Consider the following 72089-nt stretch of genomic DNA (forward strand, 5'->3'; position numbering starts at 1 on the left):
CCTCTAGGGCTCATCCAGGCTCTGCTCGTCTTCCGGAGGTACCCATCTCAAATCGGAGGGCAAGACGTCGGCGGTACGCAGAATACCAAATGCTCTTCAATCGGAACAAGAAGAAACTGGCCGCCCGCTTATTTGATGGTGAGAAGTGCAGCACCGGGGACCCTGAGGACATTCTCAAATTTTGGTCTGGGATCTTTACTGAGTGCCCGGAGGTGGCCTTGTTTGAGGAGGGCAGAGCCCCTGAGCGTACCCATGGGCTGACACCCTTTTCATCTGATGAGGTGTCTAATTGTCTCAGGCGTAATGCATCTTGCCCCGGTTACGACGGTATCACTCTCGAGACAATGAAAAAGTTCCCTTCTGATGCCTAGGCAGCATTCCTTAATTTGCTTTTGTGGCTGAGGCGCCTCCCTCCTTGCCTCCTTATGGCCCGTACGGTCTTTTTACCTAAAAAGGAGGCCAGTCACATGTCCAACGAATTCCGTCCGATTTCGATTACCTCGATTCTCGTCCGTATCTTTCACAGATTGCTGGATTGCCGCCTACGTTCTTTTCTGTCCCTACAGGAGAACCAGAGAGCCTTTAGGCCTACGGATGGCACCTTCGAGAATATTTACATCTTGAGGCATCTTCTTAAAACTGCCAGGCGCAGGTGTCGGGGGTTGTCGGCATCTACGATTGACCTCAGGAGAGCCTTCGACAGCATCCCCATCCCGGTCATCCCCAGGCTCTCCGTTCCGCTGGTGCTGATCCGGTTCTTATTGAATACATTACATTCTATTACAGTTCAAGTTCGGTCACCCTTGAAGTTGGGCCTGCTTCTTGTACGGTCATCCCTCGTCGCGGGGTTCGGCAGGGGGACGCATTATCGCCCCTACTGTTCAATTTGGTCTGAGACGCCTTCCTGGCTGGTCTTCCCCCTCAGATAGGCTGTGACTTGGGCGGTCGGCGTGTAGCAGCTCTCGCTTTTACGGACGATGTGGTATTGGTAGCGGAGTCTCCTGCCGGTTTGCAATCCCTCCTTGACCATTTCACGCTGTTTGTGGGAGCTAGGGGCCTCGAGATAAATGCCAGTAAGTCTTTTACCCTCACCCTGTTACCTTCTGGGCGACAGAAGTTAGTTAAGGTAACTGATAACGCCTACATAGTTGGCGCTGATACTCTGTCGGCCCTTACGGTAAATGATCCGCTGGTTTATCTCGGGGTCTCGATTGACAGTTTTGGGCGTGTTAACCCCCAGGTTACTGATATTTCTGGCCAACTGGAGACTCTCCGCAGGAGTCCTCTGAAACCTCACCAGAAATTAGTCATGCTCTTTTACCATCTTCTACCCAGGTTGGTGTACGATTGGACGGTCGCAGAGCCGAGTGTCATCTTGCTCCAAAGCAGCGATCGCATCATCCGGTCACTTGTGATACATTTTCTCCATCTTCCTCACGATGTCCCCAACTCCTTCTTATACGGCCCCATTTCCTCAGGGGGATTGGGGATACCTTGCTTTCAACTTTCTGTCCCCCGTATTAGAATGTCACGCCTTATAGCGTTTCAGACTAAAACGATTCCGCACTCTCCGCTGTGGTTAGCTCTGTTACTTATACAAAGGAGGTCACCCTCACCAAAGGAGAGAGATCTTTCAGGACTGAGCGCGGTCTGGCGCAGCATACAAGACTTACCCACCGCAGGTAGGTTCGAGCTGAACCTGACCAGCCTCTAGTGGGACAGGTGTCCCCTCCTACTAATACTATGGTTGATCCAAGTGCATATCACGGAACTAACTCAGTGATCTTCTTCATTTGTTCTATTTGTGGTCGACGTTGTGCCTCGTTGCAAGGCTTACGGGCCCACCACAATTGGCGCCACCCCGGAATGGATTTGGCGCTTCCCTCTTCATCAGGAAGTCTACCAGCAGCAGAGGATGCCCCTTCTTCTTCAAGTGCCAGGGCGTCGAACGACATGCGACTCCCAGGAGCCACGGAGCACCAGTGTCTTGTACCAGGATGCCTTAGGGTTTTTCGGACGGCCAACGGTCTAGGACAGCACATGCGGCGCACCCACCCCCTGGAGGCGGATCTGGCTGTCGACACCACGAGGACACGCCCGCGTTGGAGTGAAGAGGAGCTGCAACTTCTTGCCTTCAAAGAGGCCGAGCTCCCCCTGGCGGGCTCCCGCTTTATCAACATGGGCCTCGTTGACGCCTTCCCTCAGCGTACCCTTGAGAGAATCAAGGGCATCCGCAAAACAGCTAAGCACCGCTCCAGAGTTTCAGCGGCCCTGGAGATGCTGCGCGCTGCCTCTCCAGTAGCGTCCCGGCGTACCCCTGTCCTCCAGGGATCTCCGGAGATTGATGCTCAGCCACGCCGGCCTCCTTTGACTACTCCTCTCCACGCGGGCTCACCTGAGAGCCTGTCGTCTGAAGCAGCGGCCTCTCATACAGGGTCTTCTCCCGAGCCTCCTCCAGCGCCCCCCCTCGGGGCCCTCTCCATGGCCGCCCTTACTCCAGCCGTCTCCGAGTTGTCGGGCGACTACCCGCCTCCTGCACAGCACCCCTCCCCCTCACCTCTGGGGCTACTCAAAGCATTTTTGGTCAACTATCTCCCCGAGCTTGGGATCGGACCGCGACAAAAATCTCTTCGAGCCATTGTCCAGCTGGCGGCCGAGGGATGCGGGTTTCTGCACGAGCTGGACTCATTCGTACGGGACCTGCTTCCGCACAAGCCAATTAGCACTGTTGGACCTCGGCCTCGCCCGATTGCTCGCACCACCCGGAAGATCCGCCGGCGCATGGAATATGCGAGAACCCAAGACCTCTTCCGCAAGAATCGGCGCGCCTGCGCCCGGAACGTATTAGATGCCCCCCCCCCCCCCGCTGAGCCTCCGGGAGACCCCGTCTCCATCCTGGACTTTTGGTCGAGGCTCATGGCCCCGGCACCACCCGACCTGCAAGAGCCTGTGGAATCCCCTGCCAAGCCCGAGATCACAGACCACATCGAGCCCATTGTCGCTGGGGAAATAGCTGCGGCATTCCCTAAAGGCTCAACAGCACCTGGGCCTGGTGGTGTCTCCCTTACCGACCTCAGGGCCGTCCCAGGGCCCTTTTTGGCGGTTATCCTGAACTTATTTCTTGTGGCGGGTGATGTGCCCGGTTACCTCCATGAAGCAAGGACAGTTTTTATCCCCAAGGTGCCTCTGCCCAACAGCCCAGGTGAATTTCGACCCATCACCATCCCCCCTGTCCTCCTGCGGCTCTTCCACCGAGTCCTCGCCAACCGCCTGCGACTGGCCTGCCCCTTTACGGAGCAACAGAGAGCTTTCTCAGCAGTGGACGGGTGTGCGGAGAATATCTTCATCCCGCACTCCATCATCAAAGAAGCACACCGTCGCTGCCGCTCCCTGTATATGGCGACCCTGGACTTGCGCAAGGCATTCGACTCTCTCACTTTTGGAGCACTACTTGGGGCCGCTAGGAGGACGGGTCTTCCTGCTCTCCTGGTCTCGTACCTGGAGCGCCTATACCTGGGTTCTCGGACGACCCTGAAGTCCGGCACCTTCAAGAGAGCCATCTCGCCCGCATGTGGAGTACGCCAGGGTGACCCTTTAAGCCCAGCCCTTTTTAACTTTGTATTAGATGGCCTCCTCCAAAGTCTTCCTCAACATGTGGGTGTGCCCTTAGGAACTGCCAGCATCAACTGCATGGCATTTGCAGATGACTTAGTATTGTTTGCTTCATCTGAGCCGGGTCTCCAGCAGCTCCTCAACCAAGCTAAAGCCTACTTAGTACCACGTGGGCTCTCATTTAACATCCCTAAATGTAGGACCCTTTCTCTGGTGGCGTCCGGAAAGGATAAAAAGTGTGTGGTCCGGACTGTGCCCTTCCAGCTCCACAACCAAGTTCTTCCGGCATCCTCAACCTCGGCTGAATGGCAGTATTTGGGGGTGGCTTTCAATACTTCTGGTCACCGACCCTCTTCACCAGTGGAGGAGCTCCGGACACTGCTGACAAGGACCACCAGCGCCCCATTAAAACCTCAGCAACGCCTCGTTCTCCTGCGGAGTTTCATCCAGCCGCGCCTGCTCCATCGTTTGCTCTTGGGAGGCTGCACACTCCGCCTGCTCTACGAGTTGGATGTCCTCACCCGCGCAGCGTTGCGGCGATGGCTTAAGCTTCCTCGCGACACGCCAGTCCCGTTCTACCATGCTTCCAATCGGGACGGTGGCCTTGGCGTCCCAGCGCTCATCACTCAAGTAACCCGTCTCCGTCTGGCGCGTTTGGAGAGCCTCTCTTCGTCCACCTGGGATGCCGCTGCTCGGGCGTTCCATCTTGCTCCGACCCGCTCCGGGTGTGCCTGGGCTCGTCGAGCTTCAACCTGCGATGGCATCATGTTAAGGACTGCCCCTCAAGTCTGTTCGTACTGGGCGAGGATCTGTGTTGATGGCAGAGGTCTCCGAGGTGCCGCAGCCGTCCCCTTCGTCCACGGTTGGATGACTGACGGATCGTCCCTGGTGACTGGGACAGACTTCATAGACATCTTGAAAGTCCGTGGCAACGTGGTCCCCACCAGGTCCCGGTCGTCAAGGGGTCACCCTGAGGAAGACCGCCGGTGCCGTGCGGGCTGCGCAGCCATTGAGACCTTGGCCCACGCAGTCCAGCACTGTCCTATGTCCAACGGCTCCAGGCACCGTCGTCACGATGGAGTGGCCATCTACCTCGCCTCCTGCCTAAGAAGAAAAGGTTGGCATGTCCAACGTGAGCGCCAGCTGGCCACCTCTCGAGGCCTACGGAAACCTCATTTTGTATGGCCGTAATGAGGTCCACGTCGTGGATGTCCAGATTGCCGGTTGTGGACGAGCACTCAACACCCTACACCGGGAGAAGGCAGCCGTATACGACACCACCGAGATTGCTGACCTGCTGAGGGCGTCCTCTCCTTCCGAGATGCCCGTCCGCTTCACTTCTGCGGCGGCCTCCTTTCGCGGTCTCTGGGCCTCCGAGTCAGCCTCCTCCCTCCTAAGCCTGGGTGTGACCAAGGGACAGCTAAAGATCGCGACAATCAAGATCCTGCAAGGCACCGTTAGAGCTTGGAGGACTTCTCAGAGTGCGACCACAAGCCGCATCAACGATATTTGTGCGGCCTGAAGGCCTCCTGAAGACTCTCCTGAAGACGCTTGTAACGCGTTTGAGTGTACCGCGTTTCTTTTCTCTCTGTAACGCGTTGTGTACTGTTTGTAGTATCTCTTGCATGCCCTGTGGCCACAGGAACGTTGCCTGTAATTGGGGACCCCGCCCTCTCGGGGGAACGCTTTTTAATAAAAGTTCTCAATAGCTAAATGCCACAAAGGACGACCAAGTATAATACCCACCATGTGTTTGAAATACAATTCATTCGAAGTGGAGTGAGAGGCGGAAGTAAGAATAATCTGCTTTCGGTAACTAAATGCCACAAAGGACGACCAAGTATACCATCTGTTTGAAATACAATCCATTCGAAGTCGAGTGATAGGCGGAAGTAAGAATAACCTGCTTTCCTGCGGGGTCCTGGGTCCTCGGAGGAGTCCGAGGGCCCGTTATAGGGCAGAGCTCTAGGTGAGCTTCGGAAACGGACTGTCCTGGCCAACCAACCCCGCCTCCTCGTGGTAGGACCTGGGCAACGCACAGAGGCATTACGCCCTGGCCGGCTAAAGGAGCTCTGGGAGGCAAATTTAGCAGTGGGGGTAGCTGCCCCACGATGCTGCGCACCCTATGGGATGACCCATACTGGGGAAACCTCCAGGATGATGAAAGGTCGTGGTAGAGTATATACCGGAGTGGCTATTCCCCAATGGTACTCGGCGCCCGGGCAACGTCCCTTTGGCTAACTTCTGTGGCGCGTGGTCGTAACCCAGCTTCTTGGGAGCCGAGACCTAGCCTGCGTAACACAAGTACTGGGAGGTCTCGGTTCGTCCGATGTTTATGGCAGCCTCCTGTAACGGTGCCTACGGATTTATCCGCAAACCGGGGAAAGGTTGGTCGAGGTCTCTTTGGGGCCCTCGGATGAGGCCGGGAGGTATTGCTACCCTCCTATAATCCAGCACATTTCGAGGCTGAGGAGTACGGGGTATATCCTTGTGCTACCCATTTCTGGTTTGCTTTTTCCACAATGGCCTGAAGTCCCAACACGCCTGCTGTCGTCTGTTGATACATCTCCCACAGTTTCGCTTCCATCCCGCTATGCAGACACTTTTTTTCCTCTCGCCTACCACACATCACGAAGTTGCATTAACCATTCAGGCATTAAAACCTTTGAGCTCAACAGGTTACGATGAGATATCGTCGTGCTTCCTGAAGCGATTCTCTAATTATTTATCTGAACCGTTGTCAGAAATATTTAACGCTTGTTTTCTTCAGGGGGTTTTTCCACGAGAACTCAAACTTGCAAAAGTCATACCCATACATAAGAAGGGCGCTAGGTCAGATGTTGGAAACTTCAGACCTATTTCCCTCTTACCTTCATTAAGCAAGCTGCTTGAAAAGCTAATTCTGGTTAGGCTTGAACGTTTCTTTGAAGATAACAACCATTTTAGCGATTGTCAATTCGGATTCCGTAAAAAGAAGTCCACTACACTTGCACTTGTCCACGCTACCGAAAAGATTCGTACTAATATTGAAGCCAAATTACTAACTATGGGGATATTTGTGGATCTCACCAAAGCCTTCGACCTGATCAACCACAGCATTCTACTCACTAAACTGGAAAGATATTGTATCAGAGGTGTTCCATTATCACTCTTGCAAAATTACTTGGAGGGTCGTGAGCAGTTTGTTTTCAACTGTGGCTCATCATCATTCCCTCGCCCGTTGACCACTGGAGTCCCACAAGGTTCTCTTTTGGGTCCCTTCTTATTCCTAGTATACATCAACGATCTTCCAGACTTCCTCTCCTCTACCTGTTTTCTTTACGCAGATGATACAAATATTTTTGTCGAGGATACTCACTTGCCCAACCTATTTCGTAAGGCATCGTTTGTTACAAAAATTACACATGTGGCTAACATCGAATAAGTTGCTGGCCAACACACAGAAAACGACGTATGTTGTATTCCACCCCGTCCAAAGAATTCTTGATTTTTCTGGCATGCAACTTTCCCTCGGAAGTCTTATTATTGCCCGTGCAACGACGGCTAGGTTCTTGGGTGTTATACTCCACGAACACCTAAACTGGCAGGCGCACATTAGTCACGTTCAAAATAAAATCACGTCAGGTCTGTATGCTCTAGCTAAGCTCAGGTCCTTTGTCCCTATCAACACTTTGCTCATTGTTTATTACGCGCTGTTCCATTCACACCTTTCCTACGGCCTGGAGGTATACGGTCTTACGTATTGCAGCAACTTACAGCCTTTGCTGGTGGCTCAGAAAAGGGCGCTCCGTATTATACTCAATTTACGTCCTCGAGAATCCGTAAGGTTTGCTTTTCCACTTCTTGGTGTCCTTAACATTTTCGACCTTCTGAAGTACAAAGTGTCTCTGATCATGCACGATCTCTTTCACACACCTGCTAACAGGCACCAGATTCCCGTACAAAATCCTGCTCGGCCTTACCCGCTTAGGCACGACACCAATACACTGCATTTTCCCACGCCTCGAACTAATTATGGCTCACTATCATTAGCATGTTTTGGCAGCTAGACCTGGAATAATCTGCCCCGAAACTTGCGCACAATTACCAACTCCACCGCTTTTAAGCGCAGTATTAAATACTACTTCCGCTCATCTCAATAGATCGCAACATGTTATTGTCATTTTTCCTGTCTTTGTCTTCCCTCACTCTCCCCATCGACTCGGATGTGTTAATGTATTTTTTTTTGTATCCTAGTTTCCAACTGTACTCATGACAGTGCTCCTCACCCAGTGTGTTTCATTGAATTGTGTTCCTGCCTGGACTGCATCACAGGGCTTGCCCTCGCAGTCCTGTTTATTATTGTATGTTGTTTTTCGTTGTTTGTGAGCAATAAAAGAAAGAAAGAAAGAAAGAAAGTCGGATAGGGGGTGGAACCGTCTGAAGGCCGTCAGGCAACGTGCCTCGAAGCATCTCCCTGCCGGGAGATAGGAAACGTGATGGGTTCTTTTAGTGTTCATCACTGGTGTCCTTTCACGTTGCCAACGGCGGCAATCCCTTGTGGTACCCGGTGTACGGGCACAGTTCCTGTGGCTAACTTCCGTGGCGTGTGGTTGTAACCCAGCTTCATGGGGGCCGGAACCTAGCCTGCAAGACACGAATACCGGGAGGTGTGGCGGCCTCTTGTAGCAGCACCCGTAGGGGTAAAACCCTGTTTCCTTTTGCTGGGTATAAGTTCACCGGGACCGCTTTGTGGTGAGGGGAAAGTTTTTCCGTCCCCTTCCCCGTTCCACAGGGGCCCTCAGGGAGGCTAGGAGGGGTGGCGTCCTCCTGTAATCCAGCCTGGAAGTAGAGGGGTGCGGGGGGCTTTGGCAACCCCCGGCGCTATCAGTCGAGTGGTGTGGTGCGAGGGCGCTAGCCGGTGGTGGGCCGGAGCCAGGCACGTATCTCAGCCAGCTGGGGCCTCTCTCAGGGTTTATCTCTGTTGGGGGGTCTCGGCTATGTACGGCGAGCACTGCCGAGTCATCAAGTGTGCGAAAGATGGCAAGGGGTGTCTCCCGGTGGTCCTGTACTGCGATAGGGGGCGCTCCGCGCCAGACATACATAGCTAAATGCCACAAAGGACGACCAAGTATAATACCCACCATGTGTTTGAAATACAATCCATTCGAAGTCGAGTGATAGGCGGAAGTAAGAATAAAAGCTTTCACAGATCGACGGAGCTGTCTGGCGTGGTGCTAATACTGCTCCCTCACAGATCGCTGCCTGGGACCTGGATGCTGCCCTGTTCCTGCTCTCTACGATTCTTGCCCAGTCTACCAGGTGCTGCTGGGCCTACCGGGAGGTCGAGGAGTGCGACGGTTCTACGGATGCGGTGTTGCGGCGCTGGACGTGTTTGCTAGGACTACGGGTGATACTGGACTGGGGCTAGTGTCCCCTACGTTTTGCTAGATCCCCGTATGCGATGTCCCGCATCCAATATAGCGGAGTCCACAGTGCTGCAGTAGGCTAAACCTCCAGTGGCTGCACCCTTTAACTCCTTGTCCCTTTGGATGTCCCAGTCGATCAATTCTGTTGAAAAGACACCTGAGAGCTCGCCACGGATTAATTAGAGCTTCAAGGAATTGCCGCAAGAGGGCTTGAGGTGGTCCCTGTGGTGGCGCTACTGTGCCTAGAGGTCGCTGCGATCTTCTTGCTCACTGGCTGTCGGATTAACGAATCAGGAGCCGGAATAACTCTTTATAAAGACCTGTACCTGCTGCCTCCCTTCACACAGCTCGACGGGGCTGTCTGGCGTGGTACTAATACTGCTCCTTCACAGGCTGGTTACAATCTTACCTCTTCCTTATGACCACCGTCGAGCTGTGTGCTAGTAGTAGTAGCATATTTGCTAGTGTTATATGTTGTAGTGTAAGATTATGTTGTGTGTTGACAATGTGCACTGGTGTGTTTTCCCCTTTTGACTAGGGCGCATTGTTCCTTGTTTATCTTCAGACCATTGTATCCCGGAGGCATCCCTCGGGACTCGCTGGGGATTTTGGTCCACTATTTAAATACTAATGCTCCCTCAGGTACTGAGTGTCTTACTTATCATGGCAGCCTGTCAGGCGACAGGTCCTGAGGGATTGGTCGGATGTCCTAATTGCGGAAAATCTTTTAAGGAAAGGGGCCTAGGACTGCATCTTAGGAAGTGCGACCCTATCCTTTACAATCAAAGAGCCAACACCGCTCGATCCAATGTTCAGTGGACCCGTGAAGAGCTTATATTGATGGCGGAAAAAGAGGTAGACTTGGTTGAAGTTCACGCTGTCCGATTTATTAACATAGATCTAGAGAAATATGTGGCCAATCGCACGGTCGAGCAGATCAAAAACAGAAGGAAGCAACCGGACTATAAAATATTAGTGAAAGAGGCACAGGAAAGATACGTGGCCAACATTTCTCCCCCTCCCGATATTGCTTCATCTTCTGGTCAGAACCAAGCCTCTCTCCAAATGACCAGGGTGCTAAATGAGACGGAGAACGTACCAGTGGGAGAGATGGTTGGTGGTCAAGAATCCCCGAGGGTTGAGAATGATCATGGTGATCTGACTGACAACGATCTCTCGCTAATTCACCATATTGAGGAACATGTCCGACTTATGCCTTCCTCTATGACCTCTCCCTATCATGATAGTTCTGCAGTAAATCCTTTGGTAGACCAATCCCAGATCCGTCCTAACATTGAAGATCAAGGACTAAAGGAAAGGATATTCGACGCCCTGATGTCGCACTGCCAGAATCGTGGTCCCGGGCGTAATCCTGCTTTACAGAACATTATCAAGACATTTTTGCAGGGGGATTTCTCCTTTGCCAATTTAGATCGCTGGTTCCAGACAATGGCTTCAGAGCCCAATGGCCGCCAGCAGCGTCCCCAAGATCCGAAGCGTCGTCACCATACTACCCAGCAGCTTCGGGGACCTTCAAAAAGAACTCTTCGACGACGTCTCTATGCCCAATATCAACACCTTTTCCACAGAAACAAGCGGAAACTGGCTTCGAAAATATTTGATGGGAATAACCTAAGCAATGGCAAGCCTGAGGAGGTCCTGAACTTCTGGTCTCGGATATTTGCCACAGCTTCCGACGACTTCACCGGCCTGGATACTCGGAGCCCTGGCGAGATCCTACAGTTCGAAGTCATCACCACCGACGATGTCCGTAGAGCTTTGGTGGGAATGAAGTCTGCCCCTGGCCCGGATGGTACGACCTGTGATGCCCTAAAAAGTGTTCCGGCAGAAGACCTTGCCGCCATTTACAATTTGCTGTTGTGGATAGGTCGTCTTTCCCCCTTTCTAACCGGAGACAGGACCATCTTTATTCCTAAAACAAAGATAAGTACAATTCCGGAAGACTTCCGCCCGATAACAATTGCGCCAGTTGCCCTCCGCGTTTTTCATAAAATTATTGACCATCAGCTCAGGAGTTCTATTAAGTTAGACATGGTTCAGAGAGCTTTTAGGCCCACTGATGGCGCTTTTGAAAACCTAACCTTACTCCGAACAATGTTGAAGGAAGCCAGAAAAAGATGTCGTAGCCTGCCTCTTGTATCAGTAGACCTTAGACGGGCATTTGACTCGGTTCCTTTTTCCGCCATCTTTAAGGCTTTAGAACTACGTGGTGTTGACCCGCTAGTGAGGAAGTACATCCAAAACTTTTACGAGAACAGTTCTGTTACCTTGGAGTTTATGAGTTCCACTAAGACTGTTAGGCCTGCTAAAGGAGTGAGGCAGGGCGATCCCCTTTCTCCCCTATTTTTTAACCTTATACTTGACAGTTTTCTGGCTGCACTTCCGGAACACATCGGGCCCGATATCCAAGGGCAACGGTTAAACGCATTGGCTTTTGCTGATGACGTTATCCTCTTAGCCGAAACCCCGGTTGGCCTTCAGCGTCTTCTCGATCAGTTCATGCTGTTTGCCGGTGCGAATGGTTTGGAAATCAATGTTGGGAAATGTGCCTCCCTAACCCTTACCCCTTCCGGCAAACAAAAATTAGTTGCGGTAACAGCACATGAATATTTGGTGGGAGGTGACCATATTCCGGTGCTCACAATTGCAGAAAGATTTAAATATCTAGGTGTTTGGATTGATTCCTTCGGGCGACTTTCCCGTTGTCTAGATTCAGCAGGAGAAGACATTTTGGCCATGCGCAATAGTCCGCTAAAACCTCATCAGAAAATGGTAATCCTGCTATACTATTCCCTGCCTAGGTTAACCCATGATTGGTCAGTCTCCGACATCAACATCCCGATGATTCAGAAATATGACCAGCAGATCCGTAAATGTGTTAGGGAATTTATTCATCTGCCTCACGATGCCCCCAATGCATTCCTGTATACGAATATGGCTGATGGCGGCTTGGGCATTCCGTGCTTAGAATATTGTCTACTGAGGATACGGCTATCCCGTCTTCAGGCCATCCAGAATAAAACAGATGACCCCTATCTGATGGCTCTTGCAGCATCTCCCTTTATTGTAAAAGAGTGTAATAGGATTATACATCATTTACAGGTCGGCAGTCATGATCTGACATCGAAGTTAGCTCAGCAACACTACTGGAGAATCCACCTACTCGGCACTACTGATGGACGAGGCCTGGAGGAGATGTGGTCGTCCCCGTCAGCCTTTTGGATCAGGGACACTCCAGCCTTCCTGTCGGCGGCCGAGTGGGTGGATCTCATAAAACATCGTATTCACGCCCCCCCCCCCCCAACACGGGTGAGATGTGCACGAGCCCGTTTTAAAATCACTAGGTGTAGTGCTGGATGCCATTATTCAGAGACCATAGCACATGCAATACAAAGCTGTCCCAAAACGCATGGTGCACGCATGAAGCGTCATGATAATATTGTACATAAATTACAGAATTGGTTAGCTGGTATTGGTGCCACTGTGTAAAAGGAACCAAGGATACTCATCCAGGAGAACGTATATAAGCCAGATTTAGTTGTTTGCAAAGATGGCATCGCATACATAATGGGCGTACAAATAAGAGGTGAATTCAGACCCTTGAGTGTATTTTCACGTGACAAAATTTTAAAGTACTCCATTTCTGGGTTCGACGACAAGATTATTGAACTAACGGCAGCTTCGAGGGTGTTACATGTTCCCATAACTTTCTCCGAACGTGGTTCTATGGAAAGAAGGGCCAGCACAATATTAAAGGACCTGGGTCTGTCCCCTCGGTGTCTGGCCCTTCTGTGCTTATTTGTGTGCCTTGGGTCGCTGTACTGTTTTAAGTTTTTTTTTCAGGTCAACCGGCCGAGTGTAAGGGTTTTTAGCTTTTCCCGAAAAAAAAAGCAAAGAATTTATTGTATATTTCTGCAATAAAAAGTTGATAGCTAAATGCCACAAAGGACGACCAAGTATAATACCCACCATGTGTTTGAAATACAATCCATTCAAGGTCGAGTGATAGGCGAAAGTAAGAATAATCTGCTTTCGGTAGCTAAATGCCACAAAGGACGACCAAGTATAATACATACCATGTGTTTGAAATACAATCAATTCGACGACGAGTGATAGGCGGAAGTAAGAATAATCTGCTTTCGGTAGCTAAATGACACAAAGGACGACCAAGTATAATACCCACCATGTGTTTGAAATACAATCCATTCAAAGTCGAGTGATAGGCGGAAGTAAGAATAATCTGCTTTCGGTAACTAAATGCCACAAAGGACGACCAAATATCATACCCACCGTGTTTGATATACAATCCATTCAAAGTCGAGTGATAGGCGGAAGTAAGAAGAATCTCCTTTGGGTAGCTAAATGCCACAAAGGACGACCAAGTATAATACCCACCACGTGTTTGAAATCCAATCCATTCGAAGTCGAGTGATAGGCGGATGTAAGAATAATCTGCTTTCGGTAGCTAAATGCCACAAAGAACTACCAAGTATAATACCCACCATGTGTTTGAAATACAATCCATTCGAAGTCGAGTGATTAGCGGAAGTAAAAATAATCTGCTTTCGGTAGCTAAATGCCACAAAGGACGACCAAGTATAATACCCACCACGTGTTTGAAATACAATCCATTCGAGGTCGAGTGATAGGCGGATGTAAGAATAATCTGCTTTCGGTAGCTAAATGCCACAAAGGACGACCAAGTATAATACCCACCGTGTGTTTGAAATACAATCCATTCGAAGTCGAGTGATTAGCGGAAGTAAAAATAATCTGCTTTCCTCCTCCTTGTCCTCGGTCCTTGTCCTCGGTGTGTGAGGGTCCTTGGGTCCTCGGAGGAGTCTGAGGGCTCGTTATAGGGCGGAGCTCTAGTTGAGCGTCGGAAACGGTCTGTCCTGGCCAACCAACCCCGCCTCCTCGTGGTAGGACCTGGGCAACGCACAGAGGCATTACGCCCTGTCCGGCTGAAGGAGCTCTGGAAGGCGAATCTCGCAGTGGGAGGTAGCTGCCCCACGATGCTGCGCACCCTATGGGTTGACCCTCACTGGGGAAGCCTCCAAGATGACGTAAGGCCGTGGTAGTGTATATACCGGAGTGGTTATTCCCCAATGGTACTCGGCGCCCGGGCAAAGTCCCTTTGGCTAACTTCTGTGGCGCGTGGTCGTAACCCAGCTTCTTGGGAGCCGGGACCTAGCCTGCGTAACACAAGTACTGGGAGGTCTCGGTTCGTCCGATGATATGGCAGCCTCCTGTAACGGTGCCTACGGATTTATCCGCAAACCGGGGAAAGGTTGGTCGAGGTCTCTTTGGGGCCCTCGGATGAGGCCGGGAGGTATTGCTACCCTCCTGTAATCCAGCACATTTGGAGGCTGAGGGGTACGGGGTATATCCTTGTGCTACCCATTTCCGGTATGCTTTTTCCACAATGGCCTAAAGTCGGAGTGGTGGTGGAACCTTTTAAAAGGCCGTCAGGCGACGTGCCTCGCAGCATCTCCCTGCCGGGAGATAGGAAACGTGATGGCTTCTTTTGGTGTTCATCACTGGTGTCCTTTCACGTCGCCAACGGCGGCAATCTCTGGTGGTACCCGATGTTCGGGCAAAGTTCCTATGGCTAACTTCCGTGGCGTGTGGTTGTAACCCAGCTTCCAGGGGGCCGGAACCTAGCCTGCAAGACACGAATACCGGGAGGTGTGGCGGCCTCTTGTAGCAGCAGCCATAGGGGTAAAACCCTGTTTCCTTTTGCTGGGTTTATGTTCATCGGGACCGCTTTGTGGTGAGGGGAAAGTTTTTCCGCTCCCTTCCCTGTTCCACAAGGGCCCTCAGGTAGGCTAGGAGGGGTGGCGTCCTCCTGTAATCCAGCCTGGAAGCTGAGGGGTGCGGGGGGCTTTGGCAACCCCCTGCGCTATCTGTCGAGTGGTGTGGTGCGAGGGCGCTAGCCGGTGGTCGAAGCCAGGCACGTATCTCGGCCAGCTGGGGCCTCTCTCAGGGTTTATCTCTGTTGGGGGGTCTCGGCTATGTACGGCGAGCACTGCCGAGTCATCAAGTGTGCGAAAGATGGCAAGGGGTGTCCCCCGGTGGTCCTGTACTGCGAGTGGGGGCGCTCCGCGCCAGACATACATAGCTAAATGCCACAAAGGACGACCAAGTATAATACCCACCATGTGTTTGAAATACAATCCATTCGAAGTCGAGTGATAGGCGGAAGAAAGAATAATCTGCTTTCCTGACGCACCTCGGGATGGACCTTTCACCCGAAAAGTGCGTCGAGCTCCCTTTCACGCGTAAAGCTATGGCCAATTTCCCACTTTGGCTTGGTTTAAAGAAGCTAGAACCAGTACGCTTTCATCGCTTCCTTGGCGTGGTAATCGACTCGGACTTGCGCTGGACTCGGCACATTAAACACCTTGAAACTAAAGTGCAGCGATGGCTCCCCGCAATCCAACATCTTTCTGGCCCAGGATGGGGCTGTGATCAGCGTTCCCTGCTCGCGGTTCACGCGGCATTGGTGAGGGCAACTGTGCTTTACAGCCTTCCTATTCTGCACAGGATATCAACAACTTCATTAAATACGCTTCGGTCTCTGTTTGCTCGAAGCCTTCGTCGATGCCTCGGAGTTCCAAGAATGGCTGAAACACGACAAGTACTGGCTGAAGCTGGTGAGCTCCCGATTGAAGTTCTCCGTGAACGGGAAACGGCTCGGCACTACCTCCGTTTGCGTGCTCACATTCCCCGCCACCCGCTACTCAGGAAAATTCGATACCGCCCTGGAAGCGACTTCTATCGGGTAGCGCAGAGGACACGCCAGACTCTCACTGGCTTCATAACTAAGGACACTATACCGCCGGAAGCCCCCTGGTCTCTACCGGTACCGCCCACTTTTGTACGCCTCCCAAACCTTCTGCAAAGAAGAGATCAGGTCCCCCCTCAAGTCCTCCGAGCCCATTTTCATGCTCTGGTAGACGAGAAGTTTTCTACGTTTACGGCAGCATATACTGATGGCGCATCCCGAAACAACAAGTCCGCCTCAGCCTTCGTCATTCCATCCGAAGGCGTCGTGCACGGAAGACGCCTTTCACATCCAACCTCCTCCACAGCTGCGGAACTCTATGCCATCCTTTTCTTTCTACAACACATCGCTGATTTTCCACCCCGGGAATGGGCAGTCTTTACAGACTCTAAATCTGCACTTCAAGCAATTGAAACTTCCGGCATACGAGGCCCATCCGCACCCCTAGTCACAGACGTGTTAATGGCTTACCACACTATCTACGCCGCAGGCCACAGGCTAGTTCTCCAGTGGGTTCCAGCCCATTGTGGTGTCGTGGGGAACGAGCAGGCCGACAGCGCCGCAGAAGCAGCACTCTCGTCTCGGAAGCGGACCCGTATTGTTCTGCTCAGAGGAGACCGCCGTTCAATTCTGCGACGTCTAGTGACACCCCTGGCTTCCCGCCAACGGACAACCGACATTCTTCCCCCCTCGATGTTGAACAGAGTTGATCCCACGCTCGCTTTCCGCATGTCACGAAACACATCTCGTCAGGATGCTGCATTAATCCACCGCATGCGCCTCGATGTGGCCTTTACAGCTCAGTGGCGTTACCGCTTGAGACAAATGGATTCTCCCACCTGCTGCCACTGTGGTGCTCTTGAGGATCTGGAGCACATTCTTCTTCATTGCCCTCACTACGAACCTTCCCGAACCACACTCTCCGAGTCTCTTCGTCAGCTGGACTCTCGCCCTTTCTCCCTACCGAAATTGCTTGGTCCCTGGCCCAATCCAGCCCAGCAACGCTCTGCGCTCAAAGGTCTTCTGACATTTCTGGACACCATCGGACTTCGATCGTTATTGTAAAGGGGCACGTTATTTTATTCCCCCCATTCCACCAAGCACTGGGGTAGAGTATCGCCTGTTGCGATGAAACTCCCCACTCTCCAAGGCCGAAAATAAAGTTGTTGTTGTTTGCTTTCTTAATAATATTTGCGCGCGGAGTAGCTGTTATCACCGACGTGCAAGTCCGTGGGGACTGCCGATCCCTTGCTGCATTGAGCGAGGAAAAGCGACGGAAATATAATACGGTAGCCTTCAACGACAGGGTCCGGGAGTTAACAGACTGCGCAGAAATCTACCATGAGCCAATAACACTGAATGAACGTGGCTGCATGGATAGGGGTACGGTACGCTTTCTGAGATAGGGCTTCCTGGGTAGGGCTCGTTAGACAGCAGATGTCACATATCTGTCTACTGGTGTCCCTAGGTTCAATAAAGTGTTTCTTTTCTCTTATGCGGGGCACCAGTGGTCATTTGTACTTGGTCAATCTCCCATGTGAAAGAGAAAAAGATTTACTGCTTGCAATAAAAGATCCTAGCTAAATGCCACAAAGGACGACCAAGTATAATACCCACCATGTGTTCGTTCGAAATACAATCCATTCGAAGTCGAGTGATAGGCGGAAGTAAGAATAATCCCGGACGAGCCCCCAGGGGGGCAAAATCCAACCTGTGACCTCCCCGTGGTGCACCCTGGACCCTGGCGAAGTGAGCGTTCTCTGCGAGCTAACCAAGTGACCGACGCAGGCTCTGGTGTAGGTGGTGAAGATTTTTGTGACAGCACCGTATAGTGTGTGTCTATACAGGGTGTCCCGCCGAAAAAGGACCAGGGGCTAATGAAAAAACAGAGTGATCTACACAAATGGAACGAACCAACTGTACGTGCTTGGCTGTTGTGTGGTCTATCCAAAAATATATTTTTCATCGCCCCTTGTCAATTAATTAGCGATAATTAATTTTCCAACTTTTTAATTATCGGTTTTAGCTCTCAGATGTCAATGAGGAAGTTGTAGTACATGTCGAAAAAGACGCAACTGAAGTGGTTCGAGGTTGCTATGGCCTGTGGTTTAGTTTTTTCCCGGATTTAAAAATTGGTTTCTGAAGCCGCGCGCACCACAGAGCGCTTCCCATAATTCGGCGCCCGCGTGCGACGATTGCAGTGCACTCTGATAGGTGTGCCGTGAAACAGGTGAAATATCTTCCTCTTGTGTGAAGTGGCCCAAGGATGGTCTCCAAGTGCTAATATCAAAGTCAATGTACGCCGGAGGGCGCTGGAATCGTCGCGCGCGGGTGCCGTATTGCCGGACTTTTAAAGGGACCGAAAAGTGAATATAAACCTATCGAAACTCTATGTTCAGCGAAAAGCTTGAACCTTCAAAAGTTCAAATATCAAAAAGGTCCGCTGAAATCGGTGTAGTTTTTCTGAAATCGAGTTTTCCATAATTGCATGTCCAGGGACCTAGTAGGAAACCGAGCAGTCTGTCAACAGTTGCATGACCCCGCGCCATCTGTCGAGGACACATGTAATACGCGCACTTCCGTGCACTAATCCGGTGAAAACGAAAATGGCAGTGGGCATTTGGGACCACTTTCTACGTCGAGAATGTCGAGCCTCTTGAACATGAGTGCGTTGGAATTCCGCATTCGATAACTGTCGCTCACACAGAACTGTTGTTTGTGCGTTAGCGTGGTGGAAAGTGTGTTCTTCGCAGCAGAAGATTCCTTGTCCAGAGATTAATCGGAGTCACATTCGTCCTCAGGAGTAGCTCATCGTGCCGTGAACATGCACTGCTTTGTGAAATTTCCATGTATCAGGGAGAAGCACTTGTGTAAGCCGAAACAAGCGCTGTTTTTTCGTCGTGCAGGTGTTCATATGTGAAACGCAAACTGACGGATACTACGGATGGATACTACGGTTTTTGCTGCCGAGAGGTAGAGAATGCGTGTGGGAGGCAGACAGTCAATTGTATTAGAACTAACGAATATTTCGAAATACTGTGCCTTGACACCGAAGTACTGCAAGTGTCTTTTACATACATCCGAGAAACCGAAGAGCGTGGCAACATACACGGCAGCGCCATGTGGTCTTTACGCGCTACTTGAACGGCAAACTGGACGGAAAACCCTTATTTCTGCAGGAAATTCCGTTATACCACCTGTCTTCCATTCACAAGGATATGGGGTGCTCCGAGAAAATACAATAGAAAGTACTCCACTGGATCTCGATCTGCGTCATGCATGCAATTAGGGATGCTTTCCCATCAGTGCGCAGACTTGTAGAAATGTTGATGTCAGCATATTTTCATTTCGTGCTTGCGGCAAGTTTTTCTCGTTGCTTTTTCTTTGCTGTCACAGCATATTATAATTTGTAGTTTGTTCCTGGAGGGTTAAGTAACCTGTGGCCATAGATGTATTTGTAGATTATACTCATGTCTCAATTGTATATGTGAGGAGTAAGTAAGATAATTTTCATCAGTGTCATTCAGCTGAACTGTGTTCATAACCTTTTAGTATACTTCTTAGTGACCACGTTTTCAAATGTCAATTACTATTTGAACCAAGATTGGGGTTTAACACTTAATTAACTCTGTTTTGCTAAACGGAGTACTTGTAACTGATTCATTATCACGTCACCAACTAACATTTGTAAACAAGGACTTGAGGGCTGACTTCAATTATTATTAACCCTTGATCTGGGTTCAAAGTTCACCATGCACCATTGGTGTGCATAGTACTCCAAAATGGCTAAACAATTTATTGCATAAGTTCTCTGTCACTGTAATTGAGATGTACTTTTGTAAAGTACTTTTGACAGCCCTGCAAATTGAAACTGTCTTCAGTGTACACTACAAATGCATTGTAACATTTGATTGAAATATAATATAAGAGCAGAAGCAACGTTTTGTCACAACCCAAACTATATATTGCTTTTTTATTGTCCAGGGATTTAGGAAACAGAGTAGGACTTTCTGCCCTCTGATGGTTTGATGTACTTGATAGAGATGTAAAACCTGCAAGAAAATAAACAAGATACGTATAAACAGTTTTACCTTTTGCTTTTGAAGTTAACAAGCTTGTTATATTTTACCATTTGTTCACTTTTGTGTTCTCTGTTGGTGAAAAGATTACAGGAACAATAATGCTGCAGATCAAACAATGAGCTGTCATCTTGATGAAGATGAGAACATTTCTTCAGGCATGCTATGTGAGACAAAAGAAATGTACAATGAAGGTTGTACAAAAACAGCAAATTTCCGTCGACTAAAACTTTATATATGTGGATGTTACCACATGGTGTAGTTTCCTTCGAAAAGTTGTACTAGGCAAGGTTGTTTGGTAGTTGTTGGTAGGTTGTTGGCATGTTGATGTGCTATACCGTTATAGCACATAAATATAAATGAGGGGCAAACACAGTAGACTGCGTGATGGCTGCAAACTAAAGTAAAGATTTATTCAACAGAACAAGAAACCGAAAGCATGAGTAGAGAGGCAGTGCCCATGCAGTATATGGTGAACCACACTAATCTCTGAGAAGGTAGGATCGGAAGAGCAATAAAGAGAAATGACAGCTGCGTCCGAGATAGGGAACTCTGCAAATTTAGGACCAATACGATGTGGTAACCTTGCATGGCTCACTACAGCTCTTACACACATTGAACAATTCCAGTAGTGGGGCTTCAAAGACAATGAACGTTCGCTGTTTCATTGGGCATTCAAGTGTAGAGGATGCATCTCTTGAAAATTAATTAGCGTTCCTTAGTCATGAAGTCATAACTACACCTCCACAGGAAGTATTCTTGTACCCTTCAAACAAGCTATAGTAGTACTCATCGGTTTATTCTCCTATTGTTGACGTTATACTAATGTTCTGCACCTGTCCAAAGACTCCAAAAAAATGTCACAAAGTCTGCAACACGTAACAAATCTAGTGCTTTCATCTCTGGACTTTGCATACTTGCTTTCAGCTATTTCTGTCATGTCAACTTGAGTGCCTGGATGACAGACACACGAAGCAGTCTTGCGCCACTTCAACACTGGAAGGCCCCTAAAACTAAATTTGTTGATGTTGACAATGTTGAGTACGGGACAAGTAGGATAACATAAGTTAAATGGAATACGTCATCGCTATATTATAATTTATACATGTGTGACGCCTGTACGTACCTAAGACGTTGTGTTGAACTCGTCACCTCGGTGAACCAAAATCACTGGTTACTGAGCATCAGTGTGCTTCGTTACGTGTTTGCAAATCGCCTTCTACGGCATATTCGTAGTCATCGGCAGCAAAATGAGCTGAGCACACACGACCACTGATCTCGATTGTAAAAGGCTGGATCGCGGATAGGGAGCGCGAGCGTGAGGAAACCGGCCGCCATCTTACTGTACCCACAACAGCCGCCGCAGCGATCATGGCAACTTCTTGCAATTACGGTCGTACCAACCGTACTGGCAAGGATACAGGGCCTAAATTTCTACAGGTGAGTAATTCTTTGTCAAGGAATAAATAGGCGTCCATTCTGTATATTTAGTTGACCATTATGAAGTGTTTTTTTGTTCAAAACGAGCACTGGATGCAGGTTGTTTGATCGCTCTTCCGAGGTTCAATCGAGCACACTTGCATGTTACCTGGTGGCAAATACAGTTTGAGTGCATAATGTGCTTGAAAGAACATGTTATAGTACACTGGTAGTGTTGTCATCAATATATGTGCGAGCACTCGAGCGCGTTTTTGCATGCATTGCTAGCATGGTACACGGTGTTCTCTACGGAAGCGAGTGCACATTCATTTCTTTGAATTACCTTCGCGCACAAGTTCGGTATTACGTCGTAATTAGACCAAGATTGTCACCTTTTTTCATGTATTGGTATTGTTTTGTGCCTTGGTTTGATTTTTGACACAGAATGCTACGTGACGGTGGTGTGGCGCGACTTGGATAACGCCTTGTGTCTCACCTGTATCGTCAGCTTGTTACGATAATAATAATTTGTAGCGTGCCGTGCTATTTGTAGCAGTTTTTAAGGCAAAAGTGGTGTCTCGTCAATACAGGTTTCGTCATGTGGACTACCCAGTGAATAATCTGTGCAGTGTGATACGACTGGGTGTACAGATAAGTACCAAGTTCCTCATCCACTGGTTTCTACTTTACAGGAAGGAACCACCTCAGTGCACGCACTGTGGTTAGCCTCTCTCAAATTTGCACATTTTCATACATGTTGACATCAGAAACACACCTTAGGCTCCTTCACCCAGCAATATAATAATTATAATTCTTTTAGAAGAGTTCCCCATATTCGTTTTAGAATAGGTTTTAATCTTTTCAATTTTTAGAAGATACAGGGATTGTAAGCCATGTTTTAAACTGATGTTTTAACATTTGTCCAATGCATTTATTAAACAACATTCATTTTTAACTGGTAGCACACAATCCAATGTTCTGATGTATTATTGCCTTTGTTGTCGATGCACCATAAAAATTGGAATAATCATCAATACAGGTTACTTCACAGCTGCCTCAACATACTCAAGAAATGGGTGCAGAACCTGCGTAATGCCAACAAACTTTGACTACCACAGCACCTCCAGAAAGTAAAAGCATATGTGTCACATGGGATTTTTAAAGGCATTCACAGTATATAATACCTTGTGTGAACTGTTGTAGATCTAAGCAGCCTCTACAGTACACTCTCAGAAATTAAAACATGTCAGGCAACTGTGATAATCGTTTCAGTTAATAGGCATGCACATATATGCTATAAGAAGAAATTTATTTATTGAGGATGCATTTCTCTGGTACTGATGTTGTTTACATCTACCGTTGATCACATTAAATTTAAAATTCAGCATATATAAGAAAATATCAGGAGGGAAGTTGCTATTCTTTGCTCATTCCAACCTAAAATTGAGTGCTCCAAATTTAGAGAGTGTACCTGTCCATTGTCATCCCTAAAATATATATTGTCATTGTAGGAAGGTCACAAAACAATAAATGTAGTCTTTTGCGACCTCCCTGCACGTTCATTGTATCCTGAAATGCATAAGTGCAAGAAATAAATGTTGAACTTGAAAAATGTATGCTCTCTTTACTCATCATCAGTGATCTTCTTTACAAAAGCATATCGTGTTAGACTTTTTGTTTACGCTTCACAGACAGGATACACGAGGTCCAAAATGACAAAAGCACAACTGTTTCAAGCTCCAAATCGTTCTGTTGCAATTTGCAGACCATACGTGTGTAGTGCAAGAGGGCCCCTGCACATCAAAGGGTAAGATGGGAGTCATTAATGAAAGTGGTTCCTATGAGAGACTTCGATGCTGAAGAAAATTGTGCAAACTGCGGAAAGTGCCATAGAAGGTCTCCAGAAAGCGTGTCTGGTCTCACAACGGTGCCCCTTTTAGATGACGATGATACTGATTGGTGTTTCAGATGTGGAGCTGCATTTTTTTGTAACGTGCTCCACATAACAAGCATGACAAAGTCAGTGCTGGATGGACATTCAGTTTGGCACAACCGCGCCTGCAAATATGCAGAACAAATGAAGGAAGCAACAAACAAACATAGAAGGGCTGTACTTCAAAAAGAGATAAGTCCTGCGTCTAAAGCAGGTGTCACCACTTCCTAAGTAAGTTAATTCATTAAGCTTACATCACCACCTGACTAACTGTTCTAACGAGCGCGAACGAACTGCGTGAAGTAATTATTTGAGCTGCTTGGCGGTGTGTCCATATGTGCGAGGCATGGCACCCATGTCGTTCACTAAAAGACTCTTTCTGCGGCGATGCTTGATATAAATCATACTAAACGCATACACGGCTAAAACAACGGCTGAGAGTCTACAGAACGATATCTTTCTGTCATGCGAGTATATCTTTTCCCGGACCGTTCGTGACGGAAAATTTTTGTCCAGAACGCAGCACAGGATATTATATACATGGTTGTTGTTAACCTCACATCGTTTCTTATTGAAATATTGGCTGGGAAACGTGCTGTAGTACAATTTCCAGCGCTGCACTGCAGTGACAGTCTAGTTTCGGAATGCAAAACATAACGTTATTAAGAATCGAAAAGCAGGGCACCAGCGAAACACCGTTAGGATACATCAGTATACTGGCACCTTACAAAATCGTGTGACGACAAACAATGATCAACGCCTGTAGCGCAATAAATACTCACAATCTCTGTTGCCTCCCATTGTTTCCAATGGGCACACAAGCCGTTTTAGGGCCCACCAACATGGCGGACCGAATGCGTACCTCTCTCCCACGAGCCCCTCTCCCATACGCGATCCAGCCTTTATAGATAGAGATCAGTGCACACGACACGATTGCTACATCTAATAACCGAGTGTTTCGAACCACATTCGTTTTCGCGCACTCTCCTGTTGAATCTTGTGGTAGAAAACGCTCGCCGCCGATGGTGAACGAACATGATTTTTGCATCCCTCAACACCAAAACAACACCAGGCATATGTAGGTCTCTCGAATAATTGACACAACAGCCACGAACATGTCATTCACTTATACTTTCTGCTACGCGCGACCAGCGTGACCACCCACGACGTAAACAATAAACGCGATAACACAGATGGCCTTGCAGATGGCGCGGCGGATCGTAGCTCGTAGCGGCGAAGTAGCTGAATGCTTTATTAACGTAAAATCTATAAAAGTGAGCGTCATTTTTAAAATGGCGTTTAGCTGTAAATTAATGTGTGTCAACTTTGTTCTCTACAAAATTAACTCTCACGTGGTAAGGGTTGACCAATCCCTGGGAACCCTGGACCTGAAACCAAGTTGCTCTTTTTCGCCGTTCGCTGGCAGCACCGTCCGTGTTCCGGCAATCTTCAAAATATTTATACGTAAAAAATATGCCGAATTGAGAAGTAATGCTTTCTGTGACTTATCAAACAACCATGTTGTGCACGACAGTGGGCAAAAATATTGGGGTTATTTTTCACTTTTCGGTCCCTTTAAGCTCGGGAAAAAACGAAACCACAAGCCATAACGACAGCGAACCACTTCAGTTGTGTCTCTTTCGACATCTACTACAACCTCCTCATCTGAGAGCTAAAACCGATGATTAAAAAGTTGGAAAATTAATTACCGCTAATTAATTGACAAGGGGCGATGAAAAATTTTTTTTGATAGACCACACAACTGCCAAGCACGTACAGTTGGTTGCATTTGTATAAAGCACTCCGTTTTTTTTAGCACCTGGCCCTCTTTCGATGGGACACCCTGTATATTGTTGGCACGTTACTCACTCTAATTTTATTAACCCTGCTGCCGCGGCAAGTGGGTGTCCAGCAATTTGGGGCATCAATTATGCACCCTCCTATGGATTACGTGTGCTCTATATGTAATCGGGCCATTCGGACCCTCAGAGGGCTCCGCCAGCACGAGCGTCTCTCCCATCAAGACAGAGTACCTCCGTCAAGATCAACTGACACAAATGTCGAGTGTCAAGAATGTCACCGCAGATTTACTACAAGACACGGTCTGCTTACACATCAAAGATGGATGCACCCAGCCAGGCCATCTACTGAAAATCACCAGGATGAGCAACCTCACGTTGTCGAGCGAGAACACCTTGTGGAACAACCCTACGTTGTGTCTCCGCGTTCTTACTCCGCAAACGAGACGTTTCTCTGTCCAGTGGTACACTGTATGAGGGCTTTCGGAACCCGTATGGGATTGGGCCAGCATCTTCGTAGGGCCCATCCAAGTGATGCTGATGATAACATTAATACAGTCCGTAATCGGCCGCGTTGGTCGGAGGAAGAACGGGAACGTTTTGCTTACATAGAGGCAGTGCTTACCCGACAGGGTGTTCGTTTCCTAAATGAAGCCTTATTGGAATACTTTCCTCAAAGAACGCTCGAGGCGATCAAGGGTCGAAGGAGGTTCCAGGATCACAAGTTGCTGCTGCCTTGAGCGCCCTAGCGATGCACGATCAGACTTCGGGAAACTCGCCAGCATCAGACGACTCCTCGGATTCGTCAGCTACCCCCACTGTGACTAAGATGCCTATTAGGCGACGTTCAGATTCATCATCTACAGTGGATACACTCTTGGAACATCAAGGTTCCTACCCTCCGGACATGGGCTCACCTGATCCAGACGTTTTATCAACTGATACTCTGGAATTAGCAGCGATACTGGAGGAGGCTGCACCAATGGTGGAAGCAAGATATAGAGAAGAACTCATCCATTATACAGGGTGTCCCAGAAAACGTGTCATTGAATTATAATAAAAAAACTACACCAGCTATGCGGTCAATGGCATTTGTTCTTACTGGGTTTTTGCCACCTCCTCATGTGAATGTCGTGTAACCTAAGTTTAATTATGTAAATTTTTGCGAGCTTAAATCGGAAATTTGCCTAGTAAATCTGACTTTTTTACCCCACCAATGTGAAGAGCGTGTCTAATTTAGTCACATTAATGATAATTGACAAAGATATTCAGGGGCTCTCCCATCGGAAAAAATAGCCGAACATCATGCTCTACGGAGGTCGCACAGAATAGCGCACGATGAATTTTTCAGCGCAATCTTTGTCAGTCCGACGAAAGGAGGTTGGAAACCCAGCCCTCCCCGACATCGCAGAAAGAGATAAAACAGGCACGGCTTATCACGTCCGACTTTCGCTGGGATAATGCTTTCCCTCTCCCAATTTCAGGAACTGTTACTTTTTCTACTATCACTCTGTGGGCTGGCTTCGGAACCTCCTTTCGTCGCACTGAGAGCTATTGCGCTCAAAAAGTCATCGTGCGCTGTGGTCCGGTGCTCCGAAAAGCATGATATTCGGCTATTTTTCCCGATGGGATAGCTCGTGCATATCACTGTGAATTATCATGAATTTGAGTGAATCCGGCACGCTCTTCATATTGGTGGGGTAAAAAAGTGACCTTTACTTGGCACATTTCCGAGTTCAGTTCACACATATTTACATAATTAAACTTGAAGTGCATGATATTCACATTAAAAGGTGGCAAAAACCTAATCAGAACAAATGCTGTTGACCGCATGATTCTAGGTGGCGTAATTTTTTTATTATAATTCAGTGACACGTTTTCTGGGACACCCTGTATACGGGGTCAAGTTCAAAGGCTGAATTGTACTTCCCAACAAACTACACTTGCAGGCATAGCGTTGGATGCATGTGAAGGGAGGGGAATCCTCCCTCGCTTAGCAACATTCTTACAGGGACTTTGTCCAAACTCCAGACCTTGGAGACCCTCTAGGAAAGGAACACGGCAATGCCAGCCACGTAGCAACAAACGGCATCGTCATGCCGAATTCGCAAAGGTTCAGGACCTGTGTCAACGTTCCTGGGGTCGATGTGCGAGGGAAATCCTGGATGGCGCTACGCCCACAGAAGTTGGAGATCCGGTAGGCTTCCTTAAATTATGACGTCTACACCAGTGAATATGGATGAGCCTGAGGAAGACAATCAAGTTGAGAGGCCATTACCACTTGAGGTTCATTGGACCGTGGTTCAACCCGTCTCCGAGGAGGAGATCAAACTATCCTTACCAAGATCTATGTCAGCTCCTGGCCCGGATGGGGTCCGGTTACAAGATTTTAAGAATATCCCGTTAAGGCTTCTGAGTGTGATCTTCAACATATTTCTTCTCCTCTCCGATGTCCCACCCTACTTGAAATAATCACGAGTCACCTTTCTGGCCAAGACCTCAAACCCTCAGTTACCAGGAGAATTCCGTCCAATTGCACTACCATCCTTCTTCATCACAGTGTTTCATAGGATCCTAGCTAAGAGACTCTCTACAACCTTGTCGTTTGACGAGAGACAACGGGGATTCCGGCCCGTCGATGGATGTTGGAGTGCTGTCAGCTTTGCTGGCTGAAAGTGAGCGTTCCAGCTGCTCACTATACTTGGCGATTCTAGATATACGAAAAGCATTTGACATGGTCACCTTTGGTGCAATTATGGCTGCCGGTCGCAAGCTGGGTTTCTAGACGCCTCTATACGGGTTCGACTGTGATATTGCCGGCGGGAGGTTTTACGAGAGACGTAACGGTGACACAAGGTGTCAGACAAGGGGACCCCCTACTTTTCAACTGTGTAGTGGACGGACTCCTTCGCACTTTACCGGATTACGTAGGGGCCAGAGTGGGTGATGTCACCGTGAATGCCATCTCGTTTGCAGATGATCTTGTTTTGATGGCCTCCACCAAAGATGGACTGCAGGAGCTTCTTGATGTGGCAGCATCTTACCTTGAACCACGGGGTATGTCGTTTAATCCTGAAAACTGTGCCACGCTCTCTATCGTGGCTTCTGGGCGGGACAATAAAACGAAGGTGATGCCCCTTGAATTCACCATTGACACCAACCCAATACAAGCATTAACAACAGCAGCGGTATGGAATTACCTAGGCATCCCCTTCACGCCAGAAGGAAGGGGCCGGACTCTTGTCTTAAGTGAACTTCGTGTCCATGTTGACAAACTGTCAAGAGCCCCTCTGCGGCCACAACAGCGACAACTTATCTTAAAATCTGTGGTCCTCGCACGATTTCAACACCGCCTCGTATTGGCAAGGCTAACCTGAGGATTCTAGAGGGAGCACATGCTGTTGTGCGGGGCGCCTTGCGGCGCTGGTTGCATCTTCCTCTCGACTGCCCCATGGCGTTCTTCTATGCATCTACACGAGATAGTGGACTTGGTATATATGCACTCAGAGTGGCAATACCACGATTGCGCTGGCTACGTCTCTCCAGGATGGCCTCATCCTCGCTTCCCGCTTGTGTAGCGGGTACAAGAACCCCAGGATTTGTGGCTGACCTAGAATGGGCCAAAAAGACGGCAACCCTTAATGGAGGACTATTGGAGTTATTGGGCTCGAGCCCTATATGCCACACTCGATGGTGATGGTCTGCGTGAATGTGGGAGAGTGCCTTTCGTTCACACGTGGGTAGGAAATGGAACGCGGCTATTCACGGGTCGTGACCTTGTCGATGCTGTTAAGCCAAGGATAAATGCACTGCCAACCGTTGCAAGAAGATCTAGGGGTGGTCCGCTTGCCGAGAAGAAATGTGCGATTGGTTGTCGCGCAGTGGAGACAATCACCCACATTGTCCAACATTGTGGGGCGACCAGTGGCATGCGGACGCGGCGTCACGACAAAGTGGCGATGCATATCGCATCTCGTTTGAGGCACTATGGATGGTTTGTCCAAAGGGAGAGAATTCTAAGGACCTCCAAGGTATTAGTGATGCCAGATATCATAGCCATAAAGTACTACAGATTGGTCGCCATTAGTGCAGGTAGTGGGGTGCGCTCGACCCCTAAATGGAGAACACCAGCGCAAGGCCCAAAAGTACAATACGACCGAGATGCGCGAGGTTCTTCAAGCAGGATCTCTATCAACATCAGCTCCCACACAGCAGCTTACATTCACCCTCAGCTAGATTGAATTACCGTGGTATTTGACTCCATGAAGGATCTTCGTCGTCTGGGACTATCGAAGAGAGATATCACCACAGCGTCCATCAAGACAGTGCAAGGAACCCTGGCTACATGGAAGTGGTCAAGACGAGCCACAACCTGGGGGCCCCTGGGAGAAATCTGAAGAACAAGATCTGTCAATTCCAGAGAAATCCGAATAGCAACATCTCAGAAGATATATGGCTCTATAAGTAGATATATTTGCTACGTATCCGCAGATTCGAGTGTCATAGCTAGGGTTATATAATTAGCCTAGCATGTAAACTAGCTATTATTGTATACGGAGGTCCCATTTGTTACGTGACTCCTACGAGAGTGGAAAAATGTTGTTTTTTGTGTGTTGCCCAATAAACAATCTTCATAGCTAAATGCCACAAAGGACGACCAAGTATAATACCCACCATGTGTTTGAAATACAATCCATTCGAAGTCGAGTGATAGCCGGATGTAAGAATAATCTGGCGGGCCCCTGGGGCTAGGCGAGCTGTCAGTTTGTTCTGTCCGCATACCTACCCCTTGTGTATCCGCAACCCCACCTCCACGTGGTAGGGGCTGGGCTCACCCTTTGGGTGAGGCTAACGGGGCCCTGCGGTACACCCCCCCCCCCCCCCCGGCTCGCTCTTGAGTGGCCGAGGGAAAATTGTGTTGAGCTTGGCTATTTTCCCTTTATTCTCAAGCTTCAGCTGAGCTGCTGGAGCTCTCGACCAGAACCCACCTGTTCCAGTGCAGTCGCAACTTACAGCATGTTCAAGTGCTCCTGTGGGAGAGACTTTTCGACCAAGCGTGGCCGCAGTGTTCACATGACCTGTACAGGTCATACGCCAGTGTTGGATAGTGCTGATAACATCGTTTAGCAACCAGTGGAGGAAGTGCTGCCCCATGCGTGTCCTCTTTGTGCACGGAGCTTTGCCTCCGCAATTGGTTTGGGTTTGCACATAAGGGCTGCCCATCCCGAGCAATGGAACGCCGAGATTAGGAGTGAACGCGTCAAACCGAGATGGACCTTGGAGGAATCTAGACGTCTGGCAAGGCAGGAATTGCGCCTTCAGAGAGAAGGCGTGAGATTTATCAATCAAGAACTTGGTCATCTTTTCCCGGAACGCTCCTTAGAGAGCATCAAATGCCATAGGAAGCAGACTGCATACAAAGCTTTGCTGCAAGAACTACGGAATGAACCAGTCCAGGAACTCCCTCATGCAAGTGCTGATGGAGACCCCTTAACCCGGATGTCATTGTTGGGAATCAAGAAGATTCTAACGTCGGGGTGACTACTCGTGAGACAATCGTGGGGACCCTGCGGGATCGACTCGAAAGATCTCCACCAGAAGGCTCCCAGGGCTTCAGACTATGGGACATTGCGAGGCTGGAGATCGAGGGGCACCCTTTTGATGTTCTCCTGAATGATTATATACGGGAAGTTTTCTTCAGGGATTCCCGCCCGGTACAACGAAATGGAAGACCCCCACCACGTAACCGGCGCTCTCATCCGAGCCGTAGAAAACGGAAGCGCCAAGAGTACGCCGCCACGCAAGAGATGTATAAGAAGAGCAAATCTGAATGCATACGACGTATTTTAGACGGCCCTAATGAGGCCGACGTCTCTGACCCGCAGGCCCTCCGAGAAAGCTGGAAGGGAGTCATGGAGGAAGATGTCCCTCGTGTGTTGTCTGCTGCCTGTTCGTCGGCTCCCCGAACCATTGACCCGTTTGGGCCCGTATCAGCGCAGGAAATACAGCTCGCTCTTTTAAAGCACGAAGCGCGCCTGGCCCAGATGGGCTGACACCCCAAGAACTAATGAAGACTCCTGTGGAAATATTGCAGACCATTCTAGACCTATTTATGCTGAGTGGGAAGCCCTCCCCTGTGCCTGTTGGGTGCTAGGACAATTTTTATTCCAAAGTGCTCACAGGCTTCCGAGGCTAAGGACTTCCGGCTCATTACGGTAGGATCCGTCCTGCTGAGACTTTTTCATAAGGTGCTGGCCCGTCGCCTCTCAAACCTCCTTGATTTCGACATCAGACAGAGGGCCTTCCAGCCACTTGATGGCTGTGGAGAAAATGTTCTGCTCCTTTCGACAGTACTTCATGAGACTAAGACTAAATGCCGCCCACTATATATGGCGAGTGTCGACTTGAGGCGGGCTTTTGATAGCGTGTCCCTGGAGGCCATCTTGGAGGCCGGCCGAAGACGCGGCCTTACGGAGGACTTGATGGCTTAGCTTGAATATTCGTATTTGAGCAGCACTACGGTCCTGTCCTATAGGAAGAACACAGTTCTCGCAAGACCGGCAAGAGGCGTGCGTCAGGGCGATATCCTTTCCCCCATCCCCTTTAATTTAGTGGTGGATGGCCTACTGAATGTCGGGAATGGGGATGTCGCCTTCAGTAGTGGTGACCTGGAATTGGATGCGCTTGCCTTCGCCGACGATCTTCTTCTTTTTGCTTCAACATCAGCCGGTTTGCAGGACCGTCTAGACGAAGCCTTCTTCTCCGTGAAAGGTCTCGAAATTAACACGGCCAAGTCCTTTACATTATCAATCGTGCCATCCGGTAGGGACGGTAAAGTCAAGTGTGTCGATCTTCCCTTCTACATCAACGGTGTGGCCCTACCGACAACTAAGTCTAGCAACGTTTGGCGTTACCTCGGTGTGCGTTTCGCCCCTGATGGAAGTGAAAAACTTTTGTCCCTAATGCAAGAAGTCTGTATCCTGCTGGAGCGTTTGTTAAAGGCGCCCCTCAAGCCGCAGCAGCGTCTCGTGGCCCTACGACACTATTTACTTCCTCGTCTATATTACAGACTGGTCCTTGGCCCGTGGAATATCGGACTGTTATGCAAAATTGACACTGCTGTTAGAGCCTCTGTGAGAAGATACTTGAGGCTACCCCATGACACCCCGATGGGTTACTTCTATGCCCCGGTGGCGGATGGAGGTCTTGGTATCCCCTGTTTGAGGACTTCCATCCCTTACCTCACGCACGACAGGCTTGCGAGGTTGCCTGTCTCTTCGTCGGTCATCGTGAAGAAGGCCGCGGCTTGTGCGTTAATAACGAATGCGACAGCCCATGCCCTGCGATGTGCTAACTTCAAGGGCCACGCGCTTACGACTAAATAGAGAGCCCTCTCGTATTGGGCGGGGGCACTGCATGCTTCAAACGATGGACGTCCCCTGAAAGACTCTGCCATGGTGCCATCCGCTCGACGTTTCATGGCTGAGGGTACGAGGCTTCTTCCAGGCAGGGAGTTCTTGGATATCAATAAGCTGCGCATCACGCCATGCCAACTCTTGCGAGAACCAAAAGAGGGAGGGACTCGTCGACCTTATGTAGGGCTGGTTGTGACAAAAACGAGACCCTGTCGCACGTCCTCCAGCAATGCCACCGAACACACCATGTTAGGATTCGAAGGCACAACAACCTGGTCCGATACGTCTCCCAGCGTCTGCTGCAACTCCAGTGGCACGTCAAGGTGGAGCCTCATCTTCGGGTTCCCAGCGGGCAGGTCTACGTACCCGATATAGTGGCTTATAAAGGGCAAGCCACTGTCATTGTCGACGCTCAAGTGGTGGGTTGTGGACTGCCGGTTGAAGTCGCCCATGCAAGCAAGGTTCGTGATTACAGTGTGCCCGCGTTGCTCCAGATGGTGAAGGGTGATCGCGTAGAGACTCCTGTTGTAACATCTTTGACAATGTACTTTTGCGGTGTCTGGTCCGAGACCAGTGCAGGTGGTCTTCTCGACCTGGGTCTTACGAAACAGGACCTAAAACTGTTATCAGTGAGATGCCTTCAGGGCGGTGTTCGATGCTTTCGGATCTTTATTAGAACTACAACTGTGATCCGCTTTCGCAGAGACCATTGAAAATTTGTGATATGCTTGACTTTCCGGTGATCTTTGAAAGTTGTTTATGATCTGTGAAGGTGATGTTGTTGATTATTTCGCGGGGTATGGGTGATTTGCGGTAGCCTTGGTCGTGTGTCTGTTTGTGATACCACTGCGCAGTGAGTACTAGATCGATTTTGTGTGTGACTTTGTGTTGTGTGTTGCGCCTTTCGTTATTTCGCGACCCTGATGTTGTGTGCACTGTCTCGGGTGGAGCAGTTGGGGCTGTTCTCTAACTGTTTTTCTTTTGCGGGGTTCCTCTTCCCTGTAATGATTTGTTACACTAAGAGTGGAATAAAAGATACCAATAGCTAAATGCCACAAAGGACGACCAAGTATAATAATACCCACCATGTGTTTGAAACACAATCCATTCAAAGTCGAGTGATAGGCGGAAGTAAGAATAATCTGCTTTTTGAGGAGAGCCGAAGAAGCTTCCACAATGGATGGCCGCCTCATCCGTTCTGCCGCGGGAGTTAAGAAGTTTTGGTGCCGCCGGCTATACGCTACGAACGACGGGAAGGAGCTGGAGAATGCTGCCTTGGTGCCTTACGCACACTCCTGGATTGCGGAGGGCACCAGGGTGATGCAGGGCAGACAGTACATCGATGCACTCAAGGTACGAATCAATGCCCTGCCCTGCCGCACCAGGTCAGGCCGAGGCGTGGACTCCGACAGACAATGCCGAGCGGGATGCCAATCCCAGGAAACCTTCGCCCACATTCTCCACACTTGCCACCGGACGCATGGACCTAGGACCCGACAGCACGACAACATCGTCCGCTACGTGAATAAGAGACTCCAGGAAGTGGGCTGGCAAACGACAATAGAGCCCGTGATCTGAGTGGCCGAGGGAACGCTCAAGCCAGACATCATAGCGAAGAAAACAGATCGAACGTTAGTAGTCGATGCCCAAGTGGTGGGCACGGGCATCGCGCTTGAGCTCGCACACGGACATAGAGTCTTAAAATACAACAGGCCGGAGATCATCAATCATGTGCACGGCGACGGCCCAGACCCCGAGGTCTCAAGTATAACTCTATCATTTCGGGGGATCTGGGCCCGCGCTAGTGCCGACACCCTGGTGGAGATGGGCCATAACAGAAGAGATATCACCATGATTTCCATAATGGCATTACAAGGAAGCGTAAGATGCTACAAGGTCTTCGGGCGGATGACCGCGGTGGTCCCCCACCGGTGAAGGAGGTGCGGGCCCCTTAGGCACGCGGTGTTCCTGCCCCTCATTGTACATTATTTTTGGCAGGCTACTTTTGGGGTATGTCTTCCCTTGTTAAGACAGAATGTATTAAAAAAAATAGCTAAATGCCACATAGGACGACCAAGTATAATACCCACCATGTGTTTGAAATACAATCCATTCAAAGACGAGTGATAGGCGGGAGTAAGAATAATGTAACGGGGGCCCAAATCCAACCTGCGACCTCCACGTGGTGCCCCCTGGACCTTGGCGAAGCGCGCGTTGCGAGCAGTGTCAAGAGACTAACGCAGGCTCTGGTGCTAGGAGGAGAGAAGTTATCAACGCCACCGTGCAGTGTTCGTGATTATACTGTTGGCACGTTTTTCACATTAACTTATTAATCCCGCTGCCGCGGCAAGCGGGTGCGCAACAGTTTTGGGGCCCCTTGAAGAATGCAGCCTGAACTGGATCACATTTGTCCCACCTGTGCCCGGTCTTTTGGAACTCATCGAGGGCTGGCACAACACCGGCGACTGTCTCATCGAGATGCCCCTGCGGCTGTCCCTGTTGAAGCTTTATGGGAGTGTCCCATGTGTGGGCGTCAGTTCACTACAAGGCATGGTTTATCAACTCATCAACGCTGGATAAATCCGACTGCATCGCCTCCAGAGGCTCGTAGGAATAATGATGAGCGAGCACAGCAACCGCAACAATTGCAAGAGGATGCTTTTCATTGTCCGGTGCCCGACTGCTTGAGGGCCTTTCGAACTCGCATCGGATTGGGCCGGCATTTAAGAAGGGCTCACCTGACTGAGGCTGACAATAATATCAATGCTGATCGTCAACGGCTTAGATGATCGGAAGAAGAGAAAGAACGGCTGGCGTATAGAGAGGCGGCCTTGATACATGAAGGAGTTCGGTTCGTTAACCAAGCACTTGTGGCGGCATTGCCAGCGCCATCACATCAAGGCGCGAATAATAAATAGCCTTGCCTCGCTCAGCCCGAGCTCTCGCTCTGACCTGGCAATTCCACCGCCATGTTGTTGTCTGGTCTCGTTAGCCTTCAGTAGCACTACAGTGGTGACCCGGACAATACCTTGGACAATACCTGACGGACCTGGACATGGCAGTCGTCAATTCCTCCGGCTTCTCGGAACTGCCCGCTCCGCCTGTGTCCCAGGTCAGCTTCGAAAGCTCCGCCCACGCCTTGTCTCAGCAGGTTCGTCACCTTACCCAGTTGGTCGCAAACCTTTTATGCCGACCAAGATCATCAACTTCCTGCCGCGCTGACCATCGCGCAGACTCCCCATCGGTTCCTGCGCGTTCCTGCTCCCGAACCTCCAGCAGACTTTGTCACTACCACCACCGTTTCGGCGCCGATGCACGACGCTGCCTCCTACCTTGCTCGTGGTCGCGACAGCCGAAAACCCTTTCCACGACAAGCGCGCCCGAGTCCACCAGCAGCCGCCTTTTCCACATCGTTGACCGTACCACCGGGATGCGCTTCCTCGTTGATACGGGCGCGGAAGTAAGCGTCATACCCGCCGACAAATTTTCACGCCGACCCCGACAGCAGTGCTTCAGCCTAAGAGCCGCCAACGCCTCTACCATACCCGTTTACGGCCAACGGTCTCTAACCCTCAACATCGGGCTCCGAAGAGATTTTAAGTGGCTTTTTCTTGTCGCCGACGTCACCCAAGCAATCCTCGGAGCAGACTTTCTCAACAGTTTCAAGCTGCTCGTCGACGTCAACGGCAGGCGCCTCATTGATCGCTCAACGTCCCTGTCAGTCTGCGGCCTTAACCTCCCTGCACCACCATCCCGCGTACTATCTTGCACTGCGCCGGACGTCCCCTTCGCCTCTATACTGAAGGATTTCCCTGCGTTGACTCAGCCACCCGACTGGACGAAACCCGTACAACACGACGTTGTTCACCACGTTTCCACCCGTGGCCCACCAGTTCACTTCCGCCCGCGGCGCCTCGCACCCGAAAAGTTCCGCGTGGCAAAGGCAGAATTTGACCACATGCTTGAACTTGGTATCATCAGGCCATCATCCAGTACGTGGGCTTCGCCGCTGCACATGGTGCCAAAGAAGACCGGGGACTGGCGCCCGTGCGGCGACTATCGCGCATTGAACAAAGCAACCATCCCCGACCGCTATCCCATCCCGCACATCTTGGACTTCTCAGCTCATCTGGAAGGCGCCACCACGTTCTCGAAAATAGATCTCGTCCGCGCTTACCATCAGATTCCTATGGCAGAGGAGGATATACCAAAAACCGCCATTACGACCCCATTTGGCCTGTTTGAGTTCCTTCGAATGCCCTTTGGCTTGCGGAACGCTGCCCAGACTTTTCAGAGGTTCATCGACAACATCATTCGCGGATTACCATTTGTCTACGCGTACATGGATGACCTCCTCGTCGCAAGCCGCTCCCCAGCAGAGCACGAACATCATCTTCGGGCACTCTTTACCCGCTTACAACAGAGCGGCATCATTATCAACGCCGCTAAGAGCGAATTCGGAGTCGGAGAACTCGACTTCCTTGGCCACCATGTCAACAGCCAGGGCATCATGCCTTTACCGTCCCGAGTCGCTGCCATTCAAGACTTCCCGCAGCCCGTTTCCGTGACCAAACTACGACAATTCTTGGGGCCAGTGAATTTTTATAGGCGCTTTGTGCCATCATGCGCAGCCAAACTGAGTCCCCTCGAGGCTCTGCTCTGCACCAAGCGCTCGAAACACTCTGTGCTGGTTTGGACCCCTGAAGCGGCAGCTGCCTTCCAGGCAATCAAACAGGCAATCGTTTCGTCGTCCCTTCTATTTCATCCTCAACACGACGCCCCAACGTCCATCATGGTCGATGCATCCAGCACAGCTGTCGGCGCCGTCCTCCAACAACGTATCTCTGGCGCTTGGCGCCCTCTAGCATTCTTTTCACGCAAGATGAAGCCCCTGGAGACTCGCTACAGTGCCTTCGGTCGCGAGCTCCTGGCCATATATCTCACCGTCAAGCACTTTCGCCATTTCTTGGAGGGCCGACAATTCACTGTATTCACCGATCATAAGCCCCTCGTCTACGCATTTTCTTCATGCAGCACAAGCTACACCCCTCGTGAGACCCGCCACCTCGCATTCATCTCGGAGTTCACCACAGACGTTCAGCACATCAGTGGTGCAGATAATGTGGTGGCGGACGCTCTCAGTCGCGTCAACTTCATTGGGACAACCTGTCAGTCTTCGCTCCTCGACGCACTGGCTCAGGCCCAATCATCCGATCAAGAACTCGCATCTTTCAGAAGTGACCCTTCGTCTTCCTTAACCATAGACGATGTCGACCTGCCAGGCGCTACACAGCCTGTCGCGTGCGACACGTCACAAGGTCGACCCCGCCCATTTGTTCCGGCGGCACTTCGACGAGAAGTCTTCTCGACCTAATCATTCATTGTCCCATCCTGGCATACGCGCAACTCAAGAACTCATTTCTCGGCGCTACGTCTGGCCCTTCATGAACAAGGACATCAAGCGCTGGGTTTAAGCCTGCATTCCGTGTCAGCGGACTAAGGTTCACAGGCACACCCGCCTCCATCCTTCTCAGTTTCCCGCGCCAGACAGCCGCTTCGCTCACATCCACATCGACTTGGTGGGACCACTCCCAATATCATCCGGCTATCGTTACATCTTCACCATCATTGACCGCTTCACCCGTTGGCCCGAGGCTGTACCGGTACCCGACGCCACTGCATCCACAGTTGCAGCCGCCCTCTTGAACACCTGGGTGTCGCGCTTCGGTGTACCGTCTATCATCACGTCAGACCGAGGTCCCCAGTTCGAGTCCGCCCTCTTCTCTAGACTCGTCAACACTATGGGCTGCAAGCGGATTCGAACGACTGCCTACCACCCGGCGTCAAACGGCCTCGTGGAGCGCTTCCACCGACAGCTCAAGGTTGCCCTCCGGGCTGCTCCCGAAACACCCTGGCCAGAAGTCATACCGCTCGCGCTCCTGGGGATCCGTTCCACCTTCAAACCTGACATAGGCTGCGCCGTCGCCGAGCTGGTATACGGCACGTCCCTACGCCTCCCCGGAGATCTCATTTGCCCGTCGCCAGGCAGCATTGCTCTCTCACCACCTGACTACGTTTCGCGGCTCCGCCGTACTATGGCCGCCCTTCGTCCAGCAACATCTCGGCCCTCGCGTGTGTCCTCGGCCTTCCAGCATCCCGACCTCGCCTCCTGCACACACGTCTTTGTGCGCTGTGACGCTGTACGGAAGCCCCTGCAACCGCCCTACACAGGCCCTCACCTCGTGCTGCGCCGTTCACCCAACTTTTACACCATTCAGCTGAACGGCCGCGAGGACACTGTTGCCTTAGAACGGCTTAAGCCGGCATACGTCGACGCTGTACCACCGTTGCCGCCCTCCTTCTCCGTGGAGCTACTCTACGACTCACCCTCCACGGCAAGCTGTCCGCTCACTACTCCAACTACTCTTCGCCCACCGTCGCCTCCTCGGCTGTCTACACGACTCAGACCGCCCCGACAAGTCACTTGGGCTCCCAAGCTCGTTTCTGTTCGCCAGCTTCCAGCGCTTGGCTAGGGGGGAGGCCCTGTGGCGGCATTGCCAGCGCCATCACATCAAGGCGCGAATAATAAATAGCCTTGCCTCGCTCAGCCCGAGCTCTCGCTCTGACCTGGCAATTCCACCGCCATGTTGTTGTCTGGTCTCGTTAGCCTTCAGTAGCACTACACACTCCTAAGATTTTTTCCCGAAAGATCGCTCGAATCTATCAAGGGTCGCCGAAGGTTCGACGACCACAAGATCAGGGTGGCGGCTGCATTGAACGCCCTAGTGGTCCAAGTAGGATCACCATCTGGAACATCGACATCTTCTGAGGACATGATGAACTCACCGGGCAGTGTGTTGAGTATAACACCTCGTTCTCAAGACTTGGATATAATAAATCCTCTAGCTGTGGACAATTTGACAGACCCTGCTGTGACGTCGGTGGGTCCTCCGGATAGTACACTACCGACTGTGGAGGATGTGCAAGTGCAAGATGAGTCATCTGGCCTCTCTCAATTATCCACTGAGACGTCGGAATTAGCGGCAATGTTGGATGAAATTGCCCCATTACCAGAAATCCGATATAGGCAGAATATTATTGAATGCGTGAGACGACAGGTTGCAAGACTAGGTCGTGGCCCACATAGCACTACATTAGTTGGCATTGCTTTGGACGCCTGTGAAGGGATGGGTGTTCTGCCCCGTCTCACAGCTTTGCTGCATCAACTTTGCCCTGGCTCTAGACCTCGGCAACCAACTCGAAAAAGGCCAGCAGCGTCTCAAGCCACTAGCAAGAGAAAGAAATGCCGGGCGGATTATGCCAAAATGCAAGATTTATATCGGCGCTCCTGGGGTCAATGCGCAAGGCACATTTTAGATGGTGCCTCTCCCTCTGAGGTAGGAGACCCAGTATTGTTTTTGGATTACTGGGAAACAATAATGTCATCGACTCCTATCGATCTAACTGAACCAGAAGGATCAAATTTGGCCCACCCATCGACAGCAATGGAGCCTCACTGGAATTTACACCATCCTATAATGGATGATGAAGTAAAAGCATCTATACCAAGATCTTACTCTGTTCCTGGCCCAGACGGAGTCACGCTAAAAGATCTAAAGAAACTCCACGTGAAGTTGTTAAGTGTCATCTTCAATATATTCCTGTTACTCATGGATCTTCCGGCCTACCTCACAGAGTCGAGGGTCACCTTCATCGCTAAGGAGATGGATCCCACATTTCCTGATGAATTTAGACCGATTGCTGTACCCTCTTTCTTTGTAAGAGTGTTTCACCGTCTCTTGGCAAGAAGACTCTCCACGACATTATGTTTCGACGAGAGGCAAAGAGGATTCCGACAGGTAGATGAGTGTTCCGGAAACATTGGCATACTGTCAGCAATGCTTGAGGAAAGCAAGCGCTGTAGTCAGCCGCTCCATCTTGCAATATTAGATCTGCGTAAAGCGTTTGATTCAGTCACCTTTGGTGCAGTCCTAGCTGCAGGTCGACGCTTGGGCCTTCCGACCCCCTTGGTGGCATATGTAGAGCGACTTTACACAGGGTCGAAGGTGACTATCTCTGCGGGCGGATTCAAGAGGACGATTACTATTTCTCAAGGGGTCAGACAAGGAGATCCCTTGAGTCCTCTGCTATTCAATTGTGTGATGGATGGATTATTGAGAGCACTGCCTGCACACATTGGATATAGACTCGGAGACGCAACGGTCAACGCTATATCGTTTGCGGATGACTTAGTGCTTGCGGCTTCTACACCAGCCGGCTTACAAGAACTGCTTGATAGAGCCGAGGCGTATTTGAAACACTCGGGTCTCTTGTTTAACCCGGCAAAATGTATGACGTTGTCAATTGCATCATCGGGACGTGAGAAGAAAACTAAAGTGGTCCCTTTGGATTTCACTATCGCCAATATTATGATCCCAAGTCTCTCTTCGACAGACATATGGAAGTATCTGGGCATTCCCTTCACACCAAAGGGAAGAGGCCGCCCACTAGTCCTAAAAGAGCTCCGAGAAAATGTAGAAAAATTATCAAAGGCCCCACTAAAACCGCAACAACGGTTAGTTCTGTTGAAATCTGTGGTGCTGGCCCGAATACAATATGGTTTAGTGCAAGGCAGGGTCACATTACGACTCATAAAGGATGCAGACGCCATTGTCCGGGGAGCCTTGCGACGCTGGCTTCGTCTCCCTCTAGATTGTCCAGTGGCTTTCTACTATGCTTCTACCCACGATGGGGGTCTAGGGATACCCTCACTCCGCACTACCATACCAAGGCTCCGTTACCATCGTTTCTCAAGGATGATGCATTCCTCATCCTCTGCTTGTATGGCTGCAGCACAAACTCGGAATTTCGTGCCGAAATAGCATGGGCACCGGACGCAGCGACCATGGAGGGGACCTTGATATCAACTGCCCAGGATTGTTGGGCCTACTGGGCGAGAATGCTATATGCCACACTTGATGGCGCGGGACTTCAGGAAAGTGGGGGTGCCCCATGGGCACACTCGTGGGTCGCCAATGGAACTGGACTTTTAACTGGCAGAGAATTCGTGGACGCTTTAAAAGTGAGGATTAACGCGTTACCCACTGGCTCAAGAAGAGCAAGAGGCCGACCCCTAGCACCTAAAACCTGTCCTATTGGTTGTCGTGCGGTTGAAACGTTAACTCATATCGTGCAGCACTGCGGGGCCACTAGTGGCATGAGGACCCGCCGACATGACAAAGTGGCTGTGTTTATTGCATCACGATTGAGGCAGCAAGGCTGGTTCGTACAGCGAGAAAGGATTTTAAGAACCTCTGCAGGCTTAGTCAAGCCCGATATTGTGGCAATGAACGATGAGACCATTGTGGTGGCGGATGTTCAGATTGTTGGGTGTGGTCGACCGTTAGATGGCGGACATCGGCGGAAATCTAATAAATATAACGTGCCGGAAATCTGCGAGCTTCTACGGGCCGGCACGTCGAGGACGATAGCTTTCACTTCTGCCGCCATTAGCTACCGTGGTATATGGTCTAAGGACTCTGCAAAAGACCTTATCCGTCTTGGACTGACGAGAGGGGATACTACTATAGCTTCAGTAAAAGCTCTCCAAGGCACATTGGCAGCGTGGCGTTGGTCGCGGCGGGCCACTTCGCATATTGAAGTCTGATTTGAGCGACAGCTACGCTGTCCCGGGGCTGCCCTGCTTCTGGATTGCGTCTACTTCCAAGGATATTCACCGATAGAAGAAGAAATAAGAAGACGCATCATTCAAGTCCCCAGCTGAAGAAGTTATCCTGTCTGAAGACCCCGCTAGGCTGAAGTTATTGAGAAGAAGATATAAACAAGAATTTTAGCTAAAAATGTATGAGTAGCCGAGAATGTATAAGCTAGCTAAAAATGTATGAGTAACCTCTCCTGTCACTCCGGTCTGCAGCTAAAAATGTACGAGCAGCTATAGATGTAATTGGCTGGGCTGTATCTTAGGGCCTCTAAATATCGCGACTCCTGCGAGAGTGGAGAAATTTTGTTTGTCGATTGATCAATAAACAATTCCACTAGCTAAATGCCACAAAGGACGACCAAGCATAATACCCACCAGGTGTTTGAAATACAATCCATTCAAAGACGAGTGATACGCGGCACTAAGAATAATCTGCTTTCGGTAGCTAAATGCCACAAAGGACGACCAAGTATAATACCCACCATGTGTTTGAATTATAATCCATTCAAAGACGAGTGATACGCGGCAGTAAGAATAATCCTATTTCGGTAGCTATATGCCACAAAGGACGACCAAGTATAATACCCACCATGTGTTTGAAATACAATCCATTCAAAGACAAGTGATAAGCGGAAGCAAGAATAATCTGCTTTCGGTAGCTAAATGCCACAAAGGACGACCAAGTATAATACCCACCATGTGTTTGAATTATAATCAATTCGAAGACGAGTGATACGCGGCAGTAAGAATAATCCTATTTCGGTAGCTGTATGCCACAAAGGACGACCAAGTATAATACCCACCATGTGTTTGAAATACAATCCATTCAAAGACAAGTGATAAGCGGAAGCAAGAATAATCTGCTTTCGGTAGCTAAATGCCACAAAGGACGACCAAGTATAATACCCATCATGTGTTTGAATTATAATCCATTCAAAGACGAGTGATACGCGGCAGTAAGAATAATCCTATTTCGGTAGCTATATGCCACAAAGGACGACCAAGTATAATACCCACCATGTGTTTGAAATACAATCCATTCAAAGACAAGTGATAAGCGGAAGCAAGAATAATCTGCTTTCGGTAGCTAAATGCCACAAAGGACGACCAAGTATAACACCCACCATGTGTTTGAATTATAATCCATTCAAAGACGAGTGATACGCGGCAGTAAGAATAATCCTATTTCGGTAGCTATATGCCACAAAGGACGACCAAGTATAATACCTACCATGCGTTTGAAATACAATCCATTGAAAGACAAGTGATAAGCGGAAGCAAGAATAATCTGCTTTCGGTAGCTAAATGCCACAAAGGACGATCAAGTATAATACCCACCATGTGTTTGAATTATAATCCATTCAAAGACGAGTGATACGCGGCAGTAAGAATAATCCTATTTCGGTAGCTATATGCCACAAAGGACGACCAAGTATAATACCCACCATGTGTTTGAAATACAATCCATTCAAAGACAAGTGATAAGCGGAAGCAAGAATAATCTGCTTTCGGTAGCTATATGCCACAAAGGACGACCAAGTATAATACCCACCATGTGTTTGAAATACAATCCATTCAAAGACAAGTGATAAGCGGAAGCAAGAATAATCTGCTTTCGGTAGCTATATGCCACAAAGGACAACCAAGTATAATACCCACCATGTGTTTGAAATACAATCCATTCAAAGACAAGTGATAAGCGGAAGCAAGAATAATCTGCTTTCGGTAGCTATATGCCACAAAGGACGACCAAGTATAATACCCACCATGTGTTTGAAATACAATCCATTCGAAGTCGAGTGATAGGCGGAAGTAAGAATAATCTGCCTTCGGTAGCTATATGCCACAAAGGACGACCAAGTATAATACCCACCATGTGTTTGAAATACAATCCATTCAAAGACAAGTGATAAGCGGAAGCAAGAATAATCTGCTTTCGGTAGCTATATGCCACAAAGGACGACCAAGTATAATACCCACCATGTGTTTGAAATACAATCCATTCAAAGACAAGTGATAAGCGGAAGCAAGAATAATCTGCTTTCGGTAGCTATATGCCACAAAGGACGACCAAGTATAATACCCACCATGTGTTTGAAATACAATCCATTCAAAGACAAGTGATAAGCGGAAGCAAGAATAATCTGCTTTCGGTAGCTATATGCCACAAAGGACGACCAAGTATAATACCCACCATGTGTTTGAAATACAATCCATTCGAAGTCGAGTGATAGGCGGAAGTAAGAATAATCTGCTTTCGGTAGCTATATGCCACAAAGGACGACCAAGTATAATACCCACCATGTGTTTGAAATACAATCCATTCAAAGACAAGTGATAAGCGGAAGCAAGAATAATCTGCTTTCGGTAGCTATATGCCACAAAGGACGACCAAGTATAATACCCACCATGTGTTTGAAATACAATCCATTCAAAGACAAGTGATAAGCGGAAGCAAGAATAATCTGCTTTCGGTAGCTACATGCCACAAAGGACGACCAAGTATAATACCCACCATGTGTTTGAAATACAATCCATTCAAAGACAAGTGATAAGCGGAAGCAAGAATAATCTGCTTTCGGTAGCTATATGCCACAAAGGACGACGAAGTATAATACCCACCATGTGTTTGAAATACAATCCATTCGAAGTCGAGTGATAGGCGGAAGTAAGAATAATCTGCTTTCGGTAGCTATATGCCACAAAGGACGACCAAGTATAATACCCACCATGTGTTTGAAATACAATCCATTCAAAGACAAGTGATAAGCGGAAGCAAGAATAATCTGCTTTCGGTAGCTAATACCACAAAGGACGACCAAGTATAATACCCACCATGTGTTTGAAATACAATCCATTCAAAGACAAGTGATAAGCGGAAGCAAGAATAATCTGCTTTCGGTAGCTACATGCCACAAAGGACGACCAAGTATAATACCCACCATGTGTTTGAAATACAATCCATTCAAAGACAAGTGATAAGCGGAAGCAAGAATAATCTGCTTTCGGTAGCTATATGCCACAAAGGACGACCAAGTATAATACCCACCATGTGTTCGAAATACAATCCATTCAAAGACAAGTGATAAGCGGAAGCAAGAATAATCTGCTTTCGGTAGCTATATGCCACAAAGGACGACCAAGTATAATACCCACCATGTGTTTGAAATACAATCCATTCAAAGACAAGTGATAAGCGGAAGCAAGAATAATCTGCTTTCGGTAGCTATATGCCACAAAGGACGACCAAGTATAATACCCACCATGTGTTTGAAATACAATCCATTCGAAGTCGAGTGATAGGCGGAAGTAAGAATAATCTGCTTTCCCGGCGAGGAATTTCGGTTGGACGTGGCCTCTGAGGCCCCTCGTGGGATGGAGGAGGCTTCGATGGGGGATGGCGTGATCCAGTGCCCTGTGGATGGTTGCCTGCGAGTATTCAGGTCAGCAATTGGTGTTGGCCAACATATGAGGCATCAGCACCCGGATGAGGCGGCGGACAGAGTCCAGACTGCTGCTTCCCGCCCTCGCTGGACCGAAGAGGAGCGGCAGATGCTTGCATACAGGGAGGCCGAATTGTGTGTTGATGGTACCACAAGATTTTTGAATGTTGCCCTCCTAGAGGCATTCCCTGAGCGCACCCTGGAAAGCATTAAAGGTATCCGAAGGACTGCTGCCCATAAAAAACGAGTGGCCGCTGCTGTGATAGTGCTTCGGGGGAGGGCGTCTAGTAGGATTCGTCCTACAGCGTCGTCATCTTCGCCTACTGTGGTGGGCCCTCCATCGCCATCCGTTGGGGGTGGCGGGATCCCTGAGCTGGTTGTTCCCCGTGGGACTGTTGCTGCCCTGAACCCTGCGGCCCCGTCATCTACCAGCAACAGCGACGACTTCGGTGTGGTGCCGATGGCGCCAGTGAGGGGCACGCTGGCTCCCGTGGATGTTGGGATCTGTGAACCATCTTGTGCGACGACTCCTGTGATGGCATTACCCACTAGGTCTCCAAGGTCGACTATGCTTCCTGACGACGCCAGGAACTACGGTTCATCTCCGGTGGTGCCTACCTCGGGTGAGGAAGTCTTCCGGGACCAGGGTACTGCGAATTCGTCACCTTCCCATGTGTCGGCGGTGAGCCCGACTGCTGCGTCCTCGATTGAGCTGCAGCCTGGACAGCGGTCACCGGTGCTCTGGGACTCTCTTCCCCCTGGGCAGGTGGGTGTGGAGCCGGGGGAGCGGCTTCGTAGGTTCCTACTGGAATACGCCTCCGAACACCTTAGACCAGACCCTCGCCACGCTGCCCTGAGGAGGCTGGTGGATGCTGCCTTGGAAGACCGGGAGTACATCGTCGACCTTCAGCGGTTCCTGGAGGATCTTCTTCCGCACAAGCGCAGGAGCTGGGCACGTAATGCCATCATCCAACGTGGGGCTCCCACTACACGCCGAGGACGTCGACGGGCCGAATATGCTAAGGTGCAGGACCTGTACTCTAGGTCCCGGCGATGCTGTGCACAGACGATTCTCGATGGACCTGCTGCCCCCTTTCCGGGGGACCCTGTGGCCTTCTTGGACTTCTGGGAGGAGGTCATGGCGCCAGTAGTGGAGACATATGAAGAACCACAGGGTACTCCGCCACCTGTAAGGGATCGTCTTGTACACCCGATTCTTCCCGAAGAGGTCCTGGCCTCCTTCCCGACTGCGGACTCGGCGCCTGGGCCGGATGGACTACGACTGAGAGCGCTTAGGGACCTCCCTATACCCTTCATCGTTATCATCCTCAACCTTCTGCTGCTTGCCGGGGATGTACCTTCTTTCCTGTTCGATGCCCGCGCGGTCTTCATCCCGAAGTCGGAAGCGCCGGAGATGCCTGGGGACTTCAGACCCATAGCCATTGCCTCAGTGCTACTACGAATGTTTCACCGGGTGATTGCGGCCAGACTGCGAGAGGAGTGCCCCTTCAGCGATCCACAACGGGCCTTTACAGCTGCCGACGGCTGTGCCGAGGGGACAGCGCTTCTGCATACCATCCTGGCTGAGGGGCGACGGAACAGAGGCTCGGTCTACATCGCCACACTCGATCTCCGGAAGGCTTTCGACACCGTTGCCTTCGGGGCGGTGTTTGAAGCGGCTTCTAAGGCGGGTCTTCCCCCACTCCTGTTGGGGTACCTTCGGCGCCTGTATGCCGGGGGGCGGGTCCTCCTATCGTCTGGATCATTTACCAGGTGGATCCGGCCAACACGTGGTGTCAGGCAGGGGGACCCACTTAGCCCGGCTCTCTTCAACTTTGTCATCGATGGATTCCTGCGCTCTCTGCCGAGCCACGTGGGTGTCGCGGTTGGCAATTCCAACGTCAACGCGATCGCGTTTGCTGATGACCTCGTGCTGTGTGCGTCGTCACCTGTTGGCCTGCGGCATCTCCTTCGGCTCGCTGAACAGTACTTTACGCCGCGGGGACTGCTGTTCAACATCGCAAAGTGCAGAACACTGGGGCTACTGGCGGTGGGAAAGGCGAAGAAGACTGTGGTGCAACCCGTAACCTTCTATCTGCTTGGGGAGGCGCTGCCTGTCTCCACGGCGTCTACGGAGTGGAGATACCTTGGCATCACGTTCAACACCTTTGGGCCTCGGCCTCCATCTCCTGCAGAGCACCTTCGGAGGATGCTGGGCCGGCTACGTTCTGCTCCCCTCAAGCCTCAGCAGCGGCTGTTCATCCTCAGGGTCTTCGTCCTGCCCCGGCTACTGCATCAACTGGTGCTCGGTGGAGTTAGGCTGAGTGTCCTCCATGAGCTCGACATCATCACCAGGGCTGCTATCCGTCACTGGCTCCGGCTGCCACTAGATGTTCCGGTGGCATTCTACCATGCCTCTCAACGTGATGGAGGCCTGGGGGTTCCAGCCATGACAACGCAAATCCCACGGCTTCGCTTGGCTCGTCTGCGCAACCTCTCCTGCTCTTCATGGGATGCTGTGGTGGCGGCGTCCCGGCTCCCTCTCCTGCGTTCCGAGACTTCCTGGGCTGCCAGAGCTGCTACATGGGAGGGGCGTCTACTGGCGTCCCCCGCGCAGGTCCGTTTGTTCTGGGCAAGGAAGCTAGCCAGTACCATCGACGGTCGTGGGCTGAGGGAGGCGTCTGCGGTGCCAACGACCCATGCGTGGATAGCGGATGGCTCCAGGCTCATCGAGGGAAGAAATTTCTTGGACGTGGTGAAGGCGCGGATCAACGCCATCCCAACCAGAGCCAGGTGTTCCCGGGGGCGTGCGGGACTGGAGACCGCCTGCAGTCTGGGATGTCGCGCTACCGAAACCCTGGCGCATGCGACGCAGCATTGCCCCGTTACGAACGCGGCTCGCCACCGCCGACACGACCGCATAGCAGTGCACCTGGCGAGGAGCCTCCGCAACAAGGGGTGGCATGTGCAGCGAGAACGTCACATTCCCACGTCTGCTGGCTTGCGCAAACCGGACATAGTGGCGCAGCGTCCCGACGCTATCTGGATTGTGGATGTTCAGGTGGTGGGATGTGGTCGCCCTCTCAACGTGCTCCACCGCGAGAAGAGCCAGATCTATGGCTCCGTCGAGATAGCGGATCGACTCAGAGCGGCAGCATCTCCATCTACTCCAGTGATGACCACCTCAGCCACGCTGAACATCAGAGGCATCTGGTCGTCAGAATCAGCGGAAGCTATGCGACATCTTGGCCTTTCATCATCTCACCTGCGCCTTGCTGCCGTGATGGCCCTGGAGGGCACCGTTGCTGCGTGGCGGACGTTTAAGAGTGCGACGACGAGATCCGTGCTACCGTACTTGGCCGAGGCGTGAAAGTCCTCTTTTTTGTAAGGCGTGCTCCCGCCTGGTAGGAGGCGAGTTTTAGGCCCCCGTTAAGGGGGGGGGGCAGCCATGTAATTTTTTCTTGTTGTGGAGACTCCGCCCACTTCTGTCGGAGGAATGTGTATTAAACATTTCATAGCTATATGCCACAAAGGACGACCAAGTATAATACCCACCATGTGTTTGAAATACAATCCATTCAAAGACAAGTGATAAGCGGAAGCAAGAATAATCTGCTTTCGGTAGCTATATGCCACAAAGGACGACCAAGTATAATACCCACCATGTGTTTGAAATACAATCCATTCAAAGACAAGTGATAAGCGGAAGCAAGAATAATCTGCTTTCGGTAGCTATATGCCACAAAGGACGACCAAGTATAATACCCACCATTCAAAGACAAGTGATAAGCGGAAGCAAGAATAATCTGCTTTCGGTAGCTATATGCCACAAAGGACGACCAAGTATAATACCCACCATGTGTTTGAAATACAATCCATTCAAAGACAAGTGATAAGCGGAAGCAAGAATAATCTGCTTTCGGTAGCTATATGCCACAAAGGACGACCAAGTATAATACCCACCATGTGTTTGAAATACAATCCATTCGAAGTCGAGTGATAGGCGGAAGTAAGAATAATCTGCTTTCGGTAGCTATATGCCACAAAGGACGACCAAGTATAATACCCACCATGTGTTTGAAATACAATCCATTCAAAGACAAGTGATAAGCGGAAGCAAGAATAATCTGCTTTCTGTAGCTATATGCCACAAAGGACGACCAAGTATAATACCCACCATGTGTTTGAAATACAATCCATTCAAAGACAAGTGATAAGCGGAAGCAAGAATAATCTGCTTTCGGTAGCTATATGCCACAAAGGACGACCAAGTATAATACCCACCATGTGTTTGAAATACAATCCATTCAAAGACAAGTGATAAGCGGAAGCAAGAATAATCTGCTTTCGGTAGCTATATGCCACAAAGGACGACCAAGTATAATACCCACCATGTGTTTGAAATACAATCCATTCGAAGTCGAGTGATAGGCGGAAGTAAGAATAATCTGCTTTCGGTAGCTATATGCCACAAAGGACGACCAAGTATAATACCCACCACGTGTTTGAAATACAATCCATTCAAAGACAAGTGATAAGCGGAAGCAAGAATAATCTGCTTTCGGTAGCTATATGCCACAAAGGACGACCAAGTATAATACCCACCATGTGTTTGAAATACAATCCATTCAAAGACAAGTGATAAGCGGAAGCAAGAATAATCTGCTTTCGGTAGCTATATGCCACAAAGGACGACCAAGTATAATACCCACCATGTGTTTGAAATACAATCCATTCAAAGACAAGTGATAAGCGGAAGCAAGAATAATCTGCTTTCGGTAGCTATATGCCACAAAGGACGACCAAGTATAATACCCACCATGTGTTTGAAATACAATCCATTCAAAGACAAGTGATAAGCGGAAGCAAGAATAATCTGCTTTCGGTAGCTATATGCCACAAAGGACGACCAAGTATAATACCCACCATGTGTTTGAAATACAATCCATTCAAAGACAAGTGATAAGCGGAAGCAAGAATAATCTGCTTTCGGTAGCTATATGCCACAAAGGACGACCAAGTATAATACCCGCCATGTGTTTGAAATACAATCCATTCAAAGACAAGTGATAAGCGGAAGCAAGAATAATCTGCTTTCGGTAGCTATATGCCACAAAGGACGACCAAGTATAATACCCACCATGTGTTTGAAATACAATCCATTCGAAGTCGAGTGATAGGCGGAAGTAAGAAAACTCTGCTTTCCTCTGGGTCCTCGGGTCCTCGGAGGAATCCGAGGGCTCGTCATGGCTCGTCAAGGGGTGGAGGCGTCAACCTTGCATCTGTGTTCTAGAAGCCGAGTATTAACACAACGACCACTTTGGCCAACGTATGCTCTCCCGCATGTGAGGGGAATTTTGTATACAACATGCTGCATACATGGGACCAAGTTCTGTCTATGTTTGATTTTACAACCAGCCTTAGAGGGGTTATTGATTTTTCTGCACAAAGACCTAAGCTTAACAGGTGCAGAGAGGACGACCGGAACGCTATATCTACTTGCTACATGTTTAAGGTTGTGCGATAGGGTATGCAAATACGGGATATTCACAGGTATTCCATTAGGTCGCTCTCTGCTATGCTTTTCGGTCCCTTTTACTTTCCGTAGCAGGCTCTCGGCTATGCTGGACAGCAAACACACAGGGTAACCTCCTTCTACCAACTGTTTTATCTGGGCACAAAAACTCTCCTGCATCTTGTGCTCGCATGACTTCCTTAAAGCCTCCCCCAGCTTGGCGGAAGCAATCTCACGTTTTACAATTTTTGAATGCGAAGAGCAAAAGGGCAAAACGCCCTTTACAGACCTGGGGTTATAGGACCAACAAACATGGGAAGTGCCCCGCTCAAGTCTCAAGTCGCGAAATTGCAACATGTCTTCCTGCGGGAGTTCCTACGTAAATCTGAGACCTTGTGCGTTTTCGCGAAACAATTGAAGAAAAAAACTGTTCGCAGGGAACTAAGGATGAGCGTTCATCTTTTCTATAGCACAGAAGAAAATCGTCTACATATCTGAAAATGTAGAAAGTACAAGTGCCGACGAGAGCGTTAAAAATTCTCGTATCACATGCCGAAAGGCAAATGTCGCATAGTGAGGGTGAAACCGACGATCCTATAGGGGTGCCACCTTTTTGCACAAATAAGCTATCACTTTCACTGATTATAGTGGACGAGAGATAGACATTAAGGAGTTCCATGAAGGTGTTCACACTCAACCCTGTGTCATTCTGGAAGCAGATGGGGTTGCTCCTTTCAATTAGAGACTGAACTTCTTGCAACAGGCAATCCTGGGGCACCGAGTAGAACAGTTCCTCCACATCAATTGAGCTCGCAATTGGTAAAGTTAATGTCCTGCACGCACTGGATAATCTCTGTAGAGTTCTGGACGAGAAAAGGATCCGAAAGGGGCAGACGTCTAAGGTTGTTCAGTAGGAAGGTAGATACGTTTTTTTGCCACGTGTGCCTTTCCGACACAATAGCACGGAACGGTACGTCAACTTTGTGTGTTTTCGCCGTGTAGAATACGTCTAAGAACATCGCAGGGCTTGCCTTGATTGCCTTCTTCGGTTGATGGAGTTCATTTTCTTCACAGATATTAATGATTTTTTGTTTTGCAGCACCGCATTCTTTCGATTGGGCAGGTCGAAAATTCTTGTCAAGGACTTGCAAGCTCTTAGCTTTGAACATTGCTTCAGGTATGATAACAAAGCTACCTTCTTTATCAGAAGTAACTAGCTTGTTATTTGCAGCACTGAAGAAGGTAGTCACATCTCTAAGGGCATTAGCAGCAGACCTCTTGTGGGTAATGTCCTTAATTGCATGGACAGCATTATCTGTGCAGAATTCACAACCTTCACGTACCAACCTTAAACGTCTGCCCCTTTCGGATCCTTTTCTCGTCCAGAAGTCTACACAGATTATCCAGTGCGTGCAGGACATTAACTTTACCAATTTCGAGTTCTTCTCAATTGATGTGGAGGAACTGTTCTACTCGGTGCCCAAGGATTGCCTGTTGCAAGAAGTTCAGTCTCTAATTGAAAGGAGCAACCCCATCTGCTTCCAGAATGACACTGGGTTGAGTGTGACCACCTTCATGGAACTCCTTCATGTTTATCTCTCGTCCACTACATAGTGAAAGTGATAGCTTCTGTGTGCAAAAAGGTGGCACCCCTATAGGATCGTCGGTTTCACCCTTACTATGCGACATTTACCTTTCGGCATGTGATACGAGAATTTATAACGCTCTCGTCGGCACTTGTACTTTCTACATTTTCAGATATGTAGACGATTTTCTTCTGTGCTATAGAAAAGATCAAGGTTCATCCTTAGTTCCCTGTGAACAGGTTTTTCTTCAATTGTTTCGCGAAAACGCACAAGGTCTCAGATTTACGTACGAACTCCCGCAGGAAGACATGTTGCAATTTCTCGACTTGAGACTTGAGCGGGGCACTTCCCATGTTTGTTGGTCCTATAACCCCAGGTCTGTAAAGGGCGTTTTGCCCTTTTGCTCTTCGCATTCAAAAATTTTAAAACGTGGGATTGCTTCCGCCAAGCTGGGGGAGGCTTTAAGGAAGTCATGCGAACACAAGATGCAGGATAGTTTTTGTGCCCAGATAAACAGTTGGTAGAAGGAGGTTACCCTGTGTGTTTGCTGTCCAGCATAGCCGAGAGCCTGCTACGGAAATTAAAAGGGACCGAAAAGCATAGCAGAGAGAGACCTAATGGAAGACCTGTGAATATCCCGTATTTGCATACCCTATCGCACAACCTTAAACATGTAGCAAGTAGGTATAGCGTTGCGGTCGTCCTCTCTCCACCTGTTAAGCTTAGGTCTTTGTGCAGAAAAATCAATAACCCCTCTAAGGCTGGTTGTAAAATCAAACATAGACAGAACTTGATCCCATGTATGCAGCCTGTTGTATACAAAAGTCCCCTCACATGCGGGAGAGCATACGTTGGCCAAAGTGGTCGTTGTGTTAATACTCGGCTTCTAGAACACAGATGGAAGATTGATGCCTCCACCCCTTCTGGGCACCTTGCGGCACTGTCGCACTTGCAAATGTAAACCACTGTTCGAAACTACAACCATTTGTGCTCGCTTCAAAGAAAAGAATGTTCGAGAGATTGTGGAGGCCTCCCTAATCTCCTCACTGGGAGATAAGTGTGTTAGTCAAACTTCTTTGTCCCTCTTACCAGTCGAGATTGACTATCTTGCAGGAGCCTAACTTGTGTTGGAACATGTTTATCCTCACCTTTATCACTATCTGTGTCCTACTTTCTTGCGCCTTTTAACTGACGTATTGTCAATAAATCCTTTAGTTGAGAGTCTGCAGTTCCGCTGTTGTGTGTTTCTACCGTTGTGTCTTTGTCCTCTCTTTGGCTGCAAGATTTTACTCATGGTGAAGCCTGCTGGGGGACTGAGGTAGTGGTAGAGCAATACCGGAGCGGCCATTCCCCAATGGTACTCGGCGTCCGGAGACAGTCCCTGTGGCTAACTTCAGTGGCGTGTGGATGTAACCCAGTGTCTAGGGGGCCGGGACCTAGTCTGCGTGACACAAGTACTGGGAGGTCTCGGTTCGTCCGAATGCTTATGGCAGCCTCCTGTAACGGTGCCTATTGGTTCGCCAACAAACCGGCGAAGCGTTGGCCAAGGTCACGTTGGGGCCCTCGGATGATGCCGGGAGGTATTGCTACCCTCCTGTAATCCAGCATATTTGGTGGCTGAGGGGCACGAGGTATATCCCGGTGCTACCCGCTCATGGTCTACTTTTGCCACAATGTCCTCACGTCCAGAAAGTCGATGGATCCGACCCTTGACGCGGACCGTCAGGCGACGGTCTCGCAGCACTCCCATGCCGGGAGATAGGAAACGTGATTGCTCGTGAGGTCCGTCACTGGTGTCCTTTCACGTCGCCAACGGCGGCAATCCCTGGTGGTACCTGGTGTTCGGGCACAGTTCCTATGGCTAACTTCCGTGGAGAGTGGTTGTAACCCAGCTTCTTGGGGGCCGGAACCCAGCCTGCAAGACACGAATACCGGGAGGTGTGGCGGCCTCTTGTAGCAGCGGCCGTAAGGGGTAAAACCCTGTTTCCTTTTGCTGGGTTTAAGTTCACCGGGACCCCTTTGTGGTGAAGGGAAAGTTTTTCCGTTCCCTTCCCCGTTCCACAAGGGCCCTCAGGGAGGCTAGGAGGGGTGGCGTCCTTCTGTAATCCAGCCTGGAAGCTGAGGGGTGCGGGGGGCTTTGGCAACCCCCGGCGCTATCCGTCGAGTGGTGTGGTGCGAAGGCGTTAGCCGGTGGTGGGCTGAAGCCAGGCACGTATCTCGGCCAGCTGGGGCCTCTCTCAGAGTCTATCTCTGTTGAGGGGTCTCGGCTATGCACGGCGAGCACTTCCGAGTCATCAAGTGTGCGAAAGAGTATGGCAAGGGGTGTCTCCCGGTGGTCCTGTACTGCGAGTGGGGGCACTCCACGCCACACAGACATAGCTAAATGCCACAAAGGACGACCAAGTATAATACCCACCATGTGTTTGAAATACAATCCATTCGAAGTCGAGTGATAGGCGGAAGTAAGAATAATCTGCTTTCGGTAGCTAAATGCCACAAAGGACTACCAAGTATAATACCCACCATGCGTTTGAAATACAATCCATTCGAAGTCGAGTGATAGGCGGAAGTAAGAATAATCATATTTCGGTAGCTAAATGCCACAAAGGACGACCAAGTATAATACCCACCATGTGTTTGAAATACATCCATTCAAAGTCGAGTGATAGGCGGAAGTAAGAATAATCTGCTTTCTGCTTTTTTTTGGGGGGGACGAAATCCTAGCCCTGACCTCCACGTGGTGTCCCCTGGACCCTGGCTCTCTGTGAGATCCAGGTGACTAACTAGGTGCTAGGTTTGAAGGTGGAGAAGTTTCACGGTGCTGTGTGTTTCCTTCAGCGCCTTTTCTGTTGGCTCGTGTCTGTCGAAGTTTATTTGAGCCCCGCTGCCGCTGCAGTTTGGGGTCCAGCAGCTAGCTTGCGCTGCCCCTCCCCTGCTCTATCATGGAGCATGAGTGTTTCCTTTGCGGTAAGTTGTACCGCACGGAGCGCGGTGTCAAACACCAGCGACTGTCGCATAGGTCATGTGAGGCCACTACGAACGTTGAGCTGGGGTCAAGTAACCCTGTTGTGACTGCTGCAGTTGGGTCAGGTAGCCCTACACGGGCAGTAATCGAGGAGGCTGTGGGAGATCCCGGTCCAAGTTCTTCGGCTGCCCCAGGGCCCTCGGATGTGCAGGAGCTTCGTTTTGCACCTATTGATGGGGTTGTCGGCCAGGCCGCAGCTTCCGAGACAAGACCCGGTCCTTCCTCTGGGACTGACCAGGGGCCCCGTCTGCTTCCATGCCATATCTGCATGAGGGAGTTCAGGACTGTACAAGGAGTGCGTGTGCACCACAACCAGAAACACCGTGGGATGGCTTTTGTGGCGCCGATTGATATGAACTCCAGGACCGTTACATGTGTTTATTGTGGCAGTGAATTCGGGACGGTGCAAGCTGTTCGGGCACACCATGCCTGGAGGCATCCCGGGGAGGAATTTCGGTTGGACGTGGCCTCTGAGGCCCCTCGTGGGATGGAGGAGGCTTCGATGGGGGATGGCGTGATCCAGTGCCCTGTGGATGGTTGCCTGCGAGTATTCAGGTCAGCAATTGGTGTTGGCCAACATATGAGGCATCAGCACCCGCATGAGGCGGCGGACAGAGTCCAGACTGCTGCTTCCCGCCCTCGCTGGACCGAAGAGGAGCGGCAGATGCTTGCATACAGGGAGGCCGAATTGTGTGTTGATGGAACCACAAGATTTTTGAATGTTGCCCTCCTAGAGGCATTCCCCGAGCGCACCCTGGAAAGCATTAAAGGTATCCGAAGGACTGCTGCCCATAGAGAACGAGTGGCCGCTGCTGTGATAGTGCTGCGGGGGAGGGCGTCTAGTAGGATTCGTCCTACACCGTCGTCATCTCCGCCTATTGTGGTGGGCCCTCCATAGCCATCTGTTGAGGGTGGCGGGATCCCTGAGCTGGTTGCACCCCGTGGGACTATTGCTGCCCTGGACCCTGCGGCCCCGTCATCTACCAGCAACAGCGACGACTCCGGTGTGGTGGCGATGGCGCCAGTGAGGGGCACGTTGGCCCCCGTGGATGTCGGGATCTGTGAACCATCTTGTGCGACGACTCCTGTGATGGCACCCACTAGGTCTCCAAGTTCAACTCTGCTTCCTGACGACGTCAGGGATTACGGTTCATCTCCTGCGATGCCTACCTCGAGTGAGGAAGCGCCCCTGTATGTCATCCGCTATGTGGCATCTGCCCCTGGTGCCTCGCCTGGGGCTGTTGACAATGTGGATGGTGCCCTGCCCCTGGATCAGGGTACTGCAAATTCGTCACCTTCCCATGTGTTGGCGGTGAGCCCGACTGCTGCGTCCTCGTCGATTGAGCTGCATCCTGGACAGCGATCACCGGTGCTCTGGGACTCTCTTCCCCCTGGACAGGTGGGTGTTGAGCCGAGGGAGCGGCTCCGTAAGTTCCTAGTGGACTACGCCTCCGAACACCTTAGACCAGACCCTCGCCACGCTGCCCTGAGGAGGCTGGTGGATGCTGCCTTGGAGGACCGGGAGTACATCGTCGACCTTCAGCGGTTCCTGGAGGATCTTCTTCCACACAGGCGCAGGAGCTGGGCACGTAATGCCATCATCCAACGTGGGGCTCCCACTACACGCCGAGGACGTCGACGGGCTGAATATGCTAAGGTGCAGGACCTGTACTCTAGGTCCCGGCGGTGCTGTGCACAGATGATTCTCGATGGACTTGCTGCCGCCTTCCCGGGGGACCCTGTGGCCTTCCTGGACTTCTGGGAGGAGGTCATGGCGCCAGTAGTGGAGACATATGAGGAACCACAGGGTACTCCGCCACCTGTAAGGGATCGTCTCGTATACCCGATTCTTCCCGAAGAGGTCCTGGCCTCCTTCCCGACTGCCGACTCGGCGCCAGGGCCTGATGGACTACGGCTGAGAGCGCTTAGGGACCTCCCTATACCCTTCATCGTTATCATCCTCAACCTTCTGCTGCTTGCCGGGGATGTACCTCCTTTCCTGTTCGACGCCCGAGCGGTCTTCATCCCGAAGTCGGAAGTGCCGGAAATGCCTCGGGACTTCAGACCCATAGCCATTGCCTCGGTGCTACTACGAATGTTTCATCGGGTGATTGCGGCCAGACTGCGAGAGGAGTGCCCCTTCTGCGATCCACAACGGGCCTTTACAGCTGCGGACGGCTGTGCCGAGGGGACAGCGCTTCTGCATACTATCCTGGCTGAGGGGCGACGGAAGAGAAGCTCTGTCTACATCGCCACACTTGATATCCGGAAGGCTTTCGACACAGTTGCCTTCGGGGCGGTGTTTGAAGCGGCTTCTAAGGCGGGTCTTCCCCCACTCCTGTTGGGGCACCTTCGGCGCCTGTATGCCGGGGGGCGGGTTCTCCTATCGTCTGGACCATTTACCAGGTGGATCCGGCTAACACGTGGTGTCAGGCAGGGGGACCCACTTAGCCCGGCTCTCTTTAACTTTGTCATCTATGGATTCCTGCGCTCTCTGCCGAGCCACGTGGGTGTCACGGTTGGCAATTCCATCGTCAACGCGATCGCGTTTGCTGATGACCTCGTGCTGTGTGCGTCGTCGCCTGTTGGCCTGCGGCATCTCCTTCGGCTCGCTGAACAGTACTTTACGCCGCGGGGACTGCTGTTCAACATCGCAAAATGCAGAACACTGGGGCTACTGGCCGTAGGCAAGGCGAAGAAGACTGTGGTGCAACCCGTGACCTTCCATCTGCTTGGGGAGGCGCTGCCTGTCTCCACGGCGTCTACGGAGTGGAGATACCTTGGCATCACGTTCAACACCTTTGGGCCCCGGCCTCCACCTCCTGCAGAGCACCTTCGGAGGATTCTGGGCCGGCTACGTTCTGCTCCCCTCAAGCCTCAGCAGCGGCTGTTCATCCTCAGGGTCTTCGTCCTGCCCCGGCTACTGCATCAACTGGTGCTCGGTGGAGTTAGGCTGAGTGCCCTCCATGAGCTCGACATCATCACCAGGGCTGCTATCCGTCACTGGCTCCGGCTGCCACTAGATGTTCTGGTGGCATTCTACCATGCCTCTCAACGTGATGGAGGCCTGGGGGTTCCAGCCATGACAACGCAAATCTCACGGCTTCGCTTGGCTCGTCTGCGCAACCTCTCCTGCTTTTCATGGGATGCTGTGGTGGCGGCGTCTCGGCTTCCTCTCCTGCGCTCCGAGACTTCCTGGGCTACCAGAGCTGCTACATGGGAGGGGCGTCTACTGGCGTCCCCCGCGCAGGTCCGTTTGTTCTGGGCAAGGAAGCTAGCCGGTACCATCGACGGTCGCGGGCTGAGGGAGGCGTCTGCGGTGCCAACGACCCATGCGTGGATAGCGGATGGCTCCAGGCTCATCGAGGGAAGGAATTTCTTGGACGTGGTGAAGGCGCGGATCAATGCCATCCCAACCAGAGCCAGGTCCTCCCGGGGGCGTACGGGACTGGAGACCGCATGCAGGCTGGAATGTCGCGCTACCGAAACCCTGGCGCATGCGACGCAGCATTGCCCCGTTACGAACGCGGCTCGACACCGCCGACACGACCGCATAGCAGTGCACCTGGCGAGGAGCCTCCGCAACAAGGGGTGGCATGTGCAGCGAGAACGTCACATTCCCACGTCTGCTGGCCTGCGCAAACCGGACATAGTGGCGCAGCGTCCCGACGCTATCTGGATTGTGGATGTTCAGGTGGTGGGATGTGGTCGCCCTCTCAACGTGCTCCACCGCGAGAAGAGCCTGATCTATGACTCCGTCGAGATAGCGGATCGACTCAGAGCGGCAGCATCTCCATCCACTCCAGTGATGACCACCTCAGCCACGCAGAACATCAGAGGCATCTGGTCGTCAGAATCAGCAGAAGCTATGCGACATCTTGGCCTATCATCATCCCACCTGCGCCTTGCTGCCGTGATGGTCCTGGAGGGCACAGTGGCTGCGTGGCGGACGTTTAAGAGTGCGACGACGAGATCCGTGCTACCGTACTTGGCCGAGGCGTGAAAGTCCTCTTTTTTGTAAGGCGTTGCTCCCGCCTGGTAGGAGGCGAGTTTTAGGCCCCCGGGGGCAGCCATGTAATTTTTTCTTGTTGTGGAGACTCCGCCCACTTCTGTCGGAGGAATGTGTATTAAACATTTCATAGCTAAATGCCACAAAGGACGACCAAGTATAATACCCACCATGCGTTTGAAATACAATCCATTCGAAGTCAAGCGATAGGCGGAAGTAAGAATAATCATATTTCGGTAGCTAAATGCCACAAAGGACGACCAAGTATAATACCCACCATGTGTTTGAAATACAATCCATTTAAAGTCGAGTGCCGTATGCCCATTTATGCCCCCTTATGCCGTGTCCCCATTCCAGGATCGGTGAGCGCACCCGCATACTCCAGGGACGCCAATACATCGATGTCATAAAAGTTCGCATTAACGCCCTCCCCTGCCGTACGCGTCCGGGCCGTGGGGTTGTGACCGAAAGAAGATGTCGTGCCGGCTGCTAGAGCGACGAAACTCTGGCACACATCTTACAGCCGTGCCACATAACCCACGGGGCCCGTACCAGGCGCCACGACAACGTTACAAAGTTTGTGGCTAAAAGACTGCGGGAAGAAGGATGGCACGTTGGGTTGCCGAGGGGATACTAAAGCCAGATATAGTTGCGGCGAGGGATGGACAGACGGCAGTCCTTGACGCCCAAGTTGTTGAGACCGGCATCCCCTCGAACTAGCACATGCGCACAAAGTGCTGAAATATGGAAGGACAGACCTATGTAACCAGGTGCGCAATGTGGATGGACCGGAACCCATCGTCTCAAGCATTACCCTATCATTCCGAGGCGTTTGGTCTAAGGCCAGCGCCGACACTCTCCTCGACCTTGGCCTGAAGAAGAAGGACATCGGCACCATCACCATCATCAGCTTACAATGATCAGTTAGAAGCTACAAAATCTTTGGGCGAATGACCACCGTGGCCACCCACGGGTGAAGTAGGTGTAGGTCCCTGATGACGCAGACTCTGCTGCTTTGTCATTTATTTTTGCAGCAGCTTTTCTTTACTTTTGCGGGTATCACTTCCCATGTAAGTGAGAATGTATTAAAAAAATAGCTAAATGCCACAAAGGATGACCAAGTATAATACCCACCATCTGTTTGAAATAGAATCTATTTGAAGTCGAGTGATACGCGGAAATAAGAATAATCTGCTTTCTGGGTGTCATAATCTGGGTCCTGGGTCCTCGGAGGAGTCCGAGGGCTCGTTATAGGGCAGAGCTCTAGGTGAGCTTCGGAAACGGACTGTCCTGGCCAACCAACCTCGCCTCCTCGTGGTAGGACCTGGGCAACGCACAGAGGCATTACGCCCTGGCCGGCTAAAGGGGCTCTGGGAGGCGAATTTAGCAGCGGGAGGTAGCTGCCCCACGATGCTGCGCACCCTATGGGATGACCCACACTGGGGAAGCCTCCAGGATGACGAAAGGCTGTGGTAGAGTATATACCGGAGTGGCTATTCCCCAATGGTACACGGCGCCCGGGGAAAGTCCCTTTGGCTAACTTCTGTGGCGCGTGGTCATAACCCAGCTTCTTGGGAGCCGGGACCTAGCCTGCGTAACACACGTACTGGGAGGTCTCGGTTCGTCCGATGTTATTGCAGCCTCCCGTAACGGTGCCTATGGATTTATCCGCAAACCATGGAAAGGTTGGTCGAGGTCTCTTTGGGGCCCTCGGATGAGGCCGGGAGGTATTGCTACCCTCCTGTAATCCAGCACATTTGGAGGCTGAGGGGTACGGGTTATATCCTTGGGCTACCCATTTCTGGTTTGCTTTTTCCACACTGGCCTGAAGTCGGTTAGGGGGTGGAACCGTCTGAAGGCCGTCAGGCGACGTGCCTCGCAGCATCTCCCTGCCGGGAGAAAGGAAACGTCATGGCTTCTTTTAGTGTTCATCACTGGTGTCCTTTCACGTCGCCAACGGCTGTGTTCGGGCACAGTTCCTGTGGCTAACTTCCGTGGCGTGTGGTTGTAACCCAGCTTCATGGGGGCCGGAACCTAGCCTGCAAGACACGAATACCGGGAGGTGTGGCGGCCTCTTGTAGCAGCAGCCGTAGGGTAAAACCTAAGAGAAGCCATTCTGAGAGCTGCCAGAAGATCCGGCCTGTCCGGTACCTTCGTGAGTTGCTTAAGAGAACTCTACAAGGATGCTCCCACACTTCTCCAACTACGAAGCACTACTAGAGTGGTCACGCCGACTGCCGGCATCCGCCAGGGTGACCCTTTATCACCCATCTTGTTCAATTTGGTCATCAATGAATTTCTCAAGAGGGTTGATGACGGCATTGGCTTCAATATGCAGGGAAGTTCGTTCAACGTAATGGCATCTGCGGATGACATTGTTCTTGCGGCTTCGACGCCAGGCGGTTTACAAGAGAGACTGGACGCAATCCATCGTTTTATGGCTGTGAGGGGCCTTAAAGTAAACACTCAAAAATCAGCTACGATATCGCTGGTGGCCTCAGGTCGCCAGAAGAGGTTGAAGGTGGATACTGAACGAATCTTCACAATTGGAGGCGGCCCTCTACCGACTGCGACGCCTATGTACACATGGAAGTACCTGGGAATCCTGTTTCGTCCGGATGGAAGAGTATTATCGACAACACATGAACTGGAAGCAGGCCTGAATAACATCAAGAAAGCGCCTTTAAAGCCCCAGCAGAAGTTGGCTCTGCTACGGTGGTATCTTATGCCCCGATTTTATCACAGGCTGGTGCTTGGACGATGGAGTACTAAGATGCTAGAGAAGATGGACTTGCTGATTCGAGCGGCGATACGTCAATGGTTTCATCTTCCTCATGACGCCCAGTGCCTTTTTTCCATGCCTCGGTTTGTCGAGGCGGCCTCGGAATAACTTCACTTAGGTGGAGCATCCCTCTAATGATTAGGAAAATGATTGCGGCTCTTCAAACATCAGATAGCCCTATGGTGAGAAGCATGCTCCAGACGCCATTTATAGCCGACACCGTGAAGAAGACCGAGGCGGCGATGCAGAGAGGAGGTCGTCGGATGAGAACAGCTGAAGCAATGGACAAATTTTGGGCCCACTCCCTCTATGCCATCAATGATGGCAGGACACTGCATGAGGCCAGCGATGTCCCCTATGCACACGCATGGCTGCAAGAAGGAACCCGTATAATGCAGGGACACCAATTCATAGACGCCATAAAGATCAGAGCCAATGCGCTGCCCTGTCTGACTCGTTCTCAGAGGGGACGAGAGGGCCCCAGGGACTGCCGCGCAGGATGTAAGAGCAACGAGACTCTAGCGCACATCCTACGGGTGTGCCATCGCACTCATGGGGCTCGCACTAAAAGACACGATAACGTGGTACGATTCGCTGAGACCAAACTGAAGGAAGTTGGCTGGTCGGTGACAAGGGAGAAGAGGTTCCAGGTCCATGACGGATTTCTTAAGCCGGACCTCATTGCAGTGAAGAATGACGTAATCCGAGTGCTGGACGCCCTGGTAGTAGGAACGGGAATTGACCTCCCTTCGGCGCATGGACACAAGATACTTAAGTATTCGAGACCGGACCTGCTCACTGCTATCCATCAAGAAATGGAAGGAGATGACCCGCTCGTAAGCAGTCTAACAATATCGTTCAAAGGCCTGTGGGCTAGAGATAGCGCCAACAACCTCTTGGACACGGGCCTGAAGAAATCCGATGTAAAGATGCTTTCTGTGATTGCACTACAAGGAGGAGCCCGGACCTACAGGATATTCGGCCGCATGACGTCCGTGGTTTCATCCCATGGCTGAAGAAGACTCTGCGACCCCACCGCGCGGATGTAAGGGTTGGCGAAGTACCTCTCCTATTGAGAGAAAATTAATAATAAAAAAAAACTCTCACCTTGGGCTGGGGGCGAGTGGCTTCCCCCTGTTATCCAGCAACCTGGAGGCCCGGCAGAGGGAGGCGACGACCTCTGCCCTGCAGCCGGGGTTGAGTGGCTTCACCCTGTTATCTAGCGACTAGGAGGCTGGTGTGGAGGAATAAGGAAGGGGCCTGAGGTGCCTGTTGGCTTTAGCGGGATCGTGTTGCGGCGATCTGTTACCCAGCGAATTGGGCGCTGCCGGCTCGTGCGGATGGTATCGGTTGTACGATCTCCTTTCTGCAAGCCGTGTGATGCGCAACACATAGCCTCTCACTCGGAAATGGCCAACTCCACCTTCTCGTGGTGCTACCTGTTACCCCTGGTACCGCCTCGGCGGGGCAGGGAACTGACGGAGCTCTGGCCTACCCCAACTCTGCACAGGTCGCCACCCTGTGCGTAGTTATTACCACTAGGCACGGAATCTACAAGCAGAGAAAGAGGAACCTGCGTCGAGTGACACAGGTTCCTAGTGTGAACACGTGCTCCGGTGCCCAGTCAGCCTCTAACCAGGGAGAAGAAAGGATTGCCACCCACGATTGCCCGACTTGCTCAAGAACCTTCTCTTCCATGAAAGGCTTCCTTATTCATATGTCGTTAAAGAAGCATCAACCACAAGATTCTCAACAGGATCAAGGTCCTCCTTCGGACGCTGGTGCCTCCGTGTCGTCAGCTCCTCTTACTATACCCAGTAAACCACGAATATCCTGGACACGTCCAAAATCTGTCGCAGACGTCCAAGACGTCGAGACATCCTATGTACGTCCCAGGGATATTCGTGATTGGATACAAACTATGTCGCAGATGTCACAACTGTAGCTATGTTTCATGGACGTCACATGGACGTCCCGTCTGTCTCCTCAAAATATTTTAGTTGTTGGGGATATCCAATTTTGTACAGCCCCTGTACGTCCCAAAGCAAATATCTTGGGTACATCGAGATTTGGATATTCTGAGGTGTTCGCATCACGAACCGAAAAGTACGTGCAAACAGGGGCTGAATGACGTTTCTCAGAAACAAAGGGCGGTCATGTGCACGATTGCAGGATTTTGCTCCTTCCCAAACCTACGGTCTCTTACATTGAGCACTTATTGCGAAAGAGGCAGAGATGCGGAATTCTGTGGCACTCTCAAATTTGACTTTCGATGAACCTACTGAGTGTCTCAGACCAAGAGGAGTAAGAAACACAAGCGTTACCTCGTTGCAGAGTTAATACACCACGCAACTCCTCACATGACTGTTGTTTTTGTGCATATAATCGAATTATACTAAGACAGCTCACCCACCGTTTTGTTTCGGAGGCGAACAGCACCCTCGAATTCGCGGAAGTTCGCGCGACAAGCAATATATTGTATTTGTTTTCTCTTGGAAAGGGAATGCTAGTACCATTCGAAGCTTTTTGGACTGCTAGGTTTTCCATTTGTCTGTTTGCTTTATTTAAACCGCCGCGCTGTGCGTCCGTTATGGGAAATACCAGAAACGGGCACAGAGGGGAAACAGGGAACAAAATAGTTATGTGGTGGCCACTCTCTGTAGTTACGGGTCCGTTAATGGTGCCGACCCCCACCACCACCACAACCACCACCACCAAAACTCTCGCAAAATGTTTCAAAATAGGTGTTCGTGCGCACGGATCGCAATTGGGGGCTCGTCAACTCTACCGTACTAATGATGGACGCCCTCTAGAAGAGGCTGCCCTCGTCTCTTCGGCACACAAGTGGCTCCTGGGGGGGGGGGGGTACTCACGTTATGCAGGGCCACCAATTCGTTGACGAGATAAAGGTTCGAATCAACGCCCTACCCTGCGTTACCAGGTCGCGTAGAGGACGTGAAGGCGAGCGTCGATGTCGGGCAGGGTGTGATAGCAATGAAACCCTGGCCCACATACTGCAGCAGTGCCATCGAACGCATGGTTCCCGATGCAAACGTCATAACAACATCGCTGATTATGTGGCGCGACGCCTGCAGGGGAAGGGCTGGGAGGTCAAGAAAGAACCTCGACTTGAAGTTCCCGAGGGCATTTTAAAGCCCAACTTAGTGATCGCGGAAGGAGAAGAGGTGCAAGTGTTGGACATCCAGCTGGTCGGGACAGGCATTGCGCTTGTCCTGGCCCATGCCCATAAAGTCCTTAAGTATAATAGGCCGGACGTCCTTCAACAAGCCCAGAACTTAAACCCCCAAGCGCCCACGACAGTATCCAGCGTCACACTATCATACAAGGGGATACGGTCAGCGGAAAGCGCCGAGAACTTATTGAGTCTGGGACTCACGAAGAGTGACCTCTCCTTCATGTCTGTAATAGCTTTGCAAGGTGGTGTGCGATCCTATCGTATCTTTGGCCGAATGACGACCGTGGTCCATGGCCATGGCTGAAGCAGGTGCTGCTGTCCCGGGGCACGGATGTAGGGGTTGGAGAGTTGGGTACTTCTTCCCTTTAAGAAGGAATATATTAAAAATAAAAAATAAAAATAACCTCTCACCATGGGCGGGCTGGGTGCAAGCGGCTTCCCCCTGTTATCCAGCAGCATGGAGGCCAGGCAAGGGGAGGTGATGACCCTTGCCGTAAAGCCGGGGTTGAGTGGCTTCACCCTGTCATCTAGCGACTGGGAGGCTGGTCTGGAGGGATAAGGAGAGGGCCCGATGTGCCTGTCGCCTTTAGCGGGACCGTGTTGCGGCGGTCTGTTACCCAGTGGAATGGGCGCTGGTGGCACGTTCCTACGGTTCGGGGTTGTACGATCTCCCTGCTGCAAGCCGTTGCGATGCGCAATACACAGCCTCTCGCACGGAAATGGTCAACTCCACCTTCTCGTGGTGCTACCTGTTCCCCCTCGGTGCCCCGGTGCCGGAGGGAACTGACGGAGCTCTGGCCTACCCCGGGGTGCTGTGGGCTGCCAACCCCAGCGCCCGTCATCAGCTGCCACAAAAAGTTCAAAGGAAAGTAGAGAGCGCGACCCCACTGCCGCTGCAGTTGGGGTCCCAGCTGGCCACGCATGCGATTTGCCTGATCCAGATGCTATGCTCAAGCTGCTTTTTCGGAGGGTGCTGTTGGTTGCGGCCCTTTTCAGGGCCTGTGTTGCAACAGCCTTGGATCCACCAGAGTATTCCCATCTAAGAGGAGCTTGGCCCAGCACCGGCGCTGGTGCCCACTCCGTGAGGCTACGTCCTCAACACCCCCACAGGATGAGCCCTCTATGCAATCTCAAGCTCAACCAAACACCCGGGTACAGTCGGACCGAAGGATACCGCCCGACAACCAGAACCACACGACTAATGCCAGGCAGGGGCAGGAATGCTCCCCTACAACAGGAATTGTGTACACCCCGGATCGACTCCCCCCCGAGAGTGCAGAAGCCGTGCCATCTTCGTCAGGAGCTCCTGCAGTTGACAACTCCGTTCGGGCCACCCAGGACGACGCGGTTATTCAAGACCTGCCGAGCAGCCCAGACCAAGTGACCCGACGGAATCAACGAACCAACCAGACGGCCGCCTCCGACCTACACTACTGCCCGGTGCAAGGCTGCACCAGGGGTTTTCCAACTGCCAATGGCCTGGGACAGCACATACGTCGGGGCCACCCCGAATACTATAATAGGGCCATTACCGTAGAAAGAAAGAAAGCACGCTGGAAAGCACGCTGGAAAGAAAGAAATCACGCTGGAAACTCCTGAGGAATGCCGTCTTCTAGCGGAGACGGAGGTCTCCCTCCTTCAGAACGGAGCTTCCCTGACTAACATCAATCAAGCCATCTATGATGTCCTGCAGGCCAGAGGGGTGCCCAGGACGGTCGGCGCCATCAAGAGTCGGCGACGCTCTGCTGCGGATGATGATAATTGGGAGTTTAGTGGCGCAACGACAACAAAGATCATAATGCGCCAAAACTCTGATGTGTAAAATAAATTTAATTTAAAAATATACTGATTGTTTTAAAAGGATAAAAAATTGAAGTATTCAAAAGGTGTGTAAATCTCTGCATAAAAGGGTAACTGTGACACTATGACTCATTAATGATCTCTACATCTCTAAAAAACTTAAAACATTTTCAAAAGGAACGAGGGCTCATCACCCAGCAGCAATGCTGGATGGAGAGGTACAGAGCGTTCATAGAGTGTTAAATCTTTGTGATGGCGACGAAGCAGTCATCATCTCGTGCCCCCATATTCTTCTGTTACTCAGCCATTAAACATAGTCACTCCTACCCGCTGTCCTGTTTTCCACAAAATGGTACCGTGACCAGGATCTGAACAAACGACGAACGTGATCGACTTAGGAACCTGACATACCTGAACGACTCAACCGACAGGGAAGACAACAGTGGGTAACGACAAAGCTAACTTGACATAATGGAACGATTTGATCTGATCCACAAGCGACAGGAGCTGCGAACGAAGGTGATAATCTTAATGACCGACCTCGAACGCAAACGATCCACCGAAGAACTGCAAGATGTAATCGTATTCCAAGTGAGGATGGAGCAACTACGCAAATTAAACATCCACCTCCACCAAATTGACAGCGAGATAGAATTGATGCTTACCGAGGACGAATTTGAAGAGGAGTACAGGAAGCAAATACTTCTCCAAGACGAGGTAGAAACTGCACTTTCGAAAGCTAAAAGACACTTAGCGGCAAGAACAAATGATGTCTCAGTTTCAACGTCAACCTCAAAAGCGAGCAACCGCGCGCCGCCCGGGACAGCATCAACGACTGCACAAGTGCCATCAACGTTTACTATATTGCTTGTAGTGCACGACATAGTCCAGCATCCGGAACTGACCTTTGTAACATTGTGCGGCAAGATGCCAAGCCAACAGCAGTATCTCAATACCGATGTAGTGATAGAAGATTGTACTCACACACGCACGGCTATGGAACTACGAGATGCAGAACCGGCGTACGTTGATCTACCACCTGGAAAGATAACACAGACAAAGGCTGAGAGGCCTACGGACAGCCTGGAACCTAAAGCAATCAAGCGAATCAGTGAAGACTTGAGAGGAAATATCCTTTAAGCGCCTCAGACTGCAAAAGGACAGCTTGAATAACCGAAGGCTTCAGAAACGCTGCAGACGTTTGCGCAGCACAAGATCAAGACAGACGGTACGTGGAAAGACGGCAGAACATCGGTTCGAACATCAAACGCGAAGCAAACGATGGAAGACAGGGAGCGGAAACGCCGAACATCATGTTGCTGTCAACGCCAGAAATAACAGTGATAGCAGATAATAACGAACAAGAAAGAAGGGCCATTGTACCTGATAACAAGTTCCTACCCAGATGAAAGAAATTGACAGGGCAAATGGTACAAGACCCTGAAGGACTCCTTCCCGATGCAGCTGCGAGGTCTAACTCAGAACACGAAGAAATAATGCCAAGATCATTAGTGTCTTTCAAAACGTTGCTTCAAGGAGACGTCGAGTGCGTCGGCAAGCAGCCATTGACCACATGCTATAAGTCGGATGACACTTTTATCGACAGGGACCTCCTTCCTACAGCAATCTTATCAATATCCTTTCACAACGACTTCATGTCAGTAGTGTGTGTACTGGAAGGTGCCTTAGAGACAGGTCACGATCCCTGCGCAACAGATTTACGGCATACTGCTGGAAAGACATATTGTCTGAAGGCTTCTAGGAAGAACAACACCGTCATCAGTGAAGTCCGACAGTGGAAGCCAGCGGAATCTCAACTAATGCGAAAACCTCCGCCATGGCTGCAAGTTTCATCGGTGCACGGCGCTATTCGTACCCATATTGCTGGCATCGCCAACATTAGTCGACGATCCACCCGTTAACGCCTTCCGCGGCGGGCAGCCTGTTAAATCTTTGTGATGGCGACGAAGCAGTCATCATCTCGTGCCCCCATATTCTTCTGTTACTCAGCCATTAAACATAGTCACTCCTAACCGCTGTCCTGAAAGAAAAATGGCGTTGACGATGTACCTCCAGAAAAGAACAGCTAATAAGTAAATGTAAAATGGACAGGTCAGTTCCACACTCTGTGCACGCTGGTGGGTCCTCTCCTTGTAACAAATGCTTATCGGTCAAGAAAGTATGTCCCAATCTGAGCCGACTAAACAAAAGACGCTCTGCTGCGCACAGAGAGCCAGTGCGCGAGGTCGAAATCAGGATACAGAACAACCTCGCACTGGCGGCTCAGGGATGCCGTCCTCCATCACCGGCTCCCAGGATCCGGGGCCCTCCCTGGCGGCCGCCAGAACCAAGTGCTCCTCTCAAGGGCCCGGACCAGAATCCAGCCGCCGGACAGAGAGACAAGCAACGCCTACCTTGGGTCCTGCCGCCGACTTCGTTGCGGCTATAAGAGACCTCGTGGATCTCCTGCCTCCAGGGTATCCCGTAACTTCAGACCTCCACATAGTGGTGGCCTTCCTGCTCCAGGGGGAGCCTTACATGGACCTCTTAGACGACGTATTGGCAAGGCACTTCACCACGCCACCAAGATCCACCTCCCGGCGGGGGGCCACCGACCATCTCAAGACTTCCGACCCGGATGGGAGGAAGACAGAGGCGCCGAAGAGAATTCGCGAGGACGCAGGCACTCTACCACAAGGATCGGCGTGCATGTGCGCACCGCATACTGGACGGCGAGATGGTGCTGCCTACCAGGGACGACGCAGCCTTCCTTGGCTACTGGGTTGCCATGTTTACGTCGCCATCGCCGCCTCCCCTGTACCTACCTCCGACCGCCCCAGCCCTGGAAGACGTGTGGACCCTATATCCTGTGCGGACGTGACGGCGGCCCTTCCAGACCGACGGTCGGCGCCTGGTCCTGACGGGTTCCCAGCAGCGGCCCTGCGGCGCTCCCACCCTGCTACTCTGGAAACTATTTGTAACCTCATACTGGCCACCGACCAGGCTTCGGAGTACCTAAACAGGACACGTGTCACCTTCATCGCGAAGATACAGACCCCAGTGGGACACGGAGACTTTCGACCTATTTCCGTCGCCCCCGTGCTGCAGCGTTTGCTACACAGGGTCTTGGGAAGGCGTCCTGCGGCCAGGATACGACTGGACGACCGTCAGAGAGCTTTTATCGACTGTGCAGAAAATGTAACTCTCCTGAATTGCATCATCATGGAGGCCAGACAGCGTCTACGGCCACTTTACATGGCCACGTTGTACTTAAGAAAAGCGTTCGACACGGTGTCCTTCTCAGCCATCCACCATGCCATGCGGACTGTCGGCGTCCGGCCTGCAATGCAGAGGTACCTGCAGCTAGCCTACGAGGGGGAGGTGATCCTGTCATCAGGAGCACTATCTACAACAGTGGTGCCGTCCAGAGGCATCCGGCAGGGGGACCCCCTGTCCCCCTACCTCTTCAACATTGTAATGGACGGTCTCCTAAGGAAATTGCCGGGGGCCATCAGGTTCCAGCTGGGCGACGCACGCATCAACGCATTGGCCTTTGCGGACGACCTCGTCCCCGTCGCCTCTACACCACAAGGCCTGCAGCTACTCTTGGACGAAGCCGCCGCCCATCTCCATCAAAGGGGTGTCTACTTCGGCCTGGCCAAGTGCCGAACGCTCTCCTGGATCCCGTCGGGCCGCGAAAAGATGATGAAGGTCGCCGCCACCGCCTTCACCATCAACGAAGCAAGCATCCCGGTATCAAACCTGGATGACCAATGGAGATACCTCGGAGTGGAATTGGTGGTGTCCGAGGCATAGGACTGCAGCCGGACCGGGGGCTGGGGGTTATGGTGCAGCGTCTTACTTCCGCGCCTCTAAAGCCGCAGCAGCGCCTGCTCATCTTGAAGCAGTTCACGTTACCAAGACTGTACCACTCCCTCATCTTCGGTCGCCTCTCCAAGGGACTACTACGCAGGATGGATCTCCGCATCAGAGCGGCCACGAGAAGCTGGCTGAAGCTACCGCATGATGTACCCACCCCATTCTACCATGCAGCGATCCCGGATGGGGGATTGGGCATTCCCTCAATGGAAGTCCTCATCCCACCTCTTCGCCTTCAGCGCCTGGAACGAATGGCGTCCTCTCGTGTACCAGCCTTCAGAGAGGCCATCGCAACGCCATGTCTGCAATCGGAGCTACTGAGGGTCCGGGCCCTGACCACGCACGGGGGAGATGAGGTTCGCACGGTCCGGGACATGATAAGACTTTGGGCACAGCGCCTGCACCGGTCGTGGGATGAACTGCTCTTCGGGAGGCCTCGAAGGTCCCTGCCGCACAATGTTGGGTCACGTACGGCTCACGCCTCATGCGGGGAGGAGCCTTTGTCGACGCCATCAGAATCAGAGCTAACGCCATCCCCACACGTACCCGGACGGCCCGCGGCCGGGGCTACAACAGGGACTGTCGGGCCGGATGCCTCCTGCCAGGTTCCAGGAGCCGGTGTCTGAGTCGCTGGGTCACGTACTACAGAAGTGCCATAGG

At 50.9% G+C, this 72089-nt stretch overlaps 2 protein-coding genes across 2 annotated transcripts; both read left to right on the forward strand.

Annotated features, from left to right (window-relative positions):
- Positions 1-35528: 35528 nt before the first annotated feature.
- Positions 35529-37847, forward strand: LOC135374389 (uncharacterized). Its single transcript, XM_064607365.1, has 2 exons — positions 35529-36548; positions 36768-37847. Exons 1-2 carry the CDS (start codon positions 35529-35531, stop codon positions 37845-37847), a joined length of 2100 nt encoding a protein of 699 aa, XP_064463435.1.
- Positions 37848-38274: 427 nt separating this feature from the next.
- On the forward strand, positions 38275-39006 carry LOC135374390 (uncharacterized). The gene has a single exon (XM_064607366.1). It carries the CDS (start codon positions 38275-38277, stop codon positions 39004-39006), a length of 732 nt encoding a protein of 243 aa, XP_064463436.1.
- The last annotated feature ends 33083 nt before the right edge of the window (positions 39007-72089 follow it).

Source organism: Ornithodoros turicata, unplaced genomic scaffold, assembly GCF_037126465.1.
Source record: "Ornithodoros turicata isolate Travis unplaced genomic scaffold, ASM3712646v1 Chromosome55, whole genome shotgun sequence".
Lineage (NCBI taxonomy): Eukaryota > Metazoa > Arthropoda > Arachnida > Ixodida > Argasidae > Ornithodoros > Ornithodoros turicata.

Coding starts and splice junctions, on each gene's coding strand:
- LOC135374389 (XM_064607365.1), top strand. CDS start 35,529: ATGGCAGTCGTCAATTCCTCCGGCTTCTCGGAACTGCCCGCTCCGCCT. Junction 36,549..36,767: donor ACTATCGCGCATTGAACAAA/GCAACCATCCCC, acceptor CAGACTTTTCAG/AGGTTCATCGACAACATCAT.
- LOC135374390 (XM_064607366.1), top strand. CDS start 38,275: ATGGGCTGCAAGCGGATTCGAACGACTGCCTACCACCCGGCGTCAAAC.